The sequence below is a fragment of the Oncorhynchus mykiss genome, chromosome 12 (assembly GCF_013265735.2).
Source record: "Oncorhynchus mykiss isolate Arlee chromosome 12, USDA_OmykA_1.1, whole genome shotgun sequence".
In the NCBI taxonomy this organism is placed as follows: Eukaryota; Metazoa; Chordata; class Actinopteri; order Salmoniformes; family Salmonidae; genus Oncorhynchus; species Oncorhynchus mykiss.
In genome coordinates, this window is record NC_048576.1 from 87,569,131 (window position 1) to 87,630,078 (window position 60,948).

General features: G+C 43.4%; 1 protein-coding gene across 3 annotated transcripts; it reads left to right on the forward strand.

Annotated features, from left to right (window-relative positions):
• Nucleotides 1-22,985: 22,985 nt before the first annotated feature.
• LOC118937771 (somatostatin receptor type 5-like) lies at nucleotides 22,986-60,280 on the forward strand. Of its 3 annotated transcripts, XR_005035184.1 has the most exons (5): nucleotides 22,989-23,558; nucleotides 44,935-45,691; nucleotides 51,974-52,423; nucleotides 58,150-58,336; nucleotides 58,492-60,280. XR_005035184.1 is itself a non-coding variant. In XM_036939029.1 (4 exons), exons 2-4 carry the CDS (start codon nucleotides 44,939-44,941, stop codon nucleotides 58,161-58,163), a joined length of 1,221 nt encoding a protein of 406 aa, XP_036794924.1. In that variant the 5' UTR covers nucleotides 22,986-23,558; nucleotides 44,935-44,938; the 3' UTR covers nucleotides 58,164-60,280. The 3 variants fall into 3 exon arrangements, 2 of the variants coding, with proteins under 2 accessions (XP_036794924.1, XP_036794923.1); XM_036939029.1 differs by having other exon boundaries at nucleotides 22,986-23,558; nucleotides 51,974-52,427; nucleotides 58,150-60,280; XM_036939028.1 differs by having other exon boundaries at nucleotides 58,150-60,280.
• Nucleotides 60,281-60,948: the final 668 nt, after the last annotated feature.

The following is a 60,948-nucleotide window of genomic DNA, read 5'->3' on the forward strand; positions in this document are numbered from 1 at the left end:
CACACGCAGGCACGCACACACATATACACACATGAATACACACACACTTGCCTCATGGAAGGTTATTTGTGGCACCTTTCTCTGGCAGCCTGTCTCTATGCAGGCCACATTATGCCGGAAGATAAGGGGAGGCAAGGGACCAAAATCCAAGCTGACGCTGCTACTTCTGAAGTGTTAACTAATAATGAGAGGTCTTTTTTTTGGGTAACCCCTGTCACACTAATCTTGGCACCACAAACCAAATGTCATGTGGCCAGCTAGACCACTGTCATACCCACCCAATATCAACATAAACCACTGACACATTTCAAAATGTAACTGATAATCACATTGAAGAATTATTCTAAAACAATAGATTATTATTTCCTAGATGGTTTTCCTTGAAGGCTGAAGAACAAACCTGTTATTTTCGATGGACACATATTCAAGTGATTATCCTAATTACGGTTCAATTACAAAGCTGTCACTCAAATGTCTAAGGATGAAGGGGCAGAACATTCTTATAGAATATAATATTTTAATAATGTGTATATTCTAACTATAATTGGGTTTATAAAAAGCCTTTAGATGACTATTTTGAACAAGTTCATAGCTAATAGTGCTTAACTGACAGCTAATGTAATTTACATTTCAGATGATGACTGATTGATTAAAATGACCAATTAATGATCAATTCATGAATTAATTTGGCTCTCCAAGAAAGGAGGAAAACACTCTGTAAAGTAAAGTAATTATCTCATTAATTCATTGTTAAGGGCTTGTCTAGGCTCTCTGATTGAATCTCCACTCTGTGAAAAGTCCATCTTTTAAATTGGAAACTTGTGAGAAGTACCACTCCACATAATGAAAACAATGAAATATGGCCTGAAGGACTACAGTAGTACCATTACTTATAAGTGATGAAAAGGGAGATCTTCAGTACCCTAGATCTACCATGGAAGAGTAAGGAAAACGAGCCTCACACGAGTGTAGCTGAAAGTCTGAATATATTGAATTCTGTATGTCTGCATGAGCCACTAGACACATCTATACACTGCAGAGACAACAGAGCCTACCACAACCAGCTACATAAAGACCATGAGGAAAGTGTTCATTTTTCAAAACAGCCACTTCCTCACCAGTTGCTTCCTTCATGTTTAATCAGTCAGCTCTTTGTCTTTGGGTATAGAGCTTAGAGGTTGGCCTTTTCACAGAGGGTTCTACCTGGAACCAATAAGGCTTCTCCAAAGAGTTCTGCAATGGGGACAGCCAAAGAAACTCTTTTAGATTCTACAGTCGTGGCCAAAAGTTTTGAGAATGACACAAACATTCATTTTCACAAAGTCTGCTGCGTCAGTTTGTATGATGGCAATTTGCATATACTCCAGAATGTTATGAAGAGTGATCAGATGAATTGCAATTAATTGCAAAGTCCCTCTTTTCCATGCAAATGAACTGAATCCCCAAAAAACATTTCCGCTGCATTTCAGCACTGCCACAAAAGTACCAGCTGACATCAAGTCAGTGATTCTCTCGTTAACACAGGTGTGAGTGTTGACGAAGACAAGGCTGGAGATCACTCCGTCATGCTGATTGAGGTCGAACAACAGACTGGAAGCTTCAAAAGGAGGGTGGTGCTTGGAATCATTGTTCTTCCTCTGTCAACCATGGTTGCATGCAAGGAAACACGTGCTGTCATCATTGTTTTGCACAAAAAGGGCTTCACAGGCAACGATATTGCTGCCAGTAAGATTGCACCTAAATCAACCATTTATCAGATCATCAAGAACTTCAAGAAGAGCGGTTCAATTGTTGTGAAGAAGGCTTCAGGGCGCCTAAGAAAGTCCAGCAAGCGCCAGGATCGTCTCCTAAAGTTGATTCAGCTGCGGGATCGGAGCACCACCACTACAGAGCTTGCTCAGGAATGGCAGCAGGCAGGTGTGAGTGCATCTGCACGCACAGTGAGGCGAAGACTTTTGCAGCAAAAAAGCCACTTCTCTCCAGGAAAAACATCAGGGACAGACTGATATTCTGCAAAAGGTACAGGGATTGGACTGCTGAGGACTGGGGTAAAGTTATTTTCTCTGATGAATCCCCTTTCCGATTGTTTGGGGCATCCGGAAAAAAGCTTGTCCGGAGAAGACAAGGTGAACGCTACCATCAGTCCTGTGTCATGCCAACAGTAAAGCATCCTGAGACCATTCATGTGTGTGGTTGTTTCCCAGCCAAGGGAGTGGGCTCACTCACAATTTTGCCTAAGAACACAGCTATGAATAAAGAATGATACCACCACATCCTCTGAGAGCAACTTCTCCCAACAATCCAGGGACAGTTTGGTGATGAACAATGCCTTTTCCAGCATGATGGAGCACCTTGCCTTAAGGCAAAAGTGATAACTAAGTGGCTCGAAACAAAACATCGATATTTTGGGTCCATGGCAAGGAAACTCCACCGACCTTAATCTCATTGAGAGCCTGTAGTCAATCCTCAAGAGGCGGGTGGACAAACAAAACCCCACAATTTCTGACAAACTCCAAGCATTGATTATGCAAGAATGGGCTGCCCTCAGTCAGGATGTGGCCCATAAGTTAATTGACAGCATGCCAGGGCAGATTGCAGAGGTCTTGAAAAAGAAGGGTCAACACAGCAAATATTGACTCTTTGCACTTCATGTAATTGTCAATTTAAGCCGTTGACACTTATGAAATGCTTGTAATTATACTTCAGTATTCCATAGCAACATCTGACAACAATATCTAAAGACACTGAAGCAGCAAACTTTGTGGAAATTAATATTTGTGTCATTCTCAAAAATTTGGCCACGACTGTAAATAGCACCTTTGTGTATTCTCTCTGGCAGTTCAATTTATCCAATGAGTTTTTCACAGCTAATCTCCAACAACCGCTACCTCTACCCAGCCCAGCTTCATCTCCATCCATAGGCCCTGGCATTGGACATGTATTCCTAATATGGACACCCATATCAGTGGATGTTTAGGAGGGCTTTGTCAATCAGAAAGAATGCAACTCATTTTCTGTCTTTATTTACTCCCTTCCCAGAGGAGTAGAGAGCAAGGACAGCACTGACCCTGCCCAAACCCTCTTCTTGTCCTCCTATCCTCGTCTCCTTTCCTAGTGGGTCCATTGTCGTCACTGGTCTGCTCCGTGCTCCAACCAATTGGCTGCTGTTTCTGTGAATAACAAGCACAGAGATGTATTATTTTTGTATCTTTCGTTCTTGCGTTCCAACTTGCAGACTGTCTGAAATTGAAACACCAAATAGACGTCTTACTTTTCCATATCAAATCCACCAACAGTAGCAAAGGAGAATACTATTATTTCTGTATCTGTATTCTTCAGTCAGAGTTATGACTAGTAGTGGAGGGCTACACTGAACATCCCTAAGCCAACGAAGATAGAAGACGTGGGTTAAAATACTATTTGAAATCCTTTCAACTACTATAGCTGTGCTTGATTGAACTTGCCTGGAGCAATAGAATAGTCTCAAAATTGCAAACCTCGCCCATCTGGCAGTCCAGGCACAATAGAACACACAAATTATTTGAAAGATTTCAAGTAGTATTTGAACCCAAGTCTGGAAGATCGTATCTGTTCTGAGTTTCTGCTGTGTGTTTATTGGTCACAGAGGGATTAGACTTGTAATTACCAGACTGATTACCGCTGCGTAGGGAAAAGCCATGTAAGTTTGCGAGATCAGGCGGCTTGCGAGGCTGGGATTAGACAACATGGCTGGGATTAGACAACATTTCTCTGTCTTTTTATTGAGTTTTTAGCTCTACCCCTACTTCCCTGCCTCTGTTCTCTATATATCTCTTCCTCTATTTTATGTTTTTTGCTCCCTCTCTCCTTACATTCCTCCCTCTCCTCTCCTTGTCTCTAGGGAGCCATCAATTCAGATGCTGTTGAACACTTCTCCCTCTACATGTCTCTCACTCTCTCTTTCTCCATCTCCATCTCTCTTTCAATTCAATTTCATTTCATTGCCAAAGCAAGTGAAATTAACAATAATTAAAACTGAGAAGAAAGAAATGTAACAACATCAACAAAAAACTATTAACAGTAAACATTGCAGTCAAAAAGGTTTCAAAAAGATAAAGACATTTCAAGTGTTATATCATCAGTTATGTACAGTATTTTAGCAATGTGCAAATAGTTGTAGTACGAATAATAGTACAAATAGTACTACAAATACCACCAATACTTATAAACAGATAAATATTGGTGATATTTACAATGTTGTTTGTACTCCACTTGTTGCCCTTTTCCCATGGCAACAAGCCACACATCTTGCCACTGTGATTGCACATGGTGGTATTTTGCCTAACAGATGTGGGAGTTTATCAATGCTGGATTTGTTTTCAAATTCCTTGTGGGTCTGTGAAATCTGTGGGAAGTATGTGTCTCTAATGTGGTCATACATTGGCAGGAGGTCAGGAAGTGCAGCTCAGTTTCCACCTAATTTTGTGGACAGTGGAGACATATCCTGTCTTCTCTTGAGAGCCAGGTCTGCCTATGGCGACGTCTCTCAATAGCAAGGCTATGCTCACTGAGTCTGTACATAGTCAATGATTTTCTTAATTTGTGGTCAGTCACAGTGGTCAGATATTTTGCCACTGTGTAGTCACTGCTCAGGGCCAAATAGCATTCCAATTTGTTTGGCTGATTCTTTCCAGTGTGTCATTTAGTTATATTTTTGCCTTCTCACAGTTTGGTTGGGTCAGTTTGTGTTTGTGAACAGAGCCCCAGAACCAGCTGGCTGAGGGGACTCTGGGTTCATCCATCTGTAGGTGAGGGCTTTGTGGTGGAATGTGTGGACATTGCTTCCTTTTAGGAGGTTGTAGAGTTGAACAGGTCTCTTCTGGATGTTGATAACTAGCAGGTATAGTCATCATTCTGCTCTGCATACATTGTGTTTATGAACAGAACCCCAGAACCAGCTGGCTGAGGGGACTCTGGGTTCATCTCTCTGTAGGTGAGGGCTTTGTGGTGGAATGTGTGGACATTGCTTCCTTTTAGGAGGTTGTAGAGTTGAACAGGTCTCTTCTGGATGTTGATAACTAGCAGGTATAGTCATCATTCTGCTCTGCATACATTGTGTTTATGAACAGAACCCCAGAACCAGCTGGCTGAGGGGACTCTGGGTTCATCTCTCTGTAGGTGAGGGCTTTGTGGTGGAATGTGTGGACATTGCTTCCTTTTAGGAGGTTGTAGAGTTGAACAGGTCTTTTCTGGATGTTGATAACTAGCAGGTATAGTCATCATTCTGCTCTGCATACATTGTGTTTATGAACAGAACCCCAGATCCAGCTGGCTGAGGGGACTCTGGGTTCATCCATCTGTAGGTGAGGGCTTTGTGGTGGAATGTGTGGACATTGCTTCCTTTTAGGAGGTTGTAGAGTTGAACAGGTCTCTTCTGGATGTTGATAACTAGCAGGTATAGTCATCATTCTGCTCTGCATACATTGTGTTTATGAACAGAACCCCAGAACCAGCTGGCTGAGGGGACTCTGGGTTAATCTCTCTGTAGGTGAGGGCTTTGTGGTGGAATGTGTGGACATTGCTTCCTTTTAGGAGGTTGTAGAGTTGAACAGGTCTTTTCTGGATGTTGATAACTAGCAGGTATAGTCATCATTCTGCTCTGCATACATTGTGTTTATGAACAGAGCCCCAGAACCAGCTGGCTGAGGGGACTCTGGGTTCATCTCTCTGTAGGTGAGGGCTTTGTGGTGGAATGTGTGGACATTGCTTCCTTTTAGGAGGTTGTAGAGTTGAACAGGTCTCTTCTGGATGTTGATAACTAGCAGGTATAGTCATCATTCTGCTCTGCATACATTGTGTTTATGAACAGAACCCCAGAACCAGCTGGCTGAGGGGACTCTGGGTTCATCTCTCTGTAGGTGAGGGCTTTGTGGTAGAATGTGTGGACATTGCTTCCTTTTAGGAGGTTGTAGAGTTGAACAGGTCTCTTCTGGATGTTGATAACTAGCAGGTATAGTCATCATTCTGCTCTGCATACATTGTGTTTATGAACAGAGCCCCAGAACCAGCTGGCTGAGGGGACTCTGGGTTCATCTCTCTGTAGGTGAGGGCTTTGTGGTGGAATGTGTGGACATTGCTTCCTTTTAGGAGGTTGTAGAGTTGAACAGGTCTCTTCTGGATGTTGATAACTAGCAGGTATAGTCATCATTCTGCTCTGCATACATTGTGTTTATGAACAGAACCCCAGAACCAGCTGGCTGAGGGGACTCTGGGTTCATCTCTCTGTAGGTGAGGGCTTTGTGGTGGAATGTGTGGACATTGCTTCCTTTTAGGAGGTTGTAGAGTTGAACAGGTCTCTTCTGGATGTTGATAACTAGCAGGTATAGTCATCATTCTGCTCTGCATACATTGTGTTTATGAACAGAACCCCAGAACCAGCTGGCTGAGGGGACTCTGGGTTCATCTCTCTGTAGGTGAGGGCTTTGTGGTGGAATGTGTGGACATTGCTTCCTTTTAGGAGGTTGTAGAGTTGAACAGGTCTTTTCTGGATGTTGATAACTAGCAGGTATAGTCATCATTCTGCTCTGCATACATTGTGTTTATGAACAGAACCCCAGAACCAGCTGGCTGAGGGGACTCTGGGTTCATCTCTCTGTAGGTGAGGGCTTTGTGGTGGAATGTGTGGACATTGCTTCCTTTTAGGAGGTTGTAGAGTTGAACAGGTCTTTTCTGGATGTTGATAACTAGCAGGTATAGTCATCATTCTGCTCTGCATACATTGTGTTTATGAACAGAGCCCCAGAACCAGCTGGCTGAGGGGACTCTGGGTTCATCTCTCTGTAGGTGAGGGCTTTGTGGTGGAATGTGTGGACATTGCTTCCTTTTAGGAGGTTGTAGAGTTGAACAGGTCTCTTCTGGATGTTGATAACTAGCAGGTATAGTCATCATTCTGCTCTGCATACATTGTGTTTATGAACAGAACCCCAGAACCAGCTGGCTGAGGGGACTCTGGGTTCATCTCTCTGTAGGTGAGGGCTTTGTGGTAGAATGTGTGGACATTGCTTCCTTTTAGGAGGTTGTAGAGTTGAACAGGTCTCTTCTGGATGTTGATAACTAGCAGGTATAGTCATCATTCTGCTCTGCATACATTGTGTTTATGAACAGAACCCCAGAACCAGCTGGCTGAGGGGACTCTGGGTTCATCTCTCTGTAGGTGAGGGCTTTGTGGTGGAATGTGTGGACATTGCTTCCTTTTAGGAGGTTGTAGAGTTGAACAGGTCTCTTCTGGATGTTGATAACTAGCAGGTATAGTCATCATTCTGCTCTGCATACATTGTGTTTATGAACAGAGCCCCAGAACCAGCTGGCTGAGGGGACTCTGGGTTCATCTCTCTGTAGGTGAGGGCTTTGTGGTGGAATGTGTGGACATTGCTTCCTTTTAGGAGGTTGTAGAGTTGAACAGGTCTCTTCTGGATGTTGATAACTAGCAGGTATAGTCATCATTCTGCTCTGCATACATTGTGTTTATGAACAGAACCCCAGAACCAGCTGGCTGAGGGGACTCTGGGTTCATCTCTCTGTAGGTGAGGGCTTTGTGGTGGAATGTGTGGACATTGCTTCCTTTTAGGAGGTTGTAGAGTTGAACAGGTCTTTTCTGGATGTTGATAACTAGCAGGTATAGTCATCATTCTGCTCTGCATACATTGTGTTTATGAACAGAGCCCCAGAACCAGCTGGCTGAGGGGACTCTGGGTTCATCTCTCTGTAGGTGAGGGCTTTGTGGTGGAATGTGTGGACATTGCTTCCTTTTAGGAGGTTGTAGAGTTGAACAGGTCTCTTCTGGATGTTGATAACTAGCAGGTATAGTCATCATTCTGCTCTGCATACATTGTGTTTATGAACAGAGCCCCAGAACCAGCTGGCTGAGGGGACTCTGGGTTCATCTCTCTGTAGGTGAGGGCTTTGTGGTGGAATGTGTGGACATTGCTTCCTTTTAGGAGGTTGTAGAGTTGAACAGGTCTCTTCTGGATGTTGATAACTAGCAGGTATAGTCATCATTCTGCTCTGCATACATTGTGTTTATGAACAGAACCCCAGAACCAGCTGGCTGAGGGGACTCTGGGTTCATCTCTCTGTAGGTGAGGGCTTTGTGGTGGAATGTGTGGACATTGCTTCCTTTTAGGAGGTTGTAGAGTTGAACAGGTCTTTTCTGGATGTTGATAACTAGCAGGTATAGTCATCATTCTGCTCTGCATACATTGTGTTTATGAACAGAGCCCCAGAACCAGCTGGCTGAGGGGACTCTGGGTTCATCTCTCTGTAGGTGAGGGCTTTGTGGTGGAATGTGTGGACATTGCTTCCTTTTAGGAGGTTGTAGAGTTGAACAGGTCTCTTCTGGATGTTGATAACTAGCAGGTATAGTCATCATTCTGCTCTGCATACATTGTGTTTATGAACAGAGCCCCAGAACCAGCTGGCTGAGGGGACTCTGGGTTCATCCATCTGTAGGTGAGGGCTTTGTGGTGGAATATGTGGACATTGCTTCCTTTTAGGAGGTTGTAGAGTTGAACAGGTCTCTTCTGGATGTTGATAACTAGCAGGTATAGTCATCATTCTGCTCTGCATACATTGTGTTTATGAACAGAGCCCCAGAACCAGCTGGCTGAGGGGACTCTGGGTTCATCTCTCTGTAGGTGAGGGCTTTGTGGTGGAATGTGTGGACATTGCTTCCTTTTAGGAGGTTGTAGAGTTGAACAGGTCTCTTCTGGATGTTGATAACTAGCAGGTATAGTCATCATTCTGCTCTGCATACATTGTGTTTATGAACAGAACCCCAGAACCAGCTGGCTGAGGGGACTCTGGGTTCATCTCTCTGTAGGTGAGGGCTTTGTGGTGGAATGTGTGGACATTGCTTCCTTTTAGGAGGTTGTAGAGTTGAACAGGTCTCTTCTGGATGTTGATAACTAGCAGGTATAGTCATCATTCTGCTCTGCATACATTGTGTTTATGAACAGAGCCCCAGAACCAGCTGGCTGAGGGGACTCTGGGTTCATCTCTCTGTAGGTGAGGGCTTTGTGGTGGAATGTGTGGACATTGCTTCCTTTTAGGAGGTTGTAGAGTTGAACAGGTCTCTTCTGGATGTTGATAACTAGCAGGTATAGTCATCATTCTGCTCTGCATACATTGTGTTTATGAACAGAGCCCCAGAACCAGCTGGCTGAGGGGACTCTGGGTTCATCTCTCTGTAGGTGAGGGCTTTGTGGTGGAATGTGTGGACATTGCTTCCTTTTAGGAGGTTGTAGAGTTGAACAGGTCTTTTCTGGATGTTGATAACTAGCAGGTATAGTCATCATTCTGCTCTGCATACATTGTGTTTGTGAACAGAGCCCCAGAACCAGCTGGCTGAGGGGACTCTGGGTTCATCTCTCTGTAGGTGAGGGCTTTGTGGTGGAATGTGTGGACATTGCTTCCTTTTAGGAGGTTGTAGAGTTGAACAGGTCTCTTCTGGATGTTGATAACTAGCAGGTATAGTCATCATTCTGCTCTGCATACATTGTGTTTGTGAACAGAGCCCCAGAACCAGCTGGCTGAGGGGACTCTGGGTTCATCTCTCTGTAGGTGAGGGCTTTGTGGTGGAATGTGTGGACATTGCTTCCTTTTAGGAGGTTGTAGAGTTGAACAGGTCTCTTCTGGATGTTGATAACTAGCAGGTATAGTCATCATTCTGCTCTGCATACATTGTGTTTGTGAACAGAGCCCCAGAACCAGCTGGCTGAGGGGACTCTGGGTTCATCTCTCTGTAGGTGAGGGCTTTGTGGTGGAATGTGTGGACATTGCTTCCTTTTAGGAGGTTGTAGAGTTGAACAGGTCTCTTCTGGATGTTGATAACTAGCAGGTATAGTCATCATTCTGCTCTGCATACATTGTGTTTATGAACAGAACCCCAGAACCAGCTGGCTGAGGGGACTCTGGGTTCATCTCTCTGTAGGTGAGGGCTTTGTGGTGGAATGTGTGGACATTGCTTCCTTTTAGGAGGTTGTAGAGTTGAACAGGTCTCTTCTGGATGTTGATAACTAGCAGGTATAGTCATCATTCTGCTCTGCATACATTGTGTTTATGAACAGAACCCCAGATCCAGCTGGCTGAGGGGACTCTGGGTTCATCCATCTGTAGGTGAGGGCTTTGTGGTGGAATGTGTGGACATTGCTTCCTTTTAGGAGGTTGTAGAGTTGAACAGGTCTCTTCTGGATGTTGATAACTAGCAGGTATAGTCATCATTCTGCTCTGCATACATTGTGTTTATGAACAGAACCCCAGAACCAGCTGGCTGAGGGGACTCTGGGTTCATCCATCTGTAGGTGAGGGCTTTGTGGTGGAATGTGTGGACATTGCTTCCTTTTAGGAGGTTGTAGAGTTGAACACAAAGTATATTTTGTCTGAATTCTGCATGCAGATTCTCAATTGGGTTTTTGTCCCATTTTGTTAATTCTTGGTTGGTGAGTGGACCCAGACAATCTTTGTGTGCTCTAGGTCAATAGTCTCTCGCTCTCTATCTCTCTCTGTGTCTCTCACAGAGAGCGTCAAGAGATTTATGTCAAATATATCAAGAGATTTCCTTTGCCCACGAACACAACTCAGAGGAGAATAACAAAAAAAATATCTAGTTAACAGAAGAAAGGAAGACAAAATAAGGACAAAATAAGGACAGAAGAAAAAGGAAAAGAAAAAAGGACAACAAAGTGAAACAGTCCTCTGAAGAAACAAGAGAGCATTATACAAGAAACAGCACTTCTATTGCAACATTGTAGCCAACATCACCAGCGTTGCTAGGGAAATTGTTTACCCACCAGACATCCAAACAGAGAAAGCTAAGAAAAGTTTCAAAGGTTTGTTGATGGGACAGAACCATGAATGCCTGTTTGCAGATCTTACCAGTTACAAAACAAGAGCAAATTTAATTTTTAATACCAATCGAGGGAACATATGGAAAAAGGTTATTTGCAACCATTTCCCTTTCTCAAAAAAGAGGGGCATCAGCCAAGGATGTCAGATCAGCATTTTTGAAGAAGCTGACCAGAGCAACACATATCAAACAGTAAACTTATATAATAATGGAACTGTATTGATACAAGGCAATGATTCAAGCCTCCAGGCTTTTGAGAATAGGTTTGCTACCCTAAAAGAAGACGCTGACATCATCTCAGAAAATGAGGAAAAAGTCAAGGAGGGAGATGGAGAAAAGCAGACCCCAATGGTCTCTGTGACCCAGCAGGAAGCCCTCAACGTCCCTTTCCACAACACCCTCTCTCTAGTCGAAGCAGAGGTCATAGAACTCAGAGAGAAGAAGCTTCAAGAGGAGGACACTGTCCAGAAACTCAAAGAAGAGATGAAACAGTTCAGGGAGGAGAGCAGAGCATCCATAGCTAAATTAGAAAGCAGAATGGACAAGCTGAGTCAGACAAATGATGACCTCAGAGACCATCTGAGCACAACTAGAAAGGAGCTCGAACAAAAAGAGAGGTACATTGACACCCTCAACCGGCAGAGAGTCATTGTGTCCTCTGCATCTAGAAAACATGTCCACCAGCTTGGTACAACACAAGCAGAACCTGAGACCAGCATGGCCTCCACTACACAGCCGGATGACACTGCACCAGCCTACCAGTCTGCTCCAGCCCAGGTCAACCTACCAGCCTCTCAGTCTGCTCCAGCCCAGGTCAACCTACCAGCCTCCCAGTCTGCTCCAGCCCAGGTCAGAATACCAGCCTCCCAGTCTGCTCCAGCCCAGGTTAACCTACCAGCCTCCCAGTCTGCTCCAGCCCAGGTCAACCTACCAGCCTCCCAGTCTGCTCCAGCCCAGGTCAGAATACCAGCCTCCCAGTCTGCTCCAGCCCAGGTTAACCTACCAGCCTCCCAGTCTGCTCCAGCCCAGGTCAGAATACCAGCCTCCCAGTCTGCTCCACCCAGACAATCACCCACAACTGCAATTCTAATTGATTCAAATGGGAAGTTCTTAGTCCAGGAAAGATTATTCCCTAGACACCAGGTGTATAAGTTCTGGTGTCCTACAACTGAGAGTGCAATGCAGCTACTCAGTCAGACCAGGATTGACACCCCTGACAACATCATCATCCACACTGGCACAAACGACCTTCATGCCAAAGGTGAAAATGTATCTGGGGCAGTGAGAAGAGTGGCAGAACGGGCACAGGCTATGTTCCCAACAACCAATATAGTTGTGTCCACCCTCCTACCAAGAAAAGACTTCCCAGAAAAGTTGATCGACAAAATAAATCAACAGATCACTGTGGACTGTGCCTCACTGCTCAACGTCAGAACGGCTCACCACCCCACTCTGACATGTCAACACTTATATGATAATATACATCTTGATCAGGACAGTATCAGAACCTTTGCCAAGGACCTAAAAGATGCAACACTTGGCAGGGACCCACACACCCATCACCCCAGCAACAAAGGTCCCCCGCCCCACCTTCTGAAACAACAGTACCTCCACCATCCCGAGGAGAAAAGAGCCAGACATGGCTTATTACAGCACAGCTCTACTAGACCAGGCCCAACACAGCACAGCTCTACTAGACCAGGCCCAACACAGCACAGCTCTACTAGACCCGGCCCATCACAACACAGCTCTACTAGACCTGGCCCATCACAACAAAGCTCTACTAGACCTGGCCCATCACAACACAGCTCTACTAGACCTGGCCCATCACAACACAGCTCTACTAGACCTGGCCCATCACAACAAAGCTCTACTAGACCCGGCCCATCACAACACAGCTCTACTAGACCCGGCCCATCACAACACAGCTCTACTAGACCCGGCCCATCACAACACAGCTCTACTAGACCCGGCCCATCACAACACAGCTCTACTAGACCTGTCCCATCACAACACAGCTCTACTAGACCCAGCCCATCACAACACAGCTCTGACCACTACTCCAGGGTCGGTCAGAACACTGCCCTTCAGGGAAGTAGACCACATGATGCAGTCCACACCATGTATCAATTAGATCGTCAGCCTACATATGCTGAGGTAACCTCTGGCAGAAGACCCCTAGAACAATCAGAGATAGGAGAGGTGCGCCAACTACTGCAACTAATATGCAGACTACTGAGCTAGACAGTCCCTTTAATTCACACACGGGCACGCACGCGCACACACACACACACAAACACACAGGGTTGCAGATTGCACATAACATAAGTACAATGCAATCTTATTCCATTCTTATTAATTTGTTTACAAATATTCCTAAATGTATTGACACCGGTATTATAATAATTATTATATGTAATGGTGTGTGTGTGTGTGTGTGTGTGTGCGCGTGTGTGTGTATGTATGTATGTATGTGTGTATATGTGTATGTGCATGTATGTGTGTATATATATATATATATGTATGTGTATGTGTATATATATGTATATATATATGTATGTATGTATGTGTGTGTGTGTATGTATGTGTGTATATGTATGTGTATGTATATATGTGTATGTATGTGTATGTGTATGTATATATATATGTATATATATATGTATGTGTATGTATATATGTATGTATATGTGTATATATGTATGTATATATGTGTATATGTGTATATGTGTATGTATATATATGTATATATACATTTTTTTTTTTTTTTTTTTTTTTTCGATGTACTTTACTCAAACCAGTGAATATCACTTATTATAAATGAGATCATTAACTATCAGCTCTTGGAATATCCAGGGCCTATACTCTTCACATTTTGGTTATAAAACAACTAATCCAGAATTGATTAAAAACATCAAGGGACAGGACATCATAATCCTACTGGAAACATGGTGTCGTGGAGACATAGATACTCAGTGTCCCTCAGGCTATAGAGAAAGTTTACTACCATCAATCAAACATAAAAATGTTAAACGGGGCCGAGACTCAGGTGGAATCATCATTTGGCATAAGCAGGACTTAGCACTGAATGAAATGAAAAAAGGTACCACTCACATTTGGCTAAAACTTAACAAAGGTACAATCTATTGTGACAATGATGTATACATATGTGCAGCTTATGCTCCTCCTTCAGATTCATCATATTATGATGATCAGTTTTTTGACAATCTCCAGACAGAAATCATTACATTTCAAGCGCAGGGTAAAGTGCTTCTTTGTGGAGATTTCAATGCAAGAACAGGTTCTGAGCCTGACTACACTGATGCGGGAGGTAACCACCACATATTTGGACACCCCTCCTTGTACAGTAGCCCTATTATAAATAATAGAAACAGTCCTGACCAAATACTGAACAAAAATGGAAAAGAGTTAGTACATCTCTGTCGAGCCTTAGGCCTGTACATGCTTAATGGTAGAATCAGAGGGGACTCTTTAGGTCAGTTTACTTACTGCTCAGCTCTTGGGACAAGTGTAGTCGATTATGCCATCACTGACATTGACCCCTCCTCCATTAGTGCATTCACTGTCAGACCACAGACACCATTGTCAGATCACAGTCAGATCAACGTGTTTCTGAAGAAATTAACCGGCAATATTCATTCAAAAAAACAGCCCAATAAACTTTACAACATAAACCAATCGTTCAGATGGGCTCCAAACAGTGCAGATGCATTCATTGAAACATTGAACTCAAATGAAATGATGAACTCTATACAGTTTTTCAATAACTCACAGTACCAAAACAATAAAGATTGTGTCAATTCAGCTACCCAAAACATCAACTGCATATTCCAAAAAGCAGCATCGAAAGCAAATTTGAGAAAACCAAAGCAATGCAACATCAGAAGCAAAAATCAAAATGTTACTGACAAATGGTTTGATAATGAATGTAAAACAATTAGAAAACACCTAAGACAAATGTCAAACAAAAAACATAAGCAGCAAAACAACCCAGAGCTACGATATGAATACTTTGAAACTCTGAAACAGTATAAACAAACACTGAAATGCAAGAAATTGAATTATACCAACAAGACACTTGATGAAATTGAAAACGCAATTGACCAAAATCAGTTCTGGGACATGTGGAACAATTTAAGCACAACAAAGCCACAAGAATTAGCCATACAAGATGTAGGAATTTGGAAAACTTACTTTGATAATCTATACAAAAACATCCCACAAAAAGACTTAAACCAGAACCAATTAGAAATTAAAGAAAAATTGAACATCCTGGAATCAGTCATTAAAAACAACCAAAATCCATTAGATTACCCAATAACCCAACAAGAACTAAATGAAAAGCTAAAATCTATTAAATCAAAAAAGGCTTGTGGTGTAGACAACATCAGAAATGAAATGCTGAAAAACAGCACACCTGAGTTGCAAAATGCTGTGCTTAAATTGTTCAACATGGTTTTAACTTCTGGCTGCTTCCCTGATGTCTGGAACCAGGGGCTCATCTCCCCTATCCACAAAAGTGGAGACAAATCAGACCCCAATAATTACAGGGGAATTTGCGTCAACAGTAACTTGGGAAAGATTTTCTGTAGCATTTTGAATTCAAGAATTCAAACCTTTCTTCAAGAAAAAAATGTAATAAGTAAATGTCAAATTGGCTTTCTCCCTAACCATCGCACTACTGACCATATATACACCTTACACACACTAATTAATAAACACGTCCACCAAAAAAAAGAGGGCAAAATCTTTGCTTGCTTTATTGACTTTAAAAAAGCATTTGATTCGATTTGGCACGAAGGGCTATTCTACAAAATTCTACAAAGTGGGCTTGGTGGTAAGGTGTATGACTTAATAAAATGTATGTACACAGAAAATAAGTGTGCAATAAAAATCAAAAACCAAAGAACATAATTTTTTTCACAATGTCGAGGTGTGAGACAAGGCTGCAATTTGAGTCCAAATCTTTTCAACATTTATATCAATGAATTAGCAGACATGTTGGACCAATCTCCAGCCCCAGGACTCACACTATTTGACACAGAGGTGAAATACCTGCTATATGCTGATGACTTGGTACTTCTATCACCAACCAAAGAAGGTCTTCAACAAAACATTAATATTCTGGAGCAATATTGCCATAATTGGGCCCTGGCAGTAAATTTCCAAAAAACTAAAATCATGATTTTCCAAAAAAAACCCAGATGTCAGAAACAAAAATGTAAATTCACCCATAACAACACCTTAATTGAACACACAAAAAATTACACCTACCTTGGTCTGACCATATCTGCATCGGGAAACTTTAATATGGCAGTGAAGGCACTCAAAGAAAAAGCCCGCAGAGCAATGTATGCAATAAAAATGAAATTATTCAAAATCAACATCCCAATTAGAATTTGGACTAAAATATTTGACAGTGTAATCCTACCAATAGCACTTTATGGAAGTGAGGTTTGGGGGCCACTCAATAAACTGGATTTTAAAATGTGGGACAAACATCCAATTGAAACCCTACATGCAGAATTCTGTCGGAAAATTCTACAAGTCCAGAGAAATACACCAACTAATGCATGTAGGGCAGAATTGGGCCGTTTTCCAGTAATAATGAAAATACAGAAAAGATCATTAAAATTTTGGCTACATCTAAATTCAAGTCCAAATTCGAGTCTGCAATTTAAAGCACTTCAAGCCCAAGAGCTGAGCCCAGAAACGAGCCCTCTCAGTCAGCTGGTGTTGGACCTCACCAATCAAGCTGACACCAGCACTGCTTCAAAAGAAAGAATTCCAATAAACAAAATCATGAACCAATCAAAGGAATCATACTTACAATACTGGAAAAACGAAACAAAATCCCAAAGCCGACTAAATTGCTATCTGACCCTAAACAGAGAATATGAATTGGCTGATTATCTCTACTCTGTCAGAGATACGAAGCAGAGACAGATCCTTACCAAGTACAGGCTGAGTGACCACCGATTGGCAATAGAAACCGGCAGACATAAAAAGACATGGCTACCCAAAGAGGAGCGTGTATGTGGTCACTGCATGACAGGGGAGGTAGAGACAGAGATGCACTTTCTCCTTTACTGTGATAAATATTCCTCACAAAGAGATTCATTATTCACAGAAATGACTACATATATTCCACATTTTTACAAATTGAACCCAGAGGAAAAACTAAGAATACTCATGGGCGAAGGAGCAATGGCTCCTCTTGCAGCCAAATATGTATTTTCCTGCCATAGCCTGAGGGACACTGAATAATAACATCTGCATAGTAAACAGTAACTTACTTATTATTACTATTATTGTTATTACTATAATTATTAATGTTTACTGTAGACTGTTACCATTTTATTGTATTTATTTTTGTATTATTATTTACTACCATTTTATATTATTATTTGCTATCATTTACAATTTTGTTACAATGTATATTGTATACATTGTTGCTTTGGCAATATTGACACAATGTTTTTCATGCCAATAAAGCAGCTTGAATTTGAATTTGAAAAAAAAAAAAAAAAAAAAATTTGAATTTGAATTTGAATTTGAGAGAGAGAGAGAGAGAGAGAGAGAGAGAGAGAGAGAGAGGGAGAGGGAGAGGGAGGGAGAGAGAGGGAGAGGGAGAGGGAGAGGGAGAGGGAGGGAGAGGGAGAGGGAGGGAGAGGGAGAGGGAGGGAGGGAGAGGGAGGGAGAGAGAGAGGGAGAGGGAGAGGGAGAGGGAGAGAGGGAGGGAGAGCGAGGGAGAGGGAGAGGGAGAGGGAGAGGGAGAGAGAGAGAGAGAGAACCAGAGAGAGAAAGGGAAAGAGAGAGACAGGAAGAGAGAAATGTACAGTCACTCTAACCTATAATAGTCCTTAGTAAGTGGTGACACGTAGCTATAGTGGTCCCTTGACCGGTGCTACACACTGCCACAGCCTGGAGGCTGCCCCGGGGCACTGGGCAATCTCATGGTGGTTAGCGGCCCGTCTCAGGGCTACGGGAGGCTGCCCCGGTGCACTGGGTAATCTCATGGTGGTTAGCGGCCCGTCTCAGGGCTACGGGAGGCTGGTGGGGGCAGTTGGGGATGGTGGATTGAGAAGTAAGGAAAAGGGGGATTTGAAGACCTGGAATGGAGAGAATAGGGCAGTGAGGAGGAGGAGAGGAGAGGGAAGGAAAGGACAGGGAGAGGTAGGCATATGTCTACAAGAAGGTATAAGGTAGTGAGAAGGAGGGGAAGAGAGGACAGTTTACCCCCTGGGTAAATCTGGGCAATGGAGGTGGACTCTTAGACATATCAGTTAATTCATCAGAGTGACAGCTATAAGGTGACTAGTCGGCCATCTTGAGTCAGATTGTCTCAGGAGACATCGTTCCCACTTCCCAGGAAATCACTGTCACATAACTTCACCCTCCCTTTCCTCCCTCTCTCTCTCTCCCTCCCTCAGCCCTCTTTCACCCCCCTTTCCTCCCTCCCTCTCTCACTCCCTCAGCCCTCTTCATCCCCCTTTCCTCCCTCCCTCTCCCTCTCTCCCTCCCTCAGCCCTCTTTCATCCCCCTTTCCTCCCTCTCTCTCCCTCCCTCAGCCCTCTTTCATCCCCCTTTCCTCCCTCTCTTCCTCCCTCAGCCCTCTTCACCCCCTTTCCTCCCCCTCTCTCTCCCTCCCTCAGCCCTCTTCACCCCCTTTCCTCCCCCTCTCTCTCCCTCCCTCAGCCCTCTTCATCCCCCTTTCCTCCCTCTCTTTACCTTGCCAAAGCAAGTGAAATAGATAATAAACAAAAGTGAAATAAACAATAAAATTAACCTTAAACATTACACTCACAAAAGTTCCAAAATAATAAAGATAATTCAAATGTCATATTATATCTATATACAGTTTTGTAATGATGTGCAAAATTTGCACCATTGTAAATACAACCTATATTTATGTTTATTTATTTTCCCTTTTGTAATTGAACTATTTAATAGTTAAAGTACAAAGGGGAAAATAAATAAACATAAATATAGGTTGTATTTACAATGGTGTTTGTTCTTCACTTGTTGCTCTTTTCTTGTGGCAACAGGTCACAATGCTGCTGTGATTGCACACTGTTGTATTTCACCCAATAGATATGTGAGTTTCTCTCTCTCTCTCTCTCTCTCTCTCTCTCGCTGTCTGCTTTGTGATATTTTTAAGGTTGAAAGTCAAACACTGCAACTGCCACAGGATTACAAAGGATACTTTACATGTCATCATATAATTGGCTGTGTATGACCCAGGCCATTGCATTGTTATTTGGCTGCGTTTGCACAGGCAGCCCAAAACGGGTCTTTTGTCCAAAAGCATCAGATCTTTTCACATCAGATCTTTCTCAGAGCTGATCTGATTGGTCAAAAGACCAATTAATGAAAAAAGTACCAGCATTTGGCTGCCTGTCTAAATACAGCCTTACTTTCTCTCTCTTTTTCTCTCTGTTTCCTATACACGCTGAGTGCACAAAACATTCGGAACACATTCCTAATATTGAGTTACACCCCCTTTCACCCTCAGAACAGCCTGAATTCATCGGGGCATAGACTGTACAAGGTGTGGAAAGCGTTCCACAGGGATGCTGGCCCTTGTTGACGCCAATGCTTCCCACAGTTCTGTCAATTTGTCTGAAAGTCCTTTGGGTGGTGGACAGTTCTTGATACACACGGGAAACTGTTGAGCGTGTAAAACTCAGCAGCGTTGCAGTTCTTGAGAAACCGGTGCACCTGGCATCTACCACCATACCCTGTTCAAAGACACTACATGTTTTTTCTTGTCCATTCAACCTCTGAATGGCACACATACAGTACACAATCCATGTCTCACTTCAAAACCCTTCTTTAACCTGGCCAGTCATGGAAAGAGCAGGCGTTCCTAAAGTTTTGTACACTTAGTGTAGTCTTCCATATAATAAAAATAACCCAAGGGCATACTAAACAATAACACAAGGCAATGTTAAAACACGGGAAAATACAAAAACACATCCCAGTAGTATAGGCAGGAAGTTGAGGGATGAGTCAAATATATAAACCGGTTTCTCATGGTCCTGTTCCTGCCAAGTCCAGACATATGAACATAATCAGTACAACTTTGGCCACATGGGATTGATAGATAGGCAATACTTAAACAGTGATGGAGGGTAGAGGTCAATCCCAGTCCTCTGAGAGAAGAAGAAGAGGGAGAAGGAATAAAGGAGGAGCGAGGAGTTGGAAAAAAACATTCTATTATGTTTTGTTTTGGAGTTCCTTGAAGTTGCTGTTGTTTTGTGTTAAAGTAAAATGTTAGAAAGGAAGGATAATCTCACATGTATGTGCTGTGGTTTTGTGTTTTGCATTGTGTGTGTTTTGTGTTTCTGTTGTATATTTTCTGTTGTTGTTGGTGACTGTCATACATTCAAATTATAGAAGTAAAATCTTTGAAAAGAAGGATAATCACATGTATGTGCTATGCCAATAAAAATGCAGCCTGAGTGCCAGTCTGTTTGTGCTATCATGCCAGCTCATTGTCATTTAATGGCTGCATTTACACAGGCAGCCCAATTCTGATATCTTTTCCACTAATTGGTCCACTAAGACCAATTAGTGAAAATAAGATCAGAATTGGGAGGCCTATGTGAAAGCAGCCATTAAGTCAAATATAGACCCGTTTTTCATGGTACTCTTCCTGACATTTCCATTGTTGGTTCACCACAGAGGTTTGAAGTAAACCCAGACATATGAACATAATCAGTAAAACTTTGACCGCAAGGGGCCACAAGCATAAATCAACTGATGGGGGCTGTAGGTCAGTGTTTCCCAATCCTGGTCCCGGCCATGAGGACCATAAGGGGTGAATATTTTTGTTTTTACCATAGCACTAACACATTGAAACAAGTAATCAACTCATCATAAAGCCTTTTATCATTTCATAAAAGGCTGTGTTGGTGATAGGGCAAAAACTAAAATGGTTGGTTCCCCGGGACCAGAGTTTGTCATTTGAGAAACAACTGGTGCATGTGCTTTATAAGGATTTCAACTTGTATGTGATTTGTCTAGGCCCTACTGCAACAGAGACAGTAGTGGTTGTACCAAGATGGATCATCTGTGGTTGTGGTTATTTCCTCTGGAAGGACTGGGATACTGTATGTCTTCCAGGGGAAACTTGATAGGTTTCTGTGCATCTGGATCCCCGTGGTTTGGTATATGGGAGAGGATGCAGTGTTGAGAGGGGTTGGCTGACCCGTAAGAGAAGAAGACGAGGGACAAGGGAGGAAAGGAACATTCTTCTTCTTCGTTTTCTAGTATGTTTTTGGAGTTCCTTGACATCGTTGCTGTTGTGTTGTACATTGTGCTTGTGTTGTATGTTTTCTGTTGTTGTTGGTGACTGTCACGTGTTTTAAATGATAAAAGTCAAATGTTTGAAAGGAAGGATAATCTCACATTCATGTGTAAAAAAGTCATACAAAATTTAGCATGAGTGTCAATCTGTTTGTTCCGTCATGACAACTCCTTATCACTCGTTATCATGCCAAACATGTTTGTCTTGACAATGAGCAATGGGGTTGGGACCAGGCTAATGCCCACATTCCACCCTGGCAATGATCTCTACTTAGGCCACAAGGGTGTGATAGAGGACCATAATCAATCATCTAATGGAGGGTATGAGTCAGTGTTTCCCAATCCTGGTCGTGTGACCCTATGAGGTGGATAGTTCTGCTTTTGCCCTCGGACTAACACATTTTATGGTTCAACTCATCATCAAGCCTGATTATTTCAATCAGGTGTGTTGGTGATAGGGAAAAAAATATCATTTTGGGTTCCCAGGAAAATAAAGTGTAATTTGGGAAACAATTATGTATTTTTTTTTAACTAGGCAAGTCAGTTAAGAACAAATACTTATTTACAATGACAGCCTAGGAACAGTGGGTTAACTGCCTTGTTCAGGGGAGGAACGACAGATTTTTACCTTATCAGGATTCATGTAGCAACCTTCCGCTTACTAGTCCAACGCTCTAAACACTACCTGCCACCCCATGTATGTGCGTAAAGGGTATTCAGACATGTTTGGCTTGACAAGCACACACACATAACTTGGACCAGGCTAATAGAAATTACTGGAATACATGTCCATGCAATATTGTATGTCTCAAACAAGACGAAAAGACCCCATGCTGGTAGAGGAATCAATTTTCTATCATCTTAGTTCATTAGTGTCTGACACCCAAACCATACAACCATTCATCTGTCAACATAAAACAACGTGAAAGCATTCCAAGCCAGAAATCACAGCCGTGGGTTTATCCTATGGGGAGAGAGTCTCAAATAATGAACTCTGTATTAGGAACATAGCCAATATAGTGATATAAACATCTTCCCTCTCAAATTAATGTCTTGAACCATACATCAATCCAAGTGAAGAATATTTTTTTTTTTATAGAATTCTGGATAGTCCTAGCCTAATTAAAAAACATATACATTTTAACAAAAGATAAAAAAAAAAAAAGGTAAGTCTGATAGTTGGAAAGGTGTAAATAAAGTTAATGATGCTAAAAACAGCTGCTGTGCAAAGATTTCATCAGTCAGCTTGGTCTCATAGAATAGACGTAACACAGTAAACGGAGATCAGAGTAACTCAATTTGTATGATATGTTACATTTGGTATAGTGACGTATATAACACGAATGTCTAGCACCCCAAAGGTTGCGCGTTCGAATCTCATCATGGATTTTGGCACTTACTACTTTACAACTACTTAGCATGTTAGCTAACCCTTCCTCTAACCATAACACTTTAACCTAATGTCTAACCTTAACCCTAACCTTAACCACCTAGCTAACGTTAGCAACAACAAGTTGGAATTCGTAACATATCATATGCATTGCAAATTCACAACATATTGTACGAATTGCAATTCTTAACATATCATATGAATTGTAATTCATAACATATCATACGAAATTGATGATAGATATCCACAAATGTATAAATACCATACCAAATGTTACATATCATTCTAATTTGAACATCCACGATTGTCCTTTACTATGTTACGTCTAACCCTGAGTCCAGGTTGCATCAGTCCTATTGCCTTAGCTTGTGAAACAGGTGAGTACTGTATGTATGGCTTTATGGTGGATCAGTAGCTATTGGTGAGAGACCTGCTCAGAAGCATAGTGACGTTGTCACGCTATTGTGATATATAAATACCAGCGCAGCAGCCAGCCTCCCTCTCCAAAAGGACTAGCCGAAAAGCTCCAGATGAATTAACTGCATTCCCACCTTCAAATGAATTCTGCACCCTGCAGAGCTGGAGCTTGCTGTTTTACTTTGCTAACAGTAAACGACACATTCATCACAATCAAACAAGATACTTTGATTTGATAAGAAAATGTATCTTAGTTTACATAACAATAATGATTAGATTGTGGGCGTTTTGAGATCAGCAAAGATGCAAAAACGGATTATTGAGTGTGTGCTGCTCCCGCTTGGAATTGAGACGAGGACTTGTTGACTTGATCGTTGTGTAACATAGTCAACTTCTTCAAAACATTTCGTTGCTTTGATACACGTCTTTAACAGCACCACGTCGATAAAGGCGCGCGTCTGAAGTGGAAAATATATGGAAATGCGCACTGCGCGAATGGCTAAACTCGGACGTGCCATGGACAGTGTATGAAACGCTCAGGTAAGTCTTTCAATAGAAATGAATAAAGTGAGCAAATATGTTAGTTTTTTCCATGGGAATTATTAAAACAAGATTAAAGTTACATTGTTTAATATGTCCCTAAGCAATGTAATATTAGGTTTGAATTATTGGTGTGCTTGGTGAAAACAAGACTACTCTAACACTTACAGAGGAGCTACTGTACACCTGGATGGCGCGTACCCAAACTGTGAACAGGACGTTAGTGCAGTAATTTTACACGCTACACCAGAGAGGGAAACAGATGCGTGGGTGGAAGCAGAATCAGTAGTACTAGATCTCTTCTGCAAGGAATCTCTTGATTTGGGGTCCAATGTGTGTATATGACGACAACCATATTTCTCATTACATCAAAAATAAAGTTGAGTAAAAATTCTACAACCATCTGCAGTCAATTCATTAACCTCATTCATTAATCAACAATTGAACAGTTGCTGGCTAGCTGCAGTGGTGGCCTGCCCATTTGGGTGTTAGGGGCAGAACCCCACATGTGATTGGTCAAATTGTAAAAATAAATCAATAATATATAATAATATATTTATATAAATATACAAATATATATATATTATATAATTCATGATTATGTTTTAAAAATATATTGTTCAAAACAAGTGGTTACTACTCTGCTCCTCATTGACTCAGCAGCAGCAGCTCCGTGGGCACATAGGCCGTGCGAACATTGCTTGGATTGTTTTGCCACCTATTTGATATGAGGGAGAACTGCCCCAATGAAATCACAGAATTTTATAGCATACATTTTTACAGCGCTAAATAAATGGACCACCCTGGAGCGCTCAAATGTTCACTCAGTCAGAACTTCCGGGTCTGCTCGAGTCTTCCTCCCAATGAGTCTCTCGCACCAGACAGCTTACTTCTGCTTGAGACTAGATCTGCTCTATCAGGTACAGATGACGCTAAAGCAAAAAGCTAATTGTATTTAACTTGTAAATAATCATAACAGTCATGGAAGCCTGGGACCTGATCAACCGTACATCTACATCCAACAAGAGTGGAAGGACAGAGGGATACACTAGCTAGAACCTTCTCATCGCAGATCTGGTTGGGCAAAAAAGCATGACTGTGGCTGGTCAATTGTATTGTTTTCCCCATGGTGTTTATCAGGCGACATGTTGTGTTGACTTACACAGCGTAAATCTGGGTTTATCACAAAGCATGATCAAATTAATTAGCTTGTTATAGTAACTTTGAGAAACATTGTGAAATAGTTTGGTAGTGTCATGACATAAGGCGAGACACAGGAGGCAGATGGTTGGAGTCTTACAATGTTTATTAATCCAAAAGGAGTAGGCAAGACAGTAGGCAAGACAATGGTCATGGACAGGCAAAAGGTCAAAACCAGATCAGAGTCCAGGAGGTACAGAGTGGCAGACAGGCTTGTGGTCAAGGCAGGCGGGTACAAAGTCCAGAAACAGGCAAGGGTCAAAACCAGGAGGACTAGAAAAAGGAGAAATGCAAAAAGCAGGAGAACGGGAAAAACGCTGGTTGACTTGGAAACATTCAAGACGAACTGGTACAGAGAGACAGGAAACACAGGGATAAATACAGTGGGAAAATCAGCTGCACCTGGAAGGGGTGGAGACAATCACAAGGACAGGTGAAACAGATCAGGGCATGACAGGTAGATTTTTGGGTCAATTGAACTCTTTATCTACCTTTGATAAGCAGATAGCTAGCTATAGCTAGCTGGTAGCTTGTTAGCTATTTAGCTCCCATGTCAATTTCAAGCCTTTCTAAACTAATATCTGACTAACTTGGAAATAGGAAGTTATTTCAGAATGAAAGTTAACTTGCTAGCACATCATGCTTTGTGACATTATGTTAGCCATCCCCAGTTAGATAATGTGTTTTCACTTATAGCATCTGCATGCTTGTTGCATTCTCCCTGAGGCACTTGTTCATTTGTGAGCTGGCTGCTCATTCTAAATAGAACCCCACCCCTGGGTTTCAACCAATCACAGCCGCCACTAGCTAGCTGTCTGTACTTTGAAGGCCAGAACAAATGCACATCAATTGATTTTGTTGACAAAACATACCTGGTTCTCCGAGGACGGTTGCTACAGCATTCCATGCTTTTTCTTTGGACAAAGCGTCCTTGTATTCGGGGTTGCTGGGGTCGTACAGCAAAGGGTGCTTCTCAACTTCGATGATCAAACGGGTGGCATCCATTTTGCCAACTTTGTCCTGTCAAATCAGAATAACTTCTAAGGAGGGTTGGGGGAGGGTCTACTCTACAGCATCCTCTGCCTCAAAAGATGATACAAGGTAGACCATCAGCTCTGCAACTGCCTTTCGGTTCATCAGCTGGTTTGAATGTTTAAATGTTTCTAATAAACCTATTGCTACTATACATATAACCTACCTCCAGTTATGAACTAGGAAGACAATCAATCAAATGTATTTATAAAGCCCTTCTTACATCAGCTGATGTCACAAAGTGCTGTACAGAAACCCAGCTTAAAACCCCAAACAGCAAGCAATGCAGGTGTAGAAGCACCTAAAGCTACAGTTTTATTTTTATGTGATTTTCATACAGGTAGCCTTCGACTATTGTCACGTCCGTCATATAGAGGAGACCAAGGCAGAGCATGACGAGAATACATTCTTCTTTAAATGAACAAAGAACACTTAACAAACTATACAAAACGAAATGAACAACAAGTGTCGCCACAGGCAACTATACATAGACATAACGACACAGGCAACTATCCAAGGAATATGGCTACCTAAATATGGTCCCCAATCAGAGACAACGATAAACAGCTGCCTCTGATTGAGAACCAATCTAGGCAACCATAGACATATATACACCTAGACTAGAAAACCCCATAGACATACAAAAACCCCTAGACATACAAAAACTACACAAACCACCCTTGTCACACCCTGACCTAACCAAATAATATAGAAAACAAAGATAACTAAGGTCAGTGCGTGACAACTATTGTGTTGATGTAACCTACTACCATTATTCATGTTTCTATTACATTTTCACTATGAAGCTGAGTGAATATGTTTTTTAAGTGTCAAAAAAGATTTAGGCACTTTGTATGGTGTTTACGCATGTGGATCTGAGAAAAATAGACTCCAAACCTAATTTTAGGTTGCTGCTACAGCAGCTGCACAACACCTAGGCTTTATGCACGTGCTGATATAGTAAGTAACATTGACTACAGAATGACTCTTATCAACTCCGTATCAAGCAAGTCTCACGGAAATCCACGCGTGGCATAGCTAGCCGTTACATACTCTTATTATTATTAGTGTGCTTGCTGAAGGCAAGACCACTCTAGATCTCTTACATAATAATATAAATAATATTTTGGTTGGCATAAATTAACGTGAATGAGAACAATTGTAATACATTGGTAGGTATTCAACATTGTCCTGCTCCTAAGCCAATTAAGCTACAAGAACAACTTTAAAATGTTCAGGCTATCCTAACTACAACATTCTATAAAACCTTTCTAAACTACATAAATAAATGTATTTGCATAAATTTGCATAACACTTAATGGATTCAATGCCAGCCATACGAACAAAGTGGTGGACATTTTAAAAGCTACCGCTCTTTAACCATTTCAGCTACAAACATTAAAACAACTTTAAAAATGTCAAAACTTTATAAATGATAACTATTGACATTTGCATAAATTACCCATCTAAAATAGTAGTAAATCTTGAACCGCTCAAGCTAGAAACACCAAACCAACGTTTACATATTTAGGCTATCAATAAATCAATCAATCAATCAATCAATCTTTCAATCTAGCTACTTTTTCAACTGTAACCGGTCACTACGGTTCCTACTGCAGTCACTAGCACTACCATAAATACTTCAAGACAAGCTAGCAAGCACACACATCTTCTTTAGGAAATGTACTTTTCTAGTATGTATGTGTTATTCTTTTCACATGGCTGAACCAACTTTATATGTATTATACAATTGTAAAATGTGAACAATTCACAGCATTAACATTTTTGCCTGCAGGCTTTTGCATTGATATGCAGCATTGCCTGTGTCTAGTTTTTTTATTGGTTCAATGACTGACTGTGAAACTATCTGACTTGACGTTAGGTATTTGCCCAGCGTCACTTATCATAGCATTTTACTGTGACTGAAGTCACCCGGAGATGAGCTGATTTATTGCCAGGACATCCATGTCCTTAAAGATAAGAATGTTCCAATGTGGTTAGCTAAAAATGTCATAAGATAGTTCACAAGGCCATCATCCAGAGTTTCAAATGAACAGATATGCCACTTTTCCAGTTCGTTCTTGTTGCAGGGCTCGTTGACAGGAATTAGAATTTGACTATAGAAAACCATGCCTTTGTTATGTGTGACATGACAATTGGAGAGAAAGAAGATTACACAGGCAGCCAAATTCTGATCTTTTGCCCAATTATTGTCAAAAGAGCTGATCTGATTGGTCAAAAGACCAATGAGCAGCTAAATATCCGAATTGGGCTGCCTGTGTAAATGTAGCCAAGGAAGAGGTATGGAAAGAATGTCACCATGCAGGTTTGCAGATAGTTACCACGTTTCCATCCAACCATTTTTCTGTGTAAAAGGTAAGTGGTATGTAGGAGGGCATTTTCATCTCCATGTGGATTTCCACAATGATCACATAACCTTTCACATGTCAAATCATGTGGTTTTGGAACACTTCATAAGTGATGATATTTCACATTAACCTTCACATGTGAATTAAAATGTTCACATAATGCACTGCAAGCAAAAATGTGTCGTTAGGATGTCCCTGGAACATCCTGAAATAGCCACAGTGTTCTCAACTTACAAATGTGATGTACATGATTACATTGTGTATGTATATTTATACAGTCATTATTAGTCAACATGTTCTCACCCGGGATTTGGACTCATAACTTCTTAGTTCCCGGTATTCTGATTCTCCTGCTATGCCACCATGGCTGTATGAATAACTGAGTTCACCTGTACACTGAGTTCACCTGTACACTGAGTTCACCTGTACACTGAGTTCACTTCCGACACTTTGGACTTCAAAGTAAATCTCAGCGTTGTATGAAGAAAAACTATTTGATTTATCATAGTGATTCAGGAGTAACGTTTAAACATAATAACATTAGACAACTATACCAAAAAAAAGCTCTAATTGCTGAAATAAGTAAATAGAATCAATGATGAGAGAATAGTCAGATGAACTGATAAATAAAATAGCAGTGCAGATGACACTCTTTTGCTAAGTGCAGAGATGTTTTATAGGTACTGAATCTGATGGGCCTTCTGAGAAGGTTACAGGCTTTGTGGTGCAGCAGAAACATCAGCATACCCAGGTGGGGTCATGTTGAAAAGTCACTACTACGTGATCATGCCAAATGTAATCATATTGTCAATGATACAAGATTTGTACACCATTTTAGCTGAACAGCATACCACTAACTTAAAACCTCCATTTCATTACTTTTCTTACAACAACAAAAAATCACATGAAGAGAATAACATGTTTTCACTCATTTCAATTTTCACGTGAAAATTAAATGAGCATTTTTACATGTGAAAACTTAACTTTCACATGTGGAATTGCATTTTCACATGTCAAAAACTGTCACTTGAAAAACTAACTTGCACTTTAACGGGAAAAACTTTAAAAAGTTGTCACATAGTTTCATGGTATGAAATTTTACATCCCCATGTTGTCACATTTATTTAACATGAGATCATGTTTTCATATGTGTAGTTTCATGTTGTCACATGTTTCTTTTCCATGTTGTCACATGTTATCACATTAACGTCACATAAGATCACATATGAAATCTGGTTTTTCCTGTAAGGGTACTGCAGTCACTATCACTACTATAACGTATTTCAAAACTATAAATACTTTAAGACAAGCTATCAAGCACACAAATGTTCTTTAGGAAATGTACTTTTGTAGTTTGTCTATTTCTTCCACTCACTCTAAGCACTTAAACCGCTTACGCATTCAACACTAAACAACAGCCCCAACTTCGATTGCTTGAGATTTTTCCCCTTCTATTTATACCTTTTCTACTACAACATTTCTTAAGTGCATTTCACCACATGCATTTCAATGGCAATACAAGTGCCTGTAACACTTTATTTTAAGGGTCCATAATAAACCATTTAAAAGGCATTTGCTGACCATTTATTAATCATTACTCCCACTTTTGTAAACGTTAGTAAGCTAATTATTCACACGTATATATATTTCCTTTAACATCCTGTGTTGTGTGCTTGTTCTTTTACCAGGTACTACAGAATGTCTACCAATGGCAGGCCCATCTTTTTTACACTGGTCACTCCAAACATTTATGGAATATTTATATACATAGCACTCACTTTAGATGAAAGAATGCACAAATACTTCACTTGATTAGTAAATGGTTTATTCATGTGGGAGTAATGCTTAATAAATGGTGAACAAACCATTTATAAATGGCTAATAAATGGTTTATTGCAGACCCTTAAACTACCACTTGAATGGTCAAACCTTAATGCTACTCCTCTTGAACCGTTTAAGCTATCAAAACCAAACAAATGTTGAAATATGCAGACTGAAACAATATAATAATTGCGCACAGCTTTTTGATACTATTTATACTTTTCGAACCAGAAACATTTTAAATGTGCATTACAATGGTAACATTAAGAAGCCAGCATACATCCAAATGAGGAAAAAATATATTACCCTTCAGAAATACTTGTAATAGGCCTTTGATTATTGATTACATTTAAAAAAAAAGTAAGGGCAGATTGCATCATCTGTGGATCTATTGAGGGGGTATGCAAATTGGAGTGGGTCTAGCGTTTCCGGATGAAGGAGTTGATATGAGCCATCACTGGCCTTTCAAAGCGGTAGTCATTTAGGCAGGTTACCTACGCTTTCTTGGGCACAGGGACTTTGGTTGTTTTGTCTGAAATGGCAAAATGTATCAACTTGACCAATCCACATTTTGTATTTTGCCCTCAAAAACATATATTTTTTAAAAGATCCAATGTTTTGTGGATTTTCTATGTAACTTTATTTTAGTAATATATTGTTGTCCTTTATGGCTTAACTTGGAGACATAACCAGGGTTTAAATTGGACCCAATCTGCCAGGTAACACTCCAAATGAATGGCTCAGAAATAAGAAATAATCATTTTTAACACACTTTAATTATTATACTCAGATAGGCTAAGTTGCCTTTTTACAGAATGGCGTTACAGAATTTGCACTTCCAAATGTGGAAACATTGCTACTGCAGCATGCTAACAACACCTTTTCACATGTGAGGTGAATAACACTATTTCACCATCACACGTGAAAGGGAGATTTTCACCTGTGGAGTTTTCGTACATGTGAAAATGCAAATGTGATTTTTACATGATTGTTTTTTACGTGTCTTGGTGTGGGCTCTGGAGTGGAACAGCGGTCTAATGCACTGCATCACAGTGCTATAGGTGTCATTACAGACCCTGGTTCGATTCCAGGCTGTATCACATCCGGCTGTGATTGGAAGTCCGATAGGATGGCACACAATTTGATTTTAAAATGTTGAACTGCATATCTAAAATTCACATGTTGAAGTGAAACAGCTCATTTCACATGTGCAACTGCAACTCACATGGAAAGTTGGTGTTAACACCTGAACTCCACATTTTATACATGTGAAAATATGGTTTCACGTGAAATTTAAGCTCAACATGTGAAACTGCAAATTTTACGTCCTTTTTTGTAAAGGGAGTATGCAACAGAAAAATCAAAGAATCCCACTGTTGAATAGTTGAACTATTCAATTGTTCAGCCTATAATATATTCCTCTGGAAGGCGTATTCAAATTGCGAGTGCTGCACAGGGAGAGAAATATGTATGCCCTGTCACTCACTGTACAACATTCTTAATGCAGTGGCAGGAAAACACACCTTTGTAAGCAGTTTTGATGGTCACTGTTAGAAGAGGAGAATCACTTGTCTTTCTACTGTTACTACAGATGTAGGATATTCATTTCACCTGTATTGTCACAGCAAAATAATCCTGCAGCAACAGGATTTGAATATTTAGTCCATTGGCTGCGTGCCAATGGAATGTTCTTTTTTGGGGGGGGGCATTCAAGTCATTAATGTGATGCTAACTTGTAACAAGATAGCCTAATGTTTATACTTTAGAGGTTTGTGATCTAGCCAATGATTAGCCTAATGTTTATACTTTAGAGGTTTGTGATCTAGCCAATGATTTGCCTAATGTTTATACTTTAGAGTTTGTGATCTAGCTAATGATTAGCCTAATGTTTATACTTTAGAGGTTTGTGATCTAGCTAATGATTAGCCTAATGTTTATACTTTAGAGGTTGTGATTTGGCTAATGATTAGCCTAATGTTTATACTTTAGAGGTTGTGATCTAGCTAATGATTTGCCTAATGTTTATACTTTAGAGGTTTGTGATCTAGCTAATGATTCGCCTAATGTGTATACTTTAGAGGTTGTGATCTAGCTAATGATTAGCCTAATGTGTATACTTTAGAGGTTGTGATCTAGCTAATGATTAGCCTAATGTTTATACTTTAGAGGTTGTGATCTAGCTAATGATTAGCCTAATGTTTATACTTTAGAGGTTGTGATCTAGCTAATGATTAGCCTAATGTGTATACTTTAGAGGTTGTGATCTAGCTAATGATTAGCCTAATGTTTATACTTTAGAGGTTGTGATCTAGCTAATGATTAGCCTAATGTTTATACTTTAGAGGTTTGTGATCTAGCTAATGCTTAGCCTAATATTTATACTTTAGAGGTTGTGATCTAGCTAATGATTAGCCAAATGGGGTAAATGCAGATGGGTAACCCTCAGGCTGTTTATTTAAAGACACTATGTTGCATCAAATGGGCTACATCAGGCGATAATGATAACCCCTGCCTGATAGTATTGTCCAATATGTTATTGGGCTCATTTCTGGAGGGGGAAAGTATATTTTAAATGTCAGCATAATTTTATTTTCATTCATTTTGGAGCAGAGTGCCCCTTTAAAAAGTAACCAGAACTGACTTTCTCACAGTTACTAACTTTCTCCCCAAAAAGTGTAGGTCCCCCCATGACCTACAGTATGATGTGATAAGTGTTGCTGTCAGTATTGTTGTCAGGAGGTTTAGGCACCTCCTAAATCCCAATTTGACCTTACTTCTTTAACATCAAATGAATGAACGTAATTGCAGTATTCTGACCTCATAAACCACCATGTTTTTGTTTGTTGTTGAAATATATACATTTGAGTTGTTTTGATGTTGGAAGGTAAACAATCTCTCTAAATTGTCTATCAAATATAAATGTGGTTCCATGTCTCAGTTTGGCAACCCTTTAAGCCCTATGTTGCATTTTTGCAGCACTTACAAATCTAACTCTAGCTCTGGCTCAGAATGTTTGTTTCTGAAATGTATATATTTTTTTTACATAATCACTACATCTTAGAGAAGATAGGAAAAAATATTTAGTTTAATGTACTTGCATGGATGGCTTACAATATATGCTTGTTTGGTGGACTGGTGCAGTCTTAGACGAGTGGACAGGTTTCTGATGTTTCAGAGTTTACTGATGCCACAATAATCATACAGACACACGACACATACTGCTCAGAGATACATCTGGGTCTAAGGAGATGCAATAGGTAGTGTTTGTCATGATGTTTGAGTTTAGGACCTGTACACAATACCATTTTTTGGAAGCATTGCATTTGTTCAACCATGGGTCTTAAGGGTTAAGCTATGAACTTCAATCCAATGTTGAAATGTGCAGACTGACTCAACTCAGATGGCTTGCATACGGCTTGTTGATACTATTTATACATTTTGGATTTATAACCATTTAACATTTGCACAAATTAACATGGGTTTGAATGAGAAGCATACGAATACAGTGGTAGCTATTCAAAACGGTCCTGCTCCTTGGCTACAAGACCAACTTTAAGATGCTTAGGCTGTCCTAACTTCAAGTTCTCGAAAACCTTTAGAAACTATAATGACAAAACATTAGGAAAACACTCACTTCCCATGACATAGACTGACCAGGTGAATCCATGACATAGACTGACCAGGTGAATCCATGACATAGACTGACCAGGTGAATCCATGACATAGACTGACCAGGTGAATCCATGGCATAGACTGACCAGGTGAATCCATGACATAGACTGACCAGGTGAATCCATGACATAGACTGACCAGGTGAATCCATGACATAGACTGACCAGGTGAATCCATGACATAGACTGACCAGGTGAATCCATGGCATAGACTGACCAGGTGAATCAATGACATAGACTGACCAGGTGAATCCATGACATAGACTGACCAGGTGAATCCATGACATAGACTGACCAGGTGAATCCATGACATAGACTGACCAGGTGAATTCAAGTGAAAGCTATGATCGTTTATTGATGTCACTTGTTAAATCCACTTCAATCAGTGTGGATGAAGAGGAGTAGACGGGTTAAAGAAGGATTTTTAAGCCTTGAGTCAATTGAGACATGGATTGTGTATGTGTGCCATTCAGAGGGTGAATGAGCAAGACAAAAGATTCAAGTGCCTTTGAACGGGGTATGGTAGTAGGTGCCAGGAGGGGGGGGGGGGGGGAGGGGGGGGTGCAACTCAATATTAGGAAGGTGTTCCTAATGTTTGGTATACTCTATGTATATAGATATAATGCTAATAAACTTGAAGCATTTCAGCTACAAATACCACTTTAAGATTTTAAAAACGTTAAATTATACAGAGTGGCTAAAGATACTGAGATTTCTGCGCATGTGCAGGATCGAGTCCTTTCAGCTGTTGCCTTAGTGCTCACTCATTTCGTGACTCCCCTGCCGCTTGTTCAAACAAACTTAGTTCATTGTCTGTTGTAACAGTAATCAAAGCAAACATGAGAACGACACAACATGCAGTCTAGCAATTTCATGTTCTTTTTTCAGGAGAGGAGTTGGCCTACATGCAGCTATTTAGGCAAGCTAGATATACACAGCATATCAAAAAGCAAGCCACAGACAGGCAGTAAGTAGCAATTCGATGTGCAAGCATTTTCTATAGGGAGACAGAGTTCTTATTTTAGCAACTGGCTATATGGCAGCATAACTATAAAGATTACATCATCACAAAAAACGCTTTTAGTTTTTCCCCAATGCAATGTGTAGACTGTGTCTTCCCTGCGCAACGGCAATATCCGTTACAACAGACAGATAGCCTTCATATATATATACACACACACACACACACACAGAGAGGACAAAACATTAGGAACACCTGCTCTTTCACTGACAGACTGACCAGGTGAATCCAGGTGAAAGATATGATCCTTTATTGATGTCACTTGTTAAATCCACTTCAATCAGTGTAGATGAAGGGGAGTAGACAGGTTAAAGAAGGATTATTAAGCCTTGAGACAATTGAGACATGGATTGTGTATGTGTGCCATTCAGATGTTTTGTACCCTCAGTGTTTATATTTTTTGAATGTTTGTTCAAGTCGCCAACAGGTTTTTATTTCAGCTGTTCAGAAATATGAGGCAGAGACATAGGTAACATCATCATCTCGGTCAAAGTGGTTGAGGCTTCAGAAGAGGGTGACTAAAGCATCAAGTAAAGAGACAGACTTGAATGTGTGTATTAAATAACACATGCGCAGAACATGATTCTGATTATTCGTTTCGGGAAAAAAGTTTCCAGAACATGAATGTACTGTGAGCATTTTGTTGGATGGTGTATACCATGTGTAAATAGGATACCATGTGTAAATAGGATACCATGTGTAAATAGGATACCATGTGTAAATAGGATACCATGTGTATTCTGGAAATAGGATAAAAAAACTTGACATTTTAAACTTGACCTGTACAAGCTAGAGACACCAAACCAACTTTCACATCTTCAGTCTATCTTATCCTATCAACCATAAATACTTCAAGACAAGCTAGAAAGCACACACATTGTCTTAGGAAGAGTCCTTTTCTATTTCTTTTAACTGCAATAATGAGTTTTTCACTACTGTGGGCTTATGCCAATCATGGACATTTCTTAGCTTTTTCCAACATCTTTTTTCCAACATCATGACTGTCACTGTGTAATATACTGTTATTAATCTGCATAAGAAATTAGGATTATAAGAAATTAAAGTCAACCCACTGGCAGTTTATCTTCAATGTGTCCATTATGAATCTTTTATGGACAGACTACGTAAACATAAAAAAAACGAATTACGTGAGATTTTAGTTCTGGGTAAACCGAGATTGGTCCTTTATAGATCGCAAAGTGTAAAGGGGCAATCTGCAGTTCAAAATATTACAAAGCAGCCACCCCGCAACTTGTATTTGTAAACAGCTGAGGGGCTTGAGTAATGTAACCACTCACAAATTCATAGACAAAGCTATGGATGCAAGGACTTACCATCCATGAGATTGAAATGACAGTTTAACCCTGTTTTAAAGCTATAGTGGTTGTTTACATGGACTTTGTTTACAAACATTGACGTTAAACAAGCTTATATTTTGTCTTCTGATGGGTTCCTACAGTTGAACTAAGCTCATGGGGCTTTGATAAAGGATATTATCCAAGAATCAATGGCTATATATCAATCATTTAACGGTCCAAAAATGGATGTAGTAACTGCGGATTGTAAATGCCATCTGTAAATGGCACAAACACAAGTTATTAAACAAAGTCATGTTATGTTGACTTTATTTTCTGTATAGATTTGAATATTATACAACCAATTTTTGGGCACTGGAAAGTTACATTTTTCATGAGTGAAAATAGAAACTGTCATGATTTTGCGCTAATAGAGTCAGACAATTATGTCCTTACAATAGTTTTGATTTAGATTGACAGAAATGTCAAACCGATTTATGCAACTTCACCTCCATGCCACATGCAATTGTTTCTAGTCACAACACTAGGCTGTTGAATGAACGTCATTCCAATGTTTTGGACTGCGGTTCAATGAATCCCCACATCAGACCACTTATTGGCGCAACAGGTTTCAGGAGCTAGGGCTAGGGGTTTACTCAGAAACACTGACCCATCTTCAACAATAACATGTCAACCCTTTGACCGAGTCTGCAATCAGATACACCCAGCATTGTCTAGGACTTGCACGCCATTGACAGACTAGCCAGATTGTTACGTCCATTTTTACCTTAGAACTGGTTACATTTTTTCCAGCCCCATCCTTCAGCTATTTACCAAGTCAGTGGCAGGGTGACCACTTTGGTTACATTTCTCCAGCCCCATCCTTCAGCTATTTACCAAGTCAGTTGCAGGGTGACCACTTTGGTTACATTTCTCCAGCCCCATCCTTCAGCTATTTACCAAGTCAGTGGCAGGGTGACCACTTTGGTTACATTTCTCCAGCCCCATCCTTCAGCTATTTACCAAGTCAGTGGCAGGGTGACCACTTTGGTTACATTTCTCCAGCCCCATCCTTCAGCTATTTACCAAGTCAGTGGCAGGGTGACCACTTTGGTTACATTTCTCCAGCCCCATCCTTCAGCTATTTACCAAGTCAGTGGCAGGGTGACCACTTTGGTTACATTTCTCCAGCCCCATCCTTCAGCTATTTACCAAGTCAGTGGCAGGGTGACCACTTTGGTTACATTTCTCCAGCCCCATCCTTCAGCTATTTACCAAGTCAGTTGCAGGGTGACCACTTTGGTTACATTTCTCCAGCCCCATCCTTCAGCTATTTACCAAGTCAGTGGCAGGTTGACCACTTTGGTTACATTTCTCCAGCCCCATCCTTCAGCTATTTACCAAGTCAGTGGCAGGGTGACCACTTTGGTTACATTTCTCCAGCCCCATCCTTCAGCTATTTACCAAGTCAGTGACAGGGTGACCACTTTAGTTACATTTCTCCAGCCCCATCCTTCAGCTATTTACCAAGTCAGTGGCAGGGTGACCACTTTGGTTACATTTCTCCAGCCCCATCCTTCAGCTATTTACCAAGTCAGTGGCAGGGTGACCACTTTGGTTACATTTCTCCAGCCCCATCCTTCAGCTATTTACCAAGTCAGTGGCAGGTTGACCACTTTGGTTACATTTCTCCAGCCCCATCCTTCAGCTATTTACCAAGTCAGTTGCAGGGTGACCACTTTGGTTACATTTCTCCAGCCCCATCCTTCAGCTATTTACCAAGTCAGTGGCAGGGTGACCACTTTGGTTACATTTCTCCAGCCTCATCCTTCAGCTATTTACCAAGTCAGTGGCAGGGTGACCACTTTGGTTACATTTCTCCAGCCCCATCCTTCAGCTATTTACCAAGTCAGTTGCAGGGTGACCACTTTGGTTACATTTCTCCAGCCCCATCCTTCAGCTATTTACCAAGTCAGTGGCAGGTTGACCACTTTGGTTACATTTCTCCAGCCCCATCCTTCAGCTATTTACCAAGTCAGTGACAGGTTGACCGCTTTGGTTACATTTCTCCAGCCCCATCCTTCAGCTATTTACCAAGTCAGTGGCAGGGTGACCACTTTGGTTACATTTCTCCAGCCCCATCCTTCAGCTATTTACCAAGTCAGTGACAGGGTGACCACTTTAGTTACATTTCTCCAGCCCCATCCTTCAGCTATTTACCAAGTCAGTGGCAGGGTGACCACTTTGGTTACATTTCTCCAGCCCCATCCTTCAGCTATTTACCAAGTCAGTGGCAGGGTGACCACTTTGGTTACATTTCTCCAGCCCCATCCTTCAGCTATTTACCAAGTCAGTGGCAGGTTGACCACTTTGGTTACATTTCTCCAGCCCCATCCTTCAGCTATTTACCAAGTCAGTTGCAGGGTGACCACTTTGGTTACATTTCTCCAGCCCCATCCTTCAGCTATTTACCAAGTCAGTGGCAGGGTGACCACTTTGGTTACATTTCTCCAGCCCCATCCTTCAGCTATTTACCAAGTCAGTGGCAGGGTGACCACTTTGGTTACATTTCTCCAGCCCCATCCTTCAGCTATTTACCAAGTCAGTGGCAGGTTGACCGCTTTGGTTACATTTCTCCAGCCCCATCCTTCAGCTATTTACCAAGTCAGTTGCAGGGTGACCACTTTGGTTACATTTCTCCAGCCCCATCCTTCAGCTATTTACCAAGTCAGTGGCAGGGTGACCACTTTGGTTACATTTCTCCAGCCCCATCCTTCAGCTATTTACCAAGTCAGTGGCAGGTTGACCGCTTTCGTTACATTTCTCCAACCCCATCCTTCAGCTATTTACCAAGTCAGTGGCAGGTTGACCACTTTGGTTACATTTCTCCAGCCCCATCCTTCAGCTATTTACCAAGTCAGTGGCAGGGTGACTGCTTTGGTTACATTTCTCCAACCCCATCCTTCAGCTATTTACCAAGTCAGTGGCAGGGTGACCACTTTGGTTACATTTCTCCAGCCCCATCCTTCAGCTATTTACCAAGTCAGTGGCAGGTTGACTGCTTTGGTTACATTTCTCCAGCCCCATCCTTCAACTATTTACCAAGTCAGTGGCAGGGTGACCACTTTGGTTACATTTCTCCAGCCCCATCCTTCAGCTATTTACCAAGTCAGTGGCAGGGTGACCACTTTGGTTACATTTCTCCAGCCCCATCCTTCAGCTATTTACCAAGTCAGTGGCAGGGTGACCGCTTTGGTTACATTTCTCCAGCCCCATCCTTCAGCTATTTACCAAGTCAGTGGCAGGTTGACTGCTTTGGTTACATTTCTCCAGCCCCATCCTTCAGCTATTTACCAAGTCAGTGGCAGGTTGACCACTTTGGTTACATTTCTCCAGCCCCATCCTTCATCTATTTACCAAGTCAGTGGCAGGGTGACCACTTTGGTTACATTTCTCCAGCCCCATCCTTCAGCTATTTACCAAGTCAGTGGCAGGGTGACCACTTTGGTTACATTTCTCCAGCCCCATCCTTCAGCTATTTACAAAGTCAGTGGCAGGGTGACCACTTTGGTTACATTTCTCCAGCCCCATCCTTCAGCTATTTACCAAGTCAGTGGCAGGGTGACCACTTTGGTTACATTTCTCCAGCCCCATCCTTCAGCTATTTAACAAGTCAGTGGCAGGTTGACTGCTTTGGTTACATTTCTCCAGCCCCATCCTTCAACTATTTACCAAGTCAGTGGCAGGGTGACCACTTTGGTTACATTTCTCCAGCCCCATCCTTCAGCTATTTACCAAGTCAGTGGCAGGGTGACCACTTTGGTTACATTTCTCCAGCCCCATCCTTCAGCTATTTACCAAGTCAGTTGCAGGGTGACCACTTTGGTTACATTTCTCCAGCCCCATCCTTCAGCTATTTACCAAGTCAGTGGCAGGGTGACCACTTTGGTTACATTTCTCCAACCCCATCCTTCAGCTATTTACCAAGTCAGTGGCAGGGTGACTGCTTTGGTTACATTTCTCCAACCCCATCCTTCAGCTATTTACCAAGTCAGTGGCAGGGTGACCACTTTGGTTACATTTCTCCAGCCCCATCCTTCAGCTATTTACCAAGTCAGTGGCAGGTTGACTGCTTTGGTTACATTTCTCCAGCCCCATCCTTCAGCTATTTACCAAGTCAGTGGCAGGTTGACCGCTTTGGTTACATTTCTCCAGCCCCATCCTTCAGCTATTTACCAAGTCAGTGGCAGGGTGACCACTTTGGTTACATTTCTCCAGCCCCATCCTTCAGCTATTTACCAAGTCAGTGGCAGGGTGGCCACTTTGGTTACATTTCTCCAGCCCCATCCTTCAGCTATTTACCAAGTCAGTTGCAGGGTGACCACTTTGGTTACATTTCTCCAGCCCCATCCTTCAGCTATTTACCAAGTCAGTGGCAGGTTGACCACTTTGGTTACATTTCTCCAGCCCCATCCTTCAGCTATTTACCAAGTCAGTGGCAGGTTGACCGCTTTCGTTACATTTCTCCAACCCCATCCTTCAGCTATTTACCAAGTCAGTGGCAGGTTGACCACTTTGGTTACATTTCTCCAGCCCCATCCTTCAGCTATTTACCAAGTCAGTGGCAGGGTGACTGCTTTGGTTACATTTCTCCAACCCCATCCTTCAGCTATTTACCAAGTCAGTGGCAGGTTGACCGCTTTGGTTACATTTCTCCAGCCCCATCCTTCAGCTATTTACCAAGTCAGTGGCAGGGTGACCACTTTGGTTACATTTCTCCAGCCCCATCCTTCAGCTATTTACCAAGTCAGTGGCAGGGTGACTGCTTTGGTTACATTTCTCCAACCCCATCCTTCAGCTATTTACCAAGTCAGTGGCAGGGTGACCACTTTGGTTACATTTCTCCAGCCCCATCCTTCAGCTATTTACCAAGTCAGTGGCAGGTTGACTGCTTTGGTTACATTTCTCCAGCCCCATCCTTCAGCTATTTACCAAGTCAGTGGCAGGTTGACCACTTTGGTTACATTTCTCCAGCCCCATCCTTCATCTATTTACCAAGTCAGTGGCAGGGTGACCACTTTGGTTACATTTCTCCAGCCCCATCCTTCAGCTATTTACCAAGTCAGTGGCAGGGTGACCGCTTTGGTTACATTTCTCCAGCCCCATCCTTCAGCTATTTACCAAGTCAGTGGCAGGGTGACCGCTTTGGTTACATTTCTCCAGCCCCATCCTTCAGCTATTTACCAAGTCAGTGGCAGGTTGACCACTTTGGTTACATTTCTCCAGCCCCATCCTTCAGCTATTTACCAAGTCAGTGGCAGGGTGACCACTTTGGTTACATTTCTCCAGCCCCATCCTTCAGCTATTTACCAAGTCAGTGGCAGGGTGACCACTTTGGTTACATTTCTCCAGCCCCATCCTTCAGCTATTTACCAAGTCAGTTGCTGGGTGACCACTTTGGTTACATTTCTCCAGCCCCATCCTTCAGCTATTTACCAAGTCAGTGGCGGGGTGACCGCTTTGGTTACATTTCTCCAGCCCCATCCTTCAGCTATTTACCAAGTCAGTGGCAGGTTGACCGCTTTGGTTACATTTCTCCAGCCCCATCCTTCAGCTATTTACCAAGTCAGTGGCAGGGTGACCACTTTGGTTACATTTCTCCAGCCCCATCCTTCAGCTATTTACCAAGTCAGTTGCTGGGTGACCACTTTGGTTACATTTCTCCAGCCCCATCCTTCAGCTATTTACCAAGTCAGTGGCGGGGTGACCGCTTTGGTTACATTTCTCCAGCCCCATCCTTCAGCTATTTACCAAGTCAGTGGCAGGTTGACCGCTTTGGTTACATTTCTCCAGCCCCATCCTTCAGCTATTTACCAAGTCAGTGGCAGGGTGACCACTTTGGTTACATTTCTCCAGCCCCATCCTTCAGCTATTTACCAAGTCAGTTGCAGGGTGACCACTTTGGTTACATTTCTCCAGCCCCATCCTTCAGCTATTTACCAAGTCAGTGGCAGGGTGACCACTTTGGTTACATTTCTCCAGCCCCATCCTTCAGCTATTTACCAAGTCAGTGGCAGGTTGACCGCTTTCGTTACATTTCTCCAACCCCATCCTTCAGCTATTTACCAAGTCAGTGGCAGGTTGACCACTTTGGTTACATTTCTCCAGCCCCATCCTTCAGCTATTTACCAAGTCAGTGGCAGGGTGACTGCTTTGGTTACATTTCTCCAACCCCATCCTTCAGCTATTTACCAAGTCAGTGGCAGGGTGACCACTTTGGTTACATTTCTCCAGCCCCATCCTTCAGCTATTTACCAAGTCAGTGGCAGGTTGACTGCTTTGGTTACATTTCTCCAGCCCCATCCTTAAGCTATTTACCAAGTCAGTGGCAGGGTGACCACTTTGGTTACATTTCTCCAGCCCCATCCTTCAGCTATTTACCAAGTCAGTGGCAGGGTGACCACTTTGGTTACATTTCTCCAGCCCCATCCTTCAGCTATTTACCAAGTCAGTTGCAGGGTGACCACTTTGGTTACATTTCTCCAGCCCCATCCTTCAGCTATTTACCAAGTCAGTGGCAGGGTGACCACTTTGGTTACATTTCTCCAACCCCATCCTTCAGCTATTTACCAAGTCAGTGGCAGGGTGACTGCTTTGGTTACATTTCTCCAACCCCATCCTTCAGCTATTTACCAAGTCAGTGGCAGGGTGACCACTTTGGTTACATTTCTCCAGCCCCATCCTTCAGCTATTTACCAAGTCAGTGGCAGGTTGACTGCTTTGGTTACATTTCTCCAGCCCCATCCTTCAGCTATTTACCAAGTCAGTGGCAGGTTGACCACTTTGGTTACATTTCTCCAGCCCCATCCTTCAGCTATTTACCAAGTCAGTTGCTGGGTGACCACTTTGGTTACATTTCTCCAGCCCCATCCTTCAGCTATTTACCAAGTCAGTGGCAGGGTGACCGCTTTGGTTACATTTCTCTAGCCCCATCCTTCAGCTATTTACCAAGTCAGTGGCAGGTTGACCACTTTGGTTACATTTCTCCAGCCCCATCCTTCAGCTATTTACCAAGTCAGTGGCAGGGTGACCACTTTGGTTACATTTCTCCAGCCCCATCCTTCAGCTATTTACCAAGTCAGTGGCAGGGTGACCACTTTGGTTACATTTCTCCAGTCCCATCCTTCAGCTATTTACCAAGTCAGTGGCAGGGTGACCACTTTGGTTACATTTCTCCAGCCCCATCCTTCAGCTATTTACCAAGTCAGTGGCAGGGTGACCACTTTGGTTACATTTCTCCAGCCCCATCCTTCAGCTATTTACCAAGTCAGTTGCTGGGTGACCACTTTGGTTACATTTCTCCAGCCCCATCCTTCAGCTATTTACCAAGTCAGTGGCAGGGTGACCGCTTTGGTTACATTTCTCCAGCCCCATCCTTCAGCTATTTACCAAGTCAGTGGCAGGTTGACCACTTTGGTTACATTTCTCCAGCCCCATCCTTCAGCTATTTACCAAGTCAGTGGCAGGGTGACCACTTTGGTTACATTTCTCCAGCCCCATCCTTCAGCTATTTACCAAGTCAGTGGCAGGGTGACCACTTTGGTTACATTTCTCCAGTCCCATCCTTCAGCTATTTACCAAGTCAGTGGCAGGGTGACCACTTTGGTTACATTTCTCCAGCCCCATCCTTCAGCTATTTACCAAGTCAGTTGCTGGGTGACCACTTTGGTTACATTTCTCCAGCCCCATCCTTCAGCTATTTACCAAGTCAGTGGCAGGGTGACCACTTTGGTTACATTTCTCCAGCCCCATCCTTCAGCTATTTACCAAGTCAGTGGCAGGGTGACCACTTTGGTTACATTTCTCCAGACCCATCCTTCAGCTATTTACCAAGTCAGTTGCTGGGTGACCACTTTGGTTACATTTCTCCAGCCCCATCCTTCAGCTATTTACCAAGTCAGTGGCAGGGTGACCACTTTGGTTACATTTCTCCAGCCCCATCCTTCAACTATTTACCAAGTCAGTGGCAGGGTGACCACTTTGGTTACATTTCTCCAGCCCCATCCTTCAGCTATTTACCAAGTCAGTTGCAGGGTGACCACTTTGGTTACATTTCTCCAGCCCCATCCTTCAGCTATTTACGAAGTCAGTGGCAGGGTGACCACTTTGGTTACATTCTCCAGCCCCATCCTTCAGCTATTTACCAAGTCAGTGGCAGGGTGACTGCTTTGGTTACATTTCTCCAGCCCCATCCTTCAGCTATTTACCAAGTCAGTGGCAGGGTGACCACTTTGGTTACATTTCTCCAGCCCCATCCTTCAGCTATTTACCAAGTCAGTGGCAGGGTGACCGCTTTGGTTACACTTCTCCAGCCCCATCCTTCAGCTATTTACCAAGTCAGTGGCAGGGTGACCGCTTTGGTTACATTTCTCCAGCCCCATCCTTCAGCTATTTACCAAGTCAGTGGCAGGGTGACCACTTTGGTTACATTTCTCCAGCCCCATCCTTCAGCTATTTACCAAGTCAGTGGCAGGGTGACTGCTTTGTAGCAAAGCGGCATGAGGAATACGTGGAAGAAGTGCATGGATGTATGCCTGCCATTAGGTAGTCCATGCAAATGTGCTGTTTTTCTGATGAAGTACAGAGTGAACAGTGTCAATATGGGCCCCCTGCCCAGAGAATGTCCATGTGCTGTTGTGGGTGAACAAAGTGGAGTGGTGAAGCAGTATAGTGGAAAAGGTGAAATATCACACTATTACATAACAAAAACATTGAAACATCACTCAACCTCTCATCCATAAGATGGTTTTCATGGACAAATGTCAGAATGACTAATGATGTTCAATTCTATTCTAATTTATTCTATATTCTTCTTCTATTCTGTTCTTTTCAAAATGTCCATTAGAATGTCTATTAGAATGTCTATTTTCCATCCTCAATAACTGACAGTTCTATTTTTATTTTCAGCCTTATGGGCCATTTCCTGATTCATCTCCCTGACCTCCAACCCCACCCCCACCTCCCCGCTATGAATCCCCAAGACTGCACCTCCATCCCTGGGGATTTCAACCTCTCCTCCTCCTCCAGGGGCTACTCCACGGTCACCAACCTCTTCATGAATGAGTCCGGCGAGAGCGCTCCCTTCCAGGACAGCAGCACCATTATCACCGCAGTAATCTCTATGACTGTATTCATGGTGGGCCTCCTGGGCAACACGCTGGCCATCTACGTGGTCCTGCGCTATGCCAAGATGAAGACTGTCACCAACATGTACCTTCTGAACTTAGCCCTGGCAGATGAATTGTACATCTTAGGACTTCCCTTCCTGACCACCCAGAACGTGCTCTCTTATTGGCCGTTTGGGCAGTTTCTGTGCCGCGTGGTCATGACGGTAGACTCCATCAACCAGTTCACCAGCACCTTCTGCCTGACCGTGATGAGCATTGACCGCTACCTGGCCGTGGTGCACCCCATTCGGAGCGTCAAGTGGCGGCAACCGAAGGTGGCTAAGATCATAAACGGGTTGGTGTGGGTGGTGTCGTTCGTGGTGGTGCTGCCGGTCACCATCTACTCAGATGTTCAGGACCGCTTCAACTCGTGCAACATGAGCTGGCCTGATCCCCAGGAGCTGTGGTCAACGGTCTTCATCCTCTACACGGCCATCTTGGGCTTCTTCGTCCCCCTGCTGATCATCTGCCTCTGCTACCTGCTCATCATCATCAAGGTATAGTTGGGTTGTACTCTAACCCACATCCTCTTCAGTCTTATGTTGTTCATTGTTTGTTCATTGTTTAAGGCCCCTTCCATTTGTTTGAGAACCCATTCCATTTGTTTGAGGATCCATTCCATTTGTTTGAGGATCCATTCCATTTGTTTGAGGATCCATTCCATTTGTTTGAGACCCCATTCCATTTGTTTGAGACCCCATTCCATTTGTTTGAGACCCCATTCCATTTGTTTGAGGATCCATTCCATTTGTTTGAGACCCCATTCCATTTGTTTGAGGATCCATTCCATTTGTTTGAGACCCCATACCATTTGTTTGAGACCCCATTAGAATTTATATTAGAATGTCTATTTTCCATCCTCAATAACTGACAGTTACATTTTTATTTTCAGCCTTATGGGCCATTCCATTTGTTTGAGACCCCATTCCATTTGTTTGAGGCTCCCATTCCATTTGTTTGAGACCCCTTTGAGACCCCATTCCATTTGTTTGAGACCCCATTCCATTTGTTTGAGACCCCATTCCATTTGTTTGAGACCCCATTCCATTTGTTTGAGGATTCATTCCATTTGTTTGAGACCCCATTCCATTTGTTTGAGACCCCATTCCATTTGTTTGAGACCCAATTCCATTTGTTTGAGACCCCATTCCATTTGCTTGAGGATCCATTTGTTTGAGACCCCATTCCATTTGTTTGAGACCCCATTCCATTTGTTTGAGGATTCATTCCATTTGTTTGAGACCCCATGTTATGGTGCGTGAATGAGGACCCAAAAGCGAATTAACAAACAGAGTACTTTAATGACGAACATACGTGGGCTCAGATGGACAGGTAGATTCCGACAGGACAGGACAAGGTTGCAGCACACACGATGATAGTCTGGTTCAGGCATGAGACACATAAACAAACAAACAAGAATCCGACAAGGACAGGAGCAGAAACAGAGACAGATATAGGGACCTAATCAGAGGGAAAAAGGGAACAGGTGGGGAACGGGGTGAATGGGTAATTAGGAGGAGACAAGGCACAGCTGGGGAAAAGAGGGGGAGAAAAGGTAACATAACAACGACCAGCAGAGGGAGACAGGGTGAAGGGAAAGGACAGAGACAAGACAACATGACAGTACCCCCCCACTCACCGAGCGCCTCCTGGCGCACTCGAGGAGGAAGCCTGGCGGCAACGGAGGAAATCATCAATCAGCGCACGGTCCAGCACGTCCCGAGAGGGAACCCAACTCCTCTCCTCAGGACCGTACCCCTCCCAATCTACTAGGTACTGATGACCACGGCCCCGAGGACGCATGTCCAAAATCCTACGGACCCTGTAGATGGGTGCGCCCTCGACAAGGATGGGGGGGGGGGGGGGAAGACGAGCGGGGGCGCGAAGAACGGGCTTGACACAGGAGACATGGAAGACCGGGTGGACGCGACGAAGATATCGCGGCAGAAGAAGTCGCACTGCGACAGGGTTAATGATTTGAGAGATACGGAATGGACCAATGAACCGCGGGGTCAACTTGCGAGAAGCCGTCTTAAGGGGAAGGTTCTGAGTGGAGAGCCAAACTCTCTGACCGCGACAATATCTAGGGCTCTTCACTCTACGCTTATTAGCAGCTCTCACAGTCTGCGCCCTATAACGGCAAAGTGCAGACCTGACCCTCTTCCAGGTGCGCTCGCAACGTTGGACAAAAGCCTGAGCGGAGGGGACGCTGGACTCGGCGAACTGAGATGAGAACAACGGAGGCTGGTACCCGAGGCTACTCTGAAAAGGAGATAGCCCGGTCGCAGACGAAGGAAGCGAGTTGTGGGCGTATTCTGCCCAGGGGAGCTGTTCTGACCAAGACGCAGGGTTGCGAAAAGAAAGACTGCGTAAGATGCGACCAATAGTCTGATTGGCCCGTTCTGCTTGACCGTTAGACTGGGGGTGAAAGCCGGAAGAGAGACTGACGGAAGCCCCAATCAAACGGCAAAACTCCCTCCAAAATTGAGACGTGAATTGCGGACCTCTGTCCGAAACGACGTCTGACGGAAGGCCATGAATTCTGAAAACATTCTCGATGATGATTTGTGCCGTCTCTTTAGCAGAAGGAAGCTTAGCAAGGGGAATGAAATGAGCCGCCTTAGAGAACCTATCGACAACCGTAAGAATAACAGTCTTCCCCGCTGACGAAGGCAGTCCGGTGACAAAATCTAAGGCGATGTGAGACCACGGTCGAGAGGGAATAGGAAGCGGCCTGAGACGGCCGGCAGGAGGAGAGTTACCGGACTTAGTCTGCGCGCAGACCGAACAAGCAGCCACGAAACGACGCGTGTCATGCTCCCGGGTGGGCCACCAGAAACGCTGGCGAATGGAAGCAAGCGTACCCCGAACGCCAGGGTGACCGGCTAACTTGGCAGAGTGAGCCCACTGAAGAACGGCCAGACGAGTAGGAACGGGAACGAAAAGAAGGTTCCTAGGACAAGCGCGCGGCGACGGAGTTTGAGTGAGTGCTTGCTTTACCTGCCTCTCAATTCCCCAGACAGTCAACCCGACAACACGCCCCTCAGGGAGAATCCCCTCGGGGTCAGTGGAGGCTACTGAAGAACTGAAGAGACGAGACAAAGCATCAGGCTTGGTGTTCTTAGAGCCCGGACGATAAGAAATCACGAACTCGAAACGAGCGAAAAACAGCGCCCAACGCGCCTGACGCGCATTAAGTCGTTTGGCAGAACGGATGTACTCAAGGTTCCTATGGTCAGTCCAAACGACAAAAGGAACGGTCGCCCCCTCCAACCACTGTCGCCATTCGCCTAGGGCTAACCGGATGGCGAGCAGTTCGCGGTTACCCACATCATAGTTACGTTCCGACGGCGACAGGCGATGAGAAAAATACGCGCATGGGTGGACCTTGTCGTCAGAGAGGGAGCGCTGAGAAAGGATGGCTCCCACTCCCACCTCTGACGCGTCAACCTCGACAACGAACTGTCTAGAGACGTCAGGTGTAACAAGGATAGGAGCGGATGTAAAACGATTCTTGAGGAGATCAAAAGCTCCCTGGGCGGAAACGGACCACTTAAAGCACGTCTTGACAGAAGTAAGGGCTGTGAGAGGAGCTGCCACCTGACCGAAATTACGGATGAAACGACGATAGAAGTTCGCGAAGCCGAGAAAGCGCTGCAGCTCGACGCGTGACTTAGGGACGGGCCAATCAATGACAGCTTGGACCTTAGCGGGATCCATCTTAATGCCTTCAGCGGAAATAACAGAACCGAGAAATGTGACGGAGGAGGCATGAAAAGTGCACTTCTCAGCCTTCACGAAAAGACAATTCTCTAAAAGGCGCTGGAGGACACGTCGAACGTGCTGAACATGAATCTGGAGTGACGGTGAAAAAATCAGGATATCGTCAAGGTAAACGAAAACAAAGATGTTCAGCATGTCTCTCAGGACATCATTGACTAATGCCTGAAAGACAGCTGGAGCGTTAGCGAGGCCGAAAGGAAGAACCCGGTATTCAAAGTGCCCTAACGGAGTGTTAAACGCCGTCTTCCACTCGTCCCCCTCCCTGATGCGCACGAGATGGTAAGCGTTACGAAGGTCCAACTTAGTGAAAAACCTGGCTCCCTGCAGGATCTCGAAGGCTGAAGACATAAGAGGAAGCGGATAACGATTCTTCACTGTTATGTCATTCAGCCCTCGATAATCTATGCAGGGGCGCAGAGACCCGTCCTTCTTCTTGACAAAAAAAAACCCCGCTCCGGCGGGAGAGGAGGAGGGGACTATGGTACCGGCGTCAAGAGCTACAGACAAATAATCTTCGAGAGCCTTACGTTCGGGAGCCGACAGAGAGTATAGTCTACCCCGGGGGGGGGTGGTTCCCGGAAGGAGATCAATACTACAATCATACGACCGGTGTGGAGGAAGAGAGGTGGCCCTGGACCGACTGAACACCGTGCGCAGATCGTGATATTCCTCCGGCACCCCTGTCAAATCACCAGGCTCCTCCTGTGAAGAAGAGACAGAGGAAACAGGAGGGATAGCAGACATTAAACATTTCACATGACAAGAGACGTTCCAGGAGAGGATAGAATTACTAGACCAATTAATGGAAGGATTATGACAAACTAGCCAGGGATGGCCCAAAACAACAGGTGTAAAAGGTGAACGAAAAATTAAAAAAGAAATGGTTTCACTATGATTACCAGAAACAGTGAGGGTTAAAGGTAGCGTCTCACGCTGAATCCTGGGGAGAGGACTACCATCCAGGGCGAACAAGGCCGTGGGCTCCTTTAACTGTCTGAGAGGAATGTCATGTTCCCGAGCCCAGGTCTCGTCCATAAAACAGCCCTCCGCCCCAGAGTCTATTAAGGCACTGCAGGAAGCTGACGAACCGGTCCAGCGTAGATGGACCGACAAGGTAGTGCAGGATCTTGAAGGAGAGACAGGAGTAGTAGCGCTCACCAGTAGCCCTCCGCTTACTGACGAGCTCTGGCCTTTTACTGGACATGAAGTGGCAAAATGACCAGCGGAACCGCAATAGAGACAGAGGCGGTTGGTGATTCTCCGTTCCCTCTCCTTAGTCGAGATGCGGATACCTCCCAGCTGCATGGGCTCAGCACCCGAGCCGGCAGAGGAAGATGGTAGTGATGCGGAGAGGGAGGCGACGGAGAGCGCGAGCTCCTTTCCACGAGCTCGGTGACGAAGATCAACCCGTCGCTCAATGCGAATAGCGAGTTCAATCAAGGAATCCACGCTGGAAGGAACCTCCCGGGAGAGAATCTCATCCTTTACCTCTGCGCGGAAACCCTCCAGAAGACGAGCGAGCAAGGCCGGCTCGTTCCAGCCACTGGAGACAGCAAGAGTGCGAAACTCAATAGAGTAGTCTGTTATGGATCGATTGCCTTGACATAGGGAAGACAGGGCCCTGGAAGCCTCCTCCCCAAAAACAGATCGATCAAAAACCCGTATCATCTCCTCCTTAAAGTCTTGATACTGGTTAATACACTCAGCCCTTGCCTCCCAGATTGCCGTGCCCCACTCACGAGCCCGTCCAATAAGGAGAGATATGACGTAGGCGACACGAGCAGTGCTCCTGGAGTAAGTGTTGGGCTGGAGAGAAAACACAATATCACACTGGGTGAGGAACGAGCGGCATTCAGTGGGCTCCCCAGAGTAACACGGCGGGTTATTGATTCTGGGCTCCGGAGATTCGAAAGCCCTGGAAGTGGCCGGTGGATCGAGGCGGAGATGGTGAACCTGTTCTGTGAGGTTGGAGACTTGGGTGGCCAGGGTCTCAACGGCATGTCGAGCAGCAGACAATTCCTGCTTGTGTCTGCCTAGCATCGCTCCCTGGATCTCGACGGCTGAGTGGAGAGGATCCGAAGTCGCTGGGTCCATTCTTGGTCGGATTCTTCTGTTATGGTGCGTGAATGAGGACCCAAAAGCGAATTAACAAACAGAGTACTTTAATGACGAACATACGTGGGCTCAGATGGACAGGTAGATTCCGACAGGACAGGACAAGGTTGCAGCACACACGATGATAGTCTGGTTCAGGCATGAGACACATAAACAAACAAACAAGAATCCGACAAGGACAGGAGCAGAAACAGAGACAGATATAGGGACCTAATCAGAGGGAAAAAGGGAACAGGTGGGGAACGGGGTGAATGGGTAATTAGGAGGAGACAAGGCACAGCTGGGGAAAAGAGGGGGAGAAAAGGTAACATAACAACGACCAGCAGAGGGAGACAGGGTGAAGGGAAAGGACAGAGACAAGACAACATGACACCCCATTCCATTTGTTTGAGACCCCATTCCATTTGTTTAAGACCCAATTCCATTTGTTTGAGACCCCATTCCATTTGTTTGAGACCCCATTCCATTTGTTTGAGACCCCATTCCATTTGTTTGAGGATCCATTCCATTTGTTTGAGACCACATTCCATTTGTTTGAGACCCCATTCCATTTGTTTGAGACCCCATTCCATTTGTTTGAGACCCCATTCCATTTGTTTGAAGCCCCCTTCCATTTGTTTGAGGGCGCCTTCCATTTGTTTGAGGCTCCAATGCATTTGAGTCCTTAATCCTTTCTTCTCACTGTCCCAAACTGAATTCTAATGGTTCTTAGGTTTGTTTCTATTTCCAAACCCAATGGACCAGTGCCTTAGACCCTGGCCTGGGCCTAAAACCTCTCCAAACCACCATAAATCCTCTCAATATAGTGATCTTCAAAGGTGTCCATGTCCAAAGCTATTCCTTCACAAAGTCACAGACCAAAAACCTCCCATTCATTACAGGTGAAGTCTGCCGGGGCCAGAGCGGGCCTGACCAGGCGGCGCCGCTCCGAACGCAAAGTCACCCGCATGGTGGTCATCATCGTGGTGGTCTTTGTCATCTGCTGGCTGCCCTTCTTCACCACCAACATAGTCAACCTCGTCTTCATCATACCAGAGAACAGTGTCACCGCCGGCGTCTACTTCTTCCTGGTCATCATGACCTACGTCAACTCCTGTGCCAACCCGCTCCTCTACGGCTTCCTGTCTGACAACTTCAAGCAGAGCTTCAGGAAGGTCCTGTGTCTCCACAAGGCGAACGGGGTTGGGGTGGGGGACGGAGGAGACATGGGGAGTGGAGGGGGACGTCCCATATCCCCTAGGCTGGAGAGGGTGGAGACGACGCAGCAGCATGACCCGCTCTTCACCCCCCGGATCATGGACTTCAACAATGGACACATGCAGAACAACCAAGTAGGTAAATCTATAGAAATAAAACGACTAGAACGGACATTCGCAATAAAGTGAACGTTCTGTGATGGGTGGACTACTAATTCTATGGGTCAATATTCTACCCAAGAACTGTGAATGGCTGTCAGGTATCAATTATTTTGGTCAGTCTGCCAAAGATAATCTTGAAGGCTGTCCGTTTCATTCATTGGTAGTCAACCGCAGTATACAATATAACTAGATTCACAGCCAATTTATATGTAATTTATATTTATCTAAATGATAGTACTTGATAGTTTTTTTCACCTGCAGAGCATCTTAAGAAGTAGAATAGATTAATAAGCACTTACTACACAGGGCGTTTACCCTTCTCCTTGGCCCACAACTGCTTTACAGCATAGAGGGTGAGAGGAGCTGAAAAATCACTCTGGAAGCCTAACATAGTAAACCCTCCTGATCAGAAGCTTTGACGCTGAGGGGATCCAGTGTACTGTGTGCTGATAGTTAGTTACACCCACTAGTACTGTAAATGGGTACCACTGATTTCTCCTCTACGGTTGATGCCTCCAGTGTATTTAATATTTTTTAAATTCTGAGTGCTATGCATTTCGCTAGTATTTTTCCATCACAACATTGACGTGTAAGGGCCCTCCAGATTTTTAGATAGACTGGGTCTTTATATTTGCCATCTAGTTTTGTTTTAATAATAGAGAAATCAGACCTTACTGCTGAGTACCTGACAGACTACCATTTCTATAGGAGTAGTTAAAACAAACAATGGCGCTTTTAGTATTTAAAAAAGAATGATATACCTCACCCGGTATGCCATCAAGCCCTGGGGTTTTTCCAGACTAAAATTATTTAATAGCATCAAAAAGTTCTTCCTCTGTAATTTGATCTTTCTGTACATTTGTTCATTTTCAATTTTTTATATTATTTGGAAAGAATTCCTTTTAAAATACCATTTGGAGAATCATAGATTCTTCAGTAACGAGTTTCTGCAAATTATTTTTGTTAGTGTTCCTGTATTGGAGATTCAAAATGTTGTGCATTTTTCTCCATATTCCATCCAGTTTGCTTTATTTTTGTAATAGATTACATTAGATCATTCTTGAATAAGTTATTTTTGTTGTTCCTCTAACTTATTTTGTATCTCTGTAGTATCGTTTTTATTGCTATCTACCTGTACTATTAGTTAATGTATATCCCTTGTTAGTCTTGGCTCTTTTGCCAGAAACTGCTTTGTTATTATTGATGAATATTGAATTGAATGACCCCTGAAGGTAAATTTAAAGGTATCCCAAACAATAAGGGAATTTGCTGAACCTATACTATACTGGAAAAATTCAGTTATAAATGATTTTGTCTTAGTTAAAAATAAGTTGTCCTCCCGTAAACTTTGATGAAATTACCAATATCCCCATCCACATGGAAAATATATAAGAGTTATGTGAATGCCAATTAGATGATGATCTGATCACATTCTGTTTCCTATTAAAACTTTTTTGCAAGAGAGAAAGAGACAAGAAAGTAGTCAAGACGACTAGCTTGATTAAGTCTCCTCCATGTATATCTCACTAGGTCGGGGTTTTTTCATCTCCAAATATCCACTATTTCTAATGTGTCCATAATATTAGTGATTTCCTTAGGGGCACGGTGATGATAGTTTGTAGAGTGATTACCTTTACGGTCCATTGAGACATTCAAAAGGATCCACCTTCCTTGCGAATCATTCCTGACTATTTGCACATTCAAATCTACATTTTTGTTCATTTATATCACACCTTTTGAGTTCCTGTCATGTTCATCGTATGAAGGAGACCAAGGCGCAGCGTGAATAGAGTTCCACATATTTTTTATGAACTGAAACTCACCAAAACAAAACAACAAAACAACAACCAAACAAAACGTGAAGCTACTAGTGTGCACAAAGGCACCTAACTGTAGACAAGATCCCACACCAGAAAGTGGGAAAAAAGGCCTGCCTAGATATGATCCCCAATCAGAGACAACGATAAACAGCTGTCTCTGATTGGGTACCATATCAGGCCAACATAGACATACAAACCCCCTAGACATACAAAAACCCTAGGCATACAAACCCCCTAGACATACAAAAATCCTAGACATACAAAAACCCTAGGCATACAAAAAACCCTAGACATAGTCACACCTTGACCTAACCAAAATAAATATAAGAAAACAGAGATATCTAAGGTCAGGGCGTGACAGTACCCCCCCCAAAGGTGCGGACTCCCGGCCGCAAACCTGAACCTACAGGCGAGGGTCCGGGTGGGCATCTACCCTCGGTGGCGGCTCCGGTTCTGGACGCAGTCCCCGCTCCCTACACTGATCCACCCCGCTTCTGTGGAACTGGACCGTGGAATGTTGTCGGAGGCTCCGGACTGGGAACCGTCGCCCGAGGCTCCGGACTGGGAACCGTCGCCGGAGGCTCCGGACTGGGAACCGTTGCCGGAGGCCCCGGACTGGGAACCGTCGCCAGAGGCTCCGGACTGGGAACCGTCGCCAGAGGCTTCGGACTGGGAACCGTCGCCAGAGGCTTCGGACTGGGAACCGTCGCCTGAGGCTCCGGACTAGGACCGGTCCCTGGGGCTCCGGACTGGGAACCGTCGCCAGAGGCTCCGGACTGGGAACCGTCGCCAGAGGCTTCGGACTGGGAACCGTCGCCAGAGGCTCCGGACTGGGAACCGTCGCCAGAGGCTCCGGACTGGGAACCGCCGCCAGAGGCTTCGGACTGGGAACCGTCGCCGGAAGCTCGGGCCTGTGGAGGCACACTGGAGGCCTGATGCGTGGGACTGGTACAGGTGGCACCGGTCAGATGACACGCATCTCAGGGCGAGTGCGGAGAGGAGGCAAAGGACGTACTGGACTACGGGTGGGTGCTGCTATGGTGACCAGTGAGCTGAGATAAGGCGGGGCTTTACCTAGCAGAAACTTATAGATGACCTGGAGACAGTGGCTTTGGCAATGAATATCAAGCGAGGGCCAGCCAACGAGAGCATACAGGTCACAGTGATGGGTAGTATATGGGGCTTTGGTGACAAAATGAATGGCACTGTGATAGACTACATCCAGTTTGTTGAGCAGAGTGTTGGAGGCTATTTTGTAAATGACATCGCCGAAGTCAAGGACCGGTAGGATAGTCAGTTTTACGAGGGTATGTTTGGCATCATGAGTGAAGGATGCTTTGTTGCGAAATAGGAAGCCGATTCTAGATTTAATTGAGATGGTTTGGGATGAGTCGGACCGCGGAATGAAGGAAAAGCAGCCAACAAGTGCTCACCATATGTGGGAACTCCTTCAAGACTGTTGGTATAGCATTCCAGGTGAAGTTGGTTGAGAGAATGCCAAGGTGTGCAAAGCTGTCATGAAAGCAAAGTGTGAAGGCAAAGTGTGAAGGCAAAGTGTGAAGGCGAAGTGTGAAGGCAAAGTGTGAAGGCAAAGTGTGAAGGCAAAGTGTAGCTATTTGAAGAATGTTAAATGTAATACTTTTTTGGTTACTACATGATTCCATTTGTGTTATTTCATAGTCTTGATGTCTTCACTATTATTCTATAATGTAGAAAATAGTAAAAAAGAAAGAAAAGCCCTTGAATGAGTTGGTGTTCTAAAACCTTTGACCGGTAGTGTACATCTAGCTGTCTTTTGTAGGCACCGAACGGCAGCTGCGGGTAGGGTTAAGGGGGAGAGGTGTGTGTCTCTTAACATCAGCAGGTGCACACTATCTAATGTTAAGGAAATCAAATCAAATCAAATGTATTTATATAGCCCTTCGTACATCAGCTGATATCTCAAAGTGCTGTACAGAAACCCAGCCTAAAACCCCAAACAGCAGGTGTAGAAGCACGGTGGCTATGAAAAACTCCCTAGAAAGGCCATAACCTAGGAAGAAACCTAGAGAGGAACCAGGCTATGTGGGGTGGCCAGTCCTCTTCTGGCTGTGCCGGGTGGAGATTATAACAGAACATGGCCAAGATGTTCAAATGGAAGTCTTCAGGTTTTGCTTTCCTGAGTTAGAATACCTCACAATAAACTGCAGACCATATTATTATATTTTTCGTACATGTCTATTTATCACCACAAACCGAGGCTGGCACTAAGACCGGGCTCAACAAGACAATGCACATCCAGAGGATTCGCTCCTAGCGACCAGTGATTTGAATGTAGGCAAACTCCAATCTGTCTTACCTCCTTTTTAGCAGCATGTCAGTCGTGCAACTAGATGCGAAAAAACTCTAGATCACCATTACTCCACACACAAAAATGCATACAGAGCTCTCCCTTGCCCTCCATTTGGCAACTCTAAACATAACTCTATCGTCCTGATTCTTACTTACCCTTAACCCTTTATTCCTTGTGTTATTATTTATCTTTTTTTCTCCCAGCATTGTTGGGAAGGGGCCGTAAGTCATCATTTCACTGTTAGTCTACACCTGTTGTTTACGATGCATGTGGCAAATACATTTTCATTGGATTTGATTCAACACCAAGCTCAGAGCCTTGGGTCTGGACACCACCTCTGCAACTGGATCCTGGACATCCTGACGGGCAGACGACAAGCTGTCAGGATTGACAAGCCAATCTCCAGCACACTGACTCTTAACACAAGGGCCCCCCAGGGGTGTGTCCTGAGTCCTCTGCTGTAGGTCTATTAACCAACAACGGCGAATCAGCCTATAGGGAGAAAGTAAGTTAACTGGCATTGTGATGCCAGGACAACAACCTTTCCTCAACATCAGCAAAACAAAGGAGTTGATTGTTGACTTCAGGAAGCAGAGGGGGGAACATGCCTGATCCACATCAATGGGACTACAGTAGAGTAATGTTCCTTGCTGTCCACATCACCAAGGACATGACATGGACCAACAACACCATCACAACACCGTCTCTACTTCCTAAGGCGGCTGAAGAAATTCAAAATAGTACTGCTGACCTGTTGCATCACGGCCTGGCACGGGAATTGCTTCATCCACGACTGCAAGGTCCTCCAGCTGTTGGTGAAGAAGGCCCAGTACATCACTGGGACCGTGTTCCCACCCATCCAGGACATCTACTCAAAACGTTGCCTGGGGGCGGGCAGTAGCATCATCAAGGAACCCACAAACACCCCAGTCACTCCTTTACCGTCGGGCAGATGGTATCGGAGCATGAGGTCTGATAGCTACAGACTCAGACACAGTTTCTATCTACAAGCCATCAGACTGCTGAACAACTGGTCTGACCACCTCCACTGACTCTGCACACCTTAGCACATATGCACTCACTTAATCACTCACACAACCTCACAGATATGCAGTCATCCACACACACGCACACACAATCACACACATTTATGCTACACACACATCACAACTGCTGCTACCAGACTCTTATTATCATTGTTAAATACTGCACAATTTATACACTTGCCCACCAATCGCCCCTTCCCCAAAACACGTGTAAATATTGGACTATAAACTGTGCCTTCATATATTATACTTATGCATAAAGAGAAATTCTATTGTACTGAGCCATTTACTTTATATTTGAATTCTTATCTTTTATCATGTCTTACTGTTACAGTTCGAAGATTAAAAACAAATCGTGACTGACGGAGGAATGGGCGGGGATGGGTGGGCTAACGGACGAATGGGGGGGACGGATGGACGGACGGGGGGCGAAGGGGGAGTGTGCTGGTCGTGCTGGTCGTTGTTTGTAATGTCTAAATGTATCTCTTGCTGTCTTTGCAGTGTGTTCAAATTGAGACTTGTGCCAACATGACGACGGAGCTTCTGCCCTTAGAGAGCCCAGTGATTGATCAGTCTACGCTATGATGAGGCCTGATAGGTCAGTCTACGCTATGATGAGGCCTGATTGGTCAGTCTACGCTTTGATAATCCCTGATTGGTCTGTCTACGCTTTGATGAGCCCTGATTGGTGAGTCTACACTTTGATAAGCCCTGACTGGTTAGTCTATGCTTTGATGAGCCAAGCCACCTCCCTCTCCATCACGATAAACAATCCATCATTGGGAGCCCTCCCACTGTCAACCCATGTAGCTCTTGACCAATGACCTGTTTCGGACGATACAGGAAGAAGAGGTACATGGGACTTCAAAGAACACTTCCTGTTCTGACACTACACTGAACGATTTCTGCGATGACACCTCTCCTGTTTGTCAGTATAAACAGACATTTACAGCGCATTGCACCACTGAAAGGGGCTGGGGGGAGGACGGCTCATAATAAGGGCTGGAACGGAGCGAATGGCATGACATCAAACACATGGAAACCATGTTCAATGTATTTTATACCATTCCACTGATTCCGCTCCAGCCATTACCACAAGCCCGTCCTCCTCAATGACGGTGCCACCAACCGCCTGTGCATTGCACCAGCTTGGTTTCATAGAACCAGCAAGAGCATATTCTTCCATGTACTTTATAGATTCCTTACATATACTATAAGGAAAGACTATTTTTTAGACTGTGAATGGGTAGAAACTTGCCCTAGAAAATGAACCTGAGTATTCCCTTCACTTTATATGAACTGGATCATTTGATTTCATCAGAAATGTTGTGAATTGAAATGGATTGTCGTCTTTGTGAGCTTGGAACTTTCTGTGTGTAGGTATGTACTGGGCCTTCATCACTATGTAGGTAAGGCCATGACGGGAACGTACTACACACACTGTCTATGACCCTTGTCCATTTGTCACTATGATCACCTGTAACAAGTCCCAAAGGCTCATAATTCCCACCTGTGGACTCATGGATGGTTTCTGCTCTGGACAAAGTTAGTTCAAGCTGGGATGACCAATGAAATGGTACTAGAGGAAACCTGCAATGTGGAAACGAACACTGTCCCCGAACAGAGAGAATGATGATAATGATGATGTCAATCAAATAGAGGAATCTGGCGTACAGTACTCACTGTATCTATGGCATAATGTTATAACGGAGGATCCTATTCATATTATTGATGAATTATTGTTATTTGTTGGGTATTATTGTTATAAACTTGGGTAGTTGTTCCAAGTGTTTTGGTTATTTTAATGTGTTTATTTGTGATTAATGGATCCCCTTGACCTTTTATTGGAGATTGAAGCACTGGTGCAACTTCATTGTGCTTGACCTTACCTGAGGTCATGTTCTTTAGGCACCATACAGAATAAAACGGACTGAAACAGGGAGGGACTACCTCCTAGACTAATGTCCAGTAAGAGACACAGATTTTAATTTCACCTTTTGAATTGTTTTCCCTTGCATGCCCTACTGAACAATCTGCGTACAACAGCATAGTCGTCGCTGTCTGATGAAAAGCACTAACCTCCAAAACACATTTCTTCAGGAAATGGAAGAAATTACCATATTGTCCCATTATTGAACATACAATTCTGAAACTTCAGGAGCTATTTTGAATACACTTTCTTGGTCTAGAGTCATTAAATGTTCAGAGTACATTGAAGGGAGTTACTGCTTTCAAATTTTTTTAAAAATGTAAATGGCAAAAATGTTGTTTTCATCAGACAGCGACTCAATGATTAATCTGCTGTACACACACACTGTATTTTATGGATTAGCTTTAACTGTATTGAGTTCAATGAACACACAATCCACACGGGCTGTCTTACAGTCATGTATGACAGGTTCAAGATTTATACAGTAAGTTATTATCTGTGTACTCTACTCTGGGATTACACCGTGGTCAAGTAAATGTAAAAAAAAGTTGCTGTTACTTATGCTAATTATTTTAAATAATACCATAGCATTATTGCTAATGTGTACCATCTGGACATGTGTTCAACATGTTTCATTTCAGTGTTATTGTTTTAATAAAATGACAAAAATACAATTGGTTCGATCAATATGCATGTAGTTCGAGTACCAGTCTTTTTAGCTAACATTCCACTCCTTGTACCAGTCTTTTTCGCTAACATTCCACTCCTTGTACCAGTCTTTTTAGCTAACATTCCACTCCTTGTATCAGTCTTTTTAGCTAACATTCCACTCCTTGTACCAGTCTTTTTAGCTAACATTCCACTCCTTGTACCAGTCTTTTTAGCTAACATTCCACTCCTTGTACCAGTCTTTTTAGCTAACATTCCACTCCTTGTACCAGTCTTTTTCGCTAACATTCCACTCCTTGTACCAGTCTTTTTCGCTAACATTCCACTCCTTGTACCAGTCTTTTTAGCTAACATTCCACTCCTTGTACCAGTCTTTTTCGCTAACATTCCACTCCTTGTACCAGTCTTTTTAGCTAACATTCCACTCCTTTGGAAAACAACAGGAGTGGCAAGGAGTAGAATGTAAAAGCTGAACAGATACTGCGACCAGGCTAATATGCATGGTCTTTGGATGGATGTCGCTCCCCCTGTCTTTGTCTGTCTTTCTTTCTTTCTTTCTTTCTTTCTTTCTTTCTTTCTTTCTATATGCCCTTCTTTCATCTCCTATCCTCCCATGATCCCTCCCTCTCACCAACCGTCCTTGGTGCTTTCTCTTTCTCTTCCTCTTCACCCGTATCTCCAGTGTGTTTACAGGCAACGTG

Bases quoted from the DNA above. Each gene is read 5' to 3' on its own strand.
- LOC118937771 (XM_036939028.1), top strand. From the start codon at position 44,939: ATGGGCCATTTCCTGATTCATCTCCCTGACCTCCAACCCCACCCCCAC. The intron at 45,692-51,973 runs GTATAGTTGGGT...CATTCATTACAG, and splicing joins ACCTGCTCATCATCATCAAG to GTGAAGTCTGCCGGGGCCAG. The intron at 52,424-58,149 runs GTAGGTAAATCT...CTGTCTTTGCAG, and splicing joins GACACATGCAGAACAACCAA to TGTGTTCAAATTGAGACTTG.